The 67,901-nt window shown below is 32.1% G+C and overlaps 2 protein-coding genes across 4 annotated transcripts; one reads left to right on the top strand and one right to left on the bottom strand.

Annotated features, from left to right (window-relative positions):
• The first annotated feature begins 11,658 nt into the window (after positions 1-11,658).
• LOC127703095 (uncharacterized) lies at positions 11,659-20,174 on the top strand. 2 transcript variants are annotated; one of them, XM_052207520.1, is made up of 5 exons: positions 11,659-11,799; positions 15,959-16,066; positions 17,106-17,414; positions 18,340-18,357; positions 19,144-20,174. In XM_052207520.1, exons 2-5 carry the CDS (start codon positions 16,009-16,011, stop codon positions 19,284-19,286), a joined length of 528 nt encoding a protein of 175 aa, XP_052063480.1. In that variant the 5' UTR covers positions 11,659-11,799; positions 15,959-16,008; the 3' UTR covers positions 19,287-20,174. The 2 variants fall into 2 exon arrangements, with proteins under 2 accessions (XP_052063480.1, XP_052063479.1); XM_052207519.1 differs by lacking the exon at positions 11,659-11,799 and adding an exon at positions 12,649-12,741.
• An 11,891-nt stretch (positions 20,175-32,065) lies between these two features.
• Positions 32,066-61,230, bottom strand: LOC127703094 (uncharacterized). 2 transcript variants are annotated; one of them, XM_052207516.1, is made up of 16 exons: positions 61,153-61,230; positions 55,244-55,933; positions 53,311-53,996; positions 52,452-52,605; positions 49,796-50,596; positions 48,529-48,707; positions 47,592-47,748; positions 45,221-45,303; positions 44,793-44,844; positions 44,415-44,530; positions 43,662-43,817; positions 42,759-42,956; positions 41,351-41,448; positions 37,112-37,277; positions 35,857-36,008; positions 32,066-33,507 (listed from the first exon to the last, which is right to left on the bottom strand). In XM_052207516.1, exons 2-16 carry the CDS (start codon positions 55,875-55,877, stop codon positions 32,346-32,348), a joined length of 4,794 nt encoding a protein of 1,597 aa, XP_052063476.1. In that variant the 5' UTR covers positions 55,878-55,933; positions 61,153-61,230; the 3' UTR covers positions 32,066-32,345. The 2 variants fall into 2 exon arrangements, with proteins under 2 accessions (XP_052063476.1, XP_052063477.1); XM_052207517.1 differs by having other exon boundaries at positions 52,452-52,562.
• Between the last annotated feature and the right edge of the window lie 6,671 nt (positions 61,231-67,901).

Below are 67,901 nucleotides of genomic sequence, written 5' to 3'. Positions count from 1 at the left end.
ATGGAGGTGGATGAGCATTAGTATATCTCATTTCCACAAAGATTATTTGGTCTTTTCCCGTGGCTCATGAGTGATTAACAGTTGAATAGTTTACGTGTACTTATTTATATTTCAACAATTGCATTATTATTTCTGTGTCAACATTTCAAACTTTAATGAATATATTCAACCAGTGGTGTCAATCAGATGTGGATTCTTAAAAATCCTAAAGATCTACTTCTAAATCTTAGATCACAATCTCTGCAATTTTGCAGCAACATTAAAACCTTTGATTTTTCTACGCTTTACACTACTATTCCCCATGCTCAATTGAAAGATCGACTTCACCATCTCATCAAACAGAGCTTTTTCTATAAAAAATGGGAATCGTAGATATAAATTTCTTGTTTTGGGTTATAATAATTCTTATTTTGTGAAGAACCATACTGATTCTATCAGAAAATGTGCTGAGGATGATATCAAAATATCAAAATGCTGGACTTTTTGATCGACAATATATTTGTTAAGTTTGGAGGATTGATATTTCAACAGACAGTTGGTATTCAAATGGGTACTAATTGTGCACCCCTACTAGCCGATTTGTTTTTGTACTCGTATGAAGCAGAATTAATTCAGAACCTTCTAAAAGACAAAAAGAAAAAGCACCTTGCAAAAGTCTTTAATTTTACTTGCAGATATATTGATGATGTCCTATCACTGAATAACCCATATTTCAATCAGTACATTCTTTCATATATCCCAGTGAACTTGAAATTAAGGATACTACTGATACTAGAAGGACTGTTTCATACCTTGATCTTTTCCTCAATATTGAAACAGATGGACGACTACACACTTAAAATCTGTGACAAACGGGACGATTTCAACTTCCCAATTATCAATTTACCATTTCTCAGCAGTGACATACCCTCTGCCCCATCGTATGGTGTTTACATATCTCAGTTGAAACGTTATGCTCGTGCATGTTCACAGTACAAGGACTTCATATACAGGAGTGTGCTTCTTACGCAGAAACTGCTCAGTCAAAGTTTTGAGGAGGAAAGATTAAAAATGTCACTCTGTAAATTTTATGGACACCATCACGAATTGGTTGATCTATACGATGTGTCTGTGTCTAAACTAACTAACGACATTTTTACCAAGTCTTAGATTGTGGTTTACCATCTACGTCGTCTGGTCTTCTAAGTACCGAAAGTGACATATTCCCGAGTGTGAATTTGCATTGCTATTAGACGTGTCTCGGTATTTATACATCCAACATTCATGTATTTAGTTATGATGTTTCGTTTGTAATTCTGTTTGGATATTGTGTTATGTCTTATCGTTTGTGGTTTGAATTCTATTTTTATTTTCTATATGTATGTAAAAGTTAAGATAATCAGCTAGTTCATTTTTATGATTTTTAGTTTAAAGCAACTTTATGCATAGGATTTATTTGTTTTTACACAGTTTTGATTTTGAAGAAAAACCGACATGGTTAGAAAATACAAATAATTACACCGTAATTAACACAGTTCTATATTAATATTCTTGTAATGGTTAGAAAATACATAAAATAACACCATTACAAACTTAATCCCAATTTTATATTCTATTTTTAGAAATTTACCTGTGACGTCACTTTTTGTGGCGTTGATACATTCGTGTGACGGACAGTTCATAATTCTATTGTGGTGTACATGGGAGGTGTCTGGTGTTATTCTTTGGTTTACATGTTGTAATGTACTATTATATTAGTTATTTATGTATTTCTCTGTCCTGAGTGTTCTTGCGTTTATTTGTACTGTATTCCTGTCATTTTAGCGGTATTTTTAACATTAACGAAATGAAAGATAGATTGATGTTTGGTGTTTAAGAGCTCTTTCAGCACACTTGGTTACTAGTATATCATGGTAGCCAGTTTTTGTTGGTGGAGGAAGCCAGAGAAAGCGTGGATTTTACACCACCAAATTAAACGGAGACGTTCATTCGAAATCGCAGTTTAAATGAATTTCATTTTGAATTTTTATTTTCTCGTCCCTGATCGATGCAGTAAATGAAAGACAGCTGGAAGTAAACAAATCGTTGCAATGGAAGAAGAGTAGGCCATTTTACCCCTCTTTGAAACCATCTTGGTCTAATGAATAGGTGATATAAATGGCGCAAAAACGAAATATATATATATTTTGTGTTGGACAAAAAAGTCAACTAACTGCAACTATCGGAGAAATTTGGTTATCATATATGTGGAAAATTTTGTGAAAATATACGAAGGGGCAATTTTTACCTTTCATACCTTTAGTTTCATTGATAAAAATAATATGGACTCGTTCAGTGTCAAGTTTGAAAGTCATTTAAGTTACTGTACACATTTATGCATGTTCTGATTTAATCAATATACGTGTATGAAAAAAATAAACAGTTTGAAGGTTAACTAATAATAACTTAATCCAATCAAATTGTGTAAGATTCAATAACAATGACCGGTCCACATCATAATAAATAATATGAGTAAACTGGGTATGGAAAAAATGACAGATATTTTAAGTTCATTTTTTGCAATAACGAATAAAAATTTGCCAACCAAAGTTTAGCTATAATTTCAAAACATATAATATAGTGGTGGTGTGACGCATATACTACACGGAAGTTCTCCAAAACGAAATTATCAATTCTTCTACATTCAGGTCCGTAGGCTCCACACAGAGTCAAATTGTAAACAAGCATATAATTGCCACTACCCAGCTTAAAGCCTCTTCCGAACATTTGAAAGACCCGACTATGTACTGGTTACCTAAATCACACAAACAATCATTCAAATTTTGTTTCATCTCCGCTTCTAGTAAGTGTTCTACTACTAATCTGTCAGTGCTTCTAACTACCCCCCTTGCTACTATCAAAGAACTTGTTATTAACTTTTGTAATAAAGTTTATGAAAATAATGGTATTAATTATTTTAGAGTGTTAAAAATTCTTTAGAGGTCTTAGATAAAATACATGCTTTTGATGGTCCTTTTAATTCTGTTGGCAGTTATGATTTTTCTACTCTCTACACTACACTTCCACACAATCTTATCAAGAAAAGTGTTCATATTTAATGAAACGGTCTTTTGAAAAGTCTCATTGCATATTTATTTTCTGTAACTCTTTTAAAGCCTTTTTTTGTAACGAAAAAGGAAAGTATGCTAGATACACTTACTGGAAATGTAAAGATATGATTGAAGCTTTAAATTTTCTCCTGGACAACATATATGTACGTTTCGGCGATAAATTGTATCGACAGGTAGTATTTATTCCTATTTGCACTAATTGCGCCCCTTTAATAGCAAGTTTATTCCTATATTGCTATGAATCACAGTTTATGGCCAAACTCAATAAAGACACGTCATTGTTACATTTGGTTAACACATTAAACAATACCTATCGTTATCTTGATGATATTTTTTCGTTAAATAATCCAGAGTTCTCTAAATAAACTACCAAATTTACCCAAAGGAGCTTACTTTAAATAGATCTAACATAACAGCAGTAGTTGTTCTTTTCTAGATTTAGACGTTTCAATTTCTAAAGGGAAACTACATACTAAAATTTACGACAAAAGAGATAATTTTTCATTCCCTATTGTTAATTTTCCTTTTTTAGACGGCGATGTTGTGTTGGCTCCATTATACGGTGTTTATAAATCCCAACTCGTTAGTTATGCCCGTGTGTGTAGTGATTTCATAGATTTTAACGAACGCAATCAATGCATCATTGGTAAATTATTAAGTCAGGGATTTCGTTACTATAAATTACTTAAAACATTTACTTGATTCTTTCATAGATACAAACAATTGATTGGTAAATTTGGCTGTACCTGGAGAAAACTGATTAAAACGGTATTTTACGTCCTAAATTGTACGGTACCATTGTACTAAAAGCGCGAAAATCACTATGCAATCCGTGTAAACTCATCGAACCTTTAAACAAACTTATTAGTAAAGGTTATCTTATTTATGTTGTAATACGATCTTAGAATATTGCTTTCATTGGCACTAACATCGATTTTGTCATCAACAAATTAAAACATAACTAAATTTGTATTCTTTTCAAATGTTTTTTTGGATGTATAAATACACATCCACGTTTATTTTCTATTCAGAGATGGCTTTATCTATATATAGCATGATACATATTTATTATAAGGTTAAGTCCTAACTATCCTACTACCTGTCGATACTTTTTTTTTTGGCATTACACAAGTCATGTCTTCTTTGACTCTTCATGGCGTTAAAACACTAAATCCCTGGGATGTGTTTTTATTGATTTTAGTCTCTGATGCAAGATTTTTAATTATTAATTGTTTTTGGCTTTTAATTAGCTTTCAGTAACTTCGAATACTTTCAAATCGTACTTTCGTGTTGGTTTGACCTGTTGACACAATTTGTAATGCATTTCTGTAATTCAATGTTTACTTATTTTATGTTATATCTCGTCTCACTATTTTTAGTTTGTACAACCTTTGATAAGTATTTAGTATGACGATAAATTTTCACTTCTGTACTCGTACTGTGAACAACAAATTTATTAATTTTTCTAAAAAATGTTTCTGTACTCCTAACAACAAAATTATTATATTTAAATTTACCCGTGTACGTTATTTTATTTAACGTCATTTTGTCCCAGTTTACAGTTGTCTTTTTGACACTGTTGCTACATCTTTTTTTATTAATATTGTATTCATATTGTGTCATAGATCAAACTTATTCGTTCAGGGTATGTTTACTTGTTTTTATTCATATGTCTATTTGATCGAGTTAAGCCATTTCAATTGATATTTTAGTTTGTCTTTTTATGTTGTAATGTTACACTACTATCTCAGATTAGGGTGAAGGTTTGCGCCTGTTAAAACATTTAAACCCGCTGCATTTGTATGCACCTGTCCTAAGTCAGGAGCCTGTTGTTCAGTGGTTGTCGTTTGTAAGTGTGGTTCATAAGTATTTCTCGTTTCTCGTTTTTATATATATTAGACCGTTTGTTTTCCTAGTTGAATTGTTTTACACTAGTATTTTTGGGGCCCTTTATGGCTTGCTGTTCGGTGTGAGCCAAGGCTCCGTGTTGAAGGCCGTACTTTGACCTATAATTGTTTACTTTTTATACATTGTGACTTGGATGGAGAGTTGTCTCATTGGCACTCATGCCACATTTACCTATTTATATATAGTCAAAAAATGATAAAGTAAAAATCAACCAGAATCTAAAACAATGTATTTCCCTGTGTTCACATTCTTCAAATGTACTTTAACGAAATATTATATTTCCTTTCTATCTTAATCAAAATACAATAAAGGCTACTTTTGGAAATTAATGAAATTGAAACCAAAATGTGATAAATTTGTAATAACTAAATATGTTACAAAGACATTTTGGCTTTATAAATATCTATTTTGTTGATTATGTATACAAGTATACCGAGTAACTGAATAATGAGGTCTGATTGACTTTTTTTCACGTCTTCTTACGTTCATGATTAATTTAATTTGAAATACACATAGCGCATTAACAAACATTGCAGTTTGCGTCTGTAAAAAGACTAAACTTCGGCATACACAACAGTCAAATATTCATCTTCTGACCGTGAACATAAATTGCCATTTGAAGCAGATTCAAAATCTTTATATGATTCACTTTCGGTGTCCTCATCCGCAGTATTTACGGTTGAATTTTCCATGTGACAGTAGGTGCTACTTTCTCGTGAAATATCGCTGGACTTATCGTCATCTGCTGTAAAAACACTATGTATTGTTTTGCCACTTTCTGCTTTTGATTTATAATAAGTATATTCACCATTGCACTTTGCTGGTGTCCTTGAATGATTGTTGCTGGAAGAAGAAGCCGAAATCCTCTTACTTCTTTGAACGTCTAATGACCTGATATCACATGGTGTTGCAGATTGTTTGGAAGTCAAAGGCTTAAATTTACAAACTTCTGTTTTTTGTGTGTTCTTTGGAGATGTTTTTATGGATGCCTGGTTATTCACATCCATATGACAGTAACTACTACTTGCTTTAGAGGAATCGCTACCGTTTAATCGATCTTCCTTAAATTCTTGATTTCTGCCTTCATTGATGGTTTGGACACCGTCTTTGAAAACAACACCATCACCGTTGATATAACTTGCAGAAGCGTCAGTTTTTGAGGTTTTGTTTGAATGAAATAAAATACCTTTGAAAGTTGTAGTTTTGGATTTTGCATCCGTAAATTGATAATCGTTTATGTAGTCATTTTCACTTTCTGGTGTCATGCTATTTGCGCATCTAGAACCATTGCTTGAGAATGAGCTTCTAAACGTTGATCTATGTCCAGATAGCACATTATGATGTTTGAACGTACTCCGCTCAGATTCTGTGTCGCTGTTAACACATGAAAACTGTACATTGTTTTTTGTAAATTGATTAGTTAGAGAACTTGTTCTAGATTCGAAACTACTGGTATGTTGTTTATTTATGTCAAAAGGATTAGTATTTCCAGTTTTTGGAATTGTAATTATTGGACAATGGCTTGTTGTTTCTATAGATGGATTAAACTTGTCTAAACTGATGTCGTCAAGGCTGTCAACGTTTTCACCATCAAGGCTGTCATAGTTTTCACTATCAAGGGTGTCATAGTTTTCACTATCGATACTGTTAGTTTCATTTAGAGGTTCATAATCTCTTTCTGGTTCTGAATCCTCTGGCACATCGTACATTTCTTGATCAGAGTGGTTAGCCACCTCTTTTGTTGATGTTCTGAAATTGTAAACATAAAATATTTATGTTGCATAAATATGGGATGTCAAATTGAACTTTTAAATTGACATCAATGTCACGGTTATAGCTCATGGACTTCATATCAAATCACCTTAAGTCTGAAATATGTATGGTTTAGGAGTTACACTTATTACAAGTATAAAATTGGAGAAGACTAAAACAGGTTGACTTAAATGCATTGAATTTGTGACATGTCGTAATTAACAATTTGTCAAAAACCTTTTATCGTTTACTGTTATGGTTTCTAAGGAATAACAATAACAAGCAAAGTATTTTTGGTGTCTTGTGGAGAGTTGTCTCATTGGCAATCATACCACATCTTCTTTTTTATATAAAGCCATAAATACAGAAAATGACGTTGATCTTTGACCTTGGCTTAAACTTTCTGCTTAAGGACCAAGGATCCATATATCGCAGGCTTAAAGTCTCTATGACTTACGGTTTATGAGTAACATCGATATATCACTTATGTCAAATGTGAAAAGGTAAATAGTTTCCATTAGATAACACCAGATCGCTGTGGTCAAAATTGAATGAACCCGTAATTGTGTACGGTATCATGTCCCAAAAATCTTTCCAGTGTGTGGCGAAACAACAAAAACATCTCAGTTGGATAATGAAAAAAATATCCAAAACAAAAAGTGTACGCAAAAGTTGAAATTGAAAGACTTAATTAACAGATGTGACGAGAAGCTCAAAATCAGATTATAAATGATTTTTGTAATTGTTTTTTAGTATTCATTCGTGATTGATGAATTGTTTGAAAAGCATTAGTCAAAAGATATTATTGTGAATTGTAATTACGTCTATGACTTAATCCATGTTTCTCATAATTTCTTTAAGAATATAATTAGTGGTGCGTGTTCTGTCTCTTTTCCAACAGAGCTTCATAATATCGTATAACCAGTCAGGACAAAAATCTGGTTGCATTGGTACTTCTCCACTGTAAATGGTCTTAAGTAACTACAAAATACAGACGGATGATAAGATTAGTTAAGAAAAAAAATTTCCTTATTAATTTGTATATCGTTGAGTATATCGTCATATGTGAGACAAGGGGATGCTTACTCTGTCGCTGCAAATAATGGTACTCCGTTTGGAGTCCGTGCGGTTTTGTCTCTGTTGGTGTTTCTCACTTGTTTGTCTGTTTGTTGCCGAATCTGTGTTATTTTAGCTGACATCGGTATACTACCACCATATTTGGTACGATTAAATGTCGTCTTTGTGGACAATGTTTACTAAACTCATTAAAACAATTTAAGATGGCAATGTTTAAAAGAGTAACAATTGCTCATTAAAGCGTATAAATACTTTACTTCTACGAATTAATAAATGATATATATGTTCAACATTGTTGTAAGATCTTTGAAAACTATCTTCGTAGGTACAAAACTTTATAAATTTCGTGTGTCTGAGACTGTTTTTTTTTATTTGCCGTCATTGAAAAAGTCATTTAACCCAAATATAGGAAAGCCAAGGATGTATTAATACCTACAAACGTGAGGAGAAAAGTATAGCCAAATTTTTCTAAGTCAAATTTACCTGGGGGAGTTGGAACCTTAGTTCCTTAATAATTTCTTACAGTATTAGTCGCAATTAAGTTTGCTTTAAGTCATATCAGTTTTGCAGCACTGACTACTGAGCTAATGATACTCTCAGGGACTAAAAGACCATAAGCAGTATTATCGACCCAGTGCAGTAAAAGAAAAATTTCGTGCGTCCGAAGCGCTTTTCCGGATTTATCTTTATCACGAACGCTCAAACCCAATTTTGTAAAAGCGAAGTATGTATAAAAACGTCTGGCGCTATATGGTAAAAAGGGACATTAGAGAGTTGGACCTTCAATATCGAAGTACTGACGACTAAGGTGATAATGCCGTCAAGAACAATTAGTCAACAAGATACGATCTATGGACTTGGATTATTGCTATGATTAAAGTTATACTATTTTGAATGATTACATATTATTTCCGGAGTTGCATCAATTAATATATCGAGAGGTTGTGATCTATTCACAGGTTAATTCGAATTTTTTAACAGGTTTAAATAAATGTGTGTATTCCTAGGTTTTATAGTGAATATTCTTCAATGTTCAGACGACTATACCGGTATCTAAAGATCTGAGTCCGAATTAAAAATATGTTGCTAGTGAATTTAGACATATCGTATCTGTCAACATGTTTGTGATAGTGACCGTTAAATTTATGTAGTGTCGATTTCAGTCGTCCTACAATTCTACTCTGTTGGAGCAGATTTTGTGTAAAGAGCTCTCCTCTGCTAATGAAGTCCGTATAGTGTGAAATTGCACGAGCCTAACGTATCAATTGAGATATGTTAACGTCAAACGATGGGACAGAGAGTATGCTGTTGTTTAGGAATTGGAGGTTGACAATTCGAAAGTTGATATCATCACGTTTGTCATAGATTCCAGTTTGAAGTCGTCGATCTGTGTCAATATCGAAAAAAATGTCAAGATATGAAGCAGATCACTAGTTTTAGTATTATATTTAATATCAAGTTCACTGAGATAAATGAATTACAAGCACTCATTGAAATATGAGTTATTGAATGACAGGATATCATGAATGTATCAAAAATTGAAATTAAAGAATTGTACATGATGTTTGGTTTTCCATTTTGTCCTTAAAAAGATTTTTCATATTTTTGCTTTATATTAGTACAAAAAAGTCCCATTTTAAATCTATACTATTGCAAGGTTAGCAAATAAATTGTAATACCAGTAAATTTGTAGGGGAAAAGATAAACGTTGACTCACTTTTTGCAAAATTTTATCGAATTCATAATTTTCAAAGTAGCGTGCTCATTTTTAGTGTGAATGACTTGTGAGTAGCTGAATTGGAGGCTTTGGATAATTGGATTGCATCAGCCTTGTGCTGTCCCATGGATTTCAGATAATTTGATTTTCCTTGTGATGCAAAAGCTTCGGAATTCTTTCCGCAGTACACTTTTAATAATCGAAGGACACACGTATAAAACAATAACGAGATGTGATATGATTGCCAATGGGACGACTATCCACAAAAGACCGAATATCGAGGAGTGAGCTCCATATGACAAGCGGTTTATTCCCGAAAAGATTAACATACTTAAACAAATATAATATAGAAAATTGTACATGAACTCTTCTAAAGAGAGAAAGAAGATAAAAAATAATCTCTCTCTCTCTCTCTCTCTCTCTCTCTCTCGTGTTCTTATTTAAATATGTAAATAAGGATGGTCAATTTGTCGAATGTCATACGTTTATCGCATTAAGAGAAAAAAACCAGTGCATTGCTGTATGTGCAAATGTTTATCAACATACATCGTAGAATACAAATTTTAATATACTTGGCATTATCTATTTATATTGAATAAGGGGTTTGACTCTATCTGTTTGGTATTCGTTGGATTGTTGTCTCGTTTTTTGAAATATTGACGCAGCTTTTACATTATATTTGATATCTTGTGTTATTTTGCATTTTGAAAATGTAAAAGAAATAAAGAAGAACTAAGCACAATTTCCTCTGAATGTGTTTTACTCACAGGGACAGTCAGAAAATCATTCAAACATACACAAAAATACAAAATTTAAAAAAATTACATAATTATATATATAAAACATTTTTCATTGTCAAATGTTATTAAGAGCTACATATTCCTGTTGGAGACAGTATATTTTTTTGGTAATTCACATTTCATTGCATTGAAAGACGCCTTTAACCAAAATGAGTTTACTTGTTTTTGAACTTTTTTTCTAGAAAAGATGGCGAAACAAAAGACAATTTTAAAAGTTAGGAGCATTATATGTTTTGGGCAATCTTAAAGTATTAATAATTTGGTCAAATGTTTTGAAATTACATCAAAATATTGTTAAAACCTTAAAGTATGAAATTATGATAGTGTTTTATTTTATAAGATGAATAACTTTAAGAAAATGGACAAAGTGTGTTATACATCCTGAGCAACTTGGACATATTAATTTACTATTTTTACAGTATATAATATTTTATCATTGATATTTATTACAATGGCTAATACCGAAGTTGTCAAATGTGGATGAAAAAACTGAGTAAGAGCAGTAAACAATCAGAAAAATGCAATATTAACACAACTATTCTACAAGAATAGGCTTGGTACCCGCACAATCTTACCCACCTACCCCCCCCCCCTCCTCCCAAAAAAAAAACCACACACACACTTAATCCTCTTCTGTACTATTTCCTATTGACAGTAAAGTTCTAAAATAAATTTATTATGATAAACAATGAAATAAATAATCAATAAGAATTAATACGATCCTTTTCTTAAATAATAATTAGAAAAATGTGTATATAATATGCGTACACCTCTTGTCTTTATTTAATGTCCTTCGCAGAGTTCCGTAGATATACATTATCATTTTTTTTTTCATTTCTGGCGGAAAGGAAACTTTGATGCTGATTTATTTCTGTGAGGCAAAGTATAACAAACACTTGAATCCTCGTCACATTAGTAACAGTTGAACATTGATCTTATTTTCCATTTCTAGAACGATAAAACAAACTAGTACCATCAATACAAATAGCATAACTAGTAAACATTAAAAAAAAAACTCATTTTTATCCGCTAAACACAATACATGTTTGGACGTCTAAATCCAACATACCTGTGCTCACCATAAAGATTATTAACACGAATATTAAATGTATGAAATCCGTATTCGTACGCTAACATGAAATTTGTTCACATCACATTAATTAACTGTATGGAATCGACATCGGTATATATATATGTTTAGATCAATATAACATGTTTTCCAGAGCGTTGACATGCTGGATAGTTCCAACATGTTTACATAAGTGTGGACATTTTGGATCGATCCAAACATACGTAAACCTGTGTGGGTTGAATACAGTGGATTTATGAACAGTCTGTTTTTGGGAGCAGACATGTTTTATTCATCCAAATATACATATGTTGGTGTACAATTAATTCATGTGGATGTGGCAAACAACAATATATACAATTAATGAACGATGCTTTTTGGTGAAATGTAAGTTTTAATAAACTGGTTAAATGCATTGGTTTCGTGCTTTGAAAAATACTTAATTTGAACCATGTTTTTAAACGTTAATGCACTGACATATAATATTTTAATCCATATGAATTCTGTTTATTTACTCAATAAAACCTGGACAGCACCCGAAATAAATCCGGACGGCTCTCGAAAAACCTCGGACATAAACGAAAAATTTATTTCAATGCAATAAAAAGAACTTTTGTAAAGTTTATAGACTCCATGTATACATTTCCTTTGAAATTTTGCCTTGGTATATGTATAAAGATGTTTTTTTTTAATTTTGAAATAAAAGCATTGTAATGCTAAACTAGACTTTTTTAACACAAAATAATAGAGGGTTGATATTATCTTTGTATTACAAATAATAACTTACCTTGTATGATCTTGGATATTAAGTTCAAGCATCTATTTCACGTCTAACCAGAAAAGGAAGTCTTTTTGATTACATTTTGAATCATATTAACTCGAAAAAACGTGGTCACACTCGAAAAAACCCGATCAATTCACTCACAACGACGATCGTCAGCCGGACACTATACCTTCTGTTAGTAACGTCCAAACCCAGACATTTATAAGCCAAGAATATATAAGACCTAAATATGTAAAGAGGGGACCTTAAAAATATCTAAATTCATCTATGGTCACCTTTGCCTGAGGGAGTTGGAACCTTGGAGAATACTTTTACTGTTGAGCGTTTTAATATAAATTAAATTTGACAGTAGTATATATTTTGGTAATGAGAGATAATTGACACCCCAATGGTCAAAATTTTAAATGTATTATATTCAAATTCTTTATTATCATAGGACAGATCATGTTTTAAGACTTTTAAAGTATTGATTGCTGTCTATCTTGTGAAGATTTATGTGTACATGTATACTTATTGACACAGTTAAAGGAAGTAAATTCTATATGGTAAGAAAAATGTTATATAATTATTAGGTATTTCAACATATACTCGAGTATTGGGGTATCGCTCGATAGTACCAATTATCAAATAACACAGTGATACTCGAAAAATCATTTTCCTGCAAGCACGTACATATTAAATGGAGATTCAAAAAGTAAACAATGATTTGTCATAGTTTAAACATGTTTCGTATCTTTGTGATAAATTGTCGTTTAAAATGTCTCCGAAATCTTTTTGGGAATATTAAATACGAAGTATTGACAGTACAACATGTTGCACCATATAAGAGCGAATCATCTTTTGAAGGTTGAGAAACCAACTCTCCAGGGAAATAAAAGTGAACGGCAAAACGCATCAGTGATTTCTAATCATCACGCTTTTGTTCATGTGGTTTCTTTACGATTAGAAAATGTAATTGCTGTTGCTCATAAGACTTTTTAATTATTTATATTCAAAACATGTTTATTTTTAAATTATTGATTAGAGAATTGTTTATTTGATGCATGTAAATAATGAGCTATCAATCATGGTATATAACTCCTGGGGCTAGTACCTAGTTTGATTTCCGAAGGAAAAATCTAGTTATTAATTTGGTGAATTGCAAGAGGCGGCGTACGGGTGACGGGCGCCTGCCAACAGTTTCCGTGCGATAATTTTTGAACCGGTTAACCAGCGCTTTTCAAATTTTGATATGTTGTTACTAATGATAAAATGGAGGTGGTTCGATATTGACGATTTTCATTAAAACTGTGCAAGAGTTAAAGTCCTTGATATATAAGAATATGAACACTTCTACCAATGGTTTTCAAATTATTATATGTTGTTCATGTGTTGTTACTGATGACAAAAGAGGTGTCAAGTTCAATATTGAGGATTATCACTATTGCCATTCAGGAGTTATGTTCCTTGTGGTAGATTGGGTAATAGACTAACGCGACGGGCGGGCGTCTGCTAACAGTTTCCGTGCAATAACTTATAAACCGTTCAACAAATGCTTTTCAAATTTTAATATGTTGATACTAATGACAAAATGGAGGCCAATTTCAACGTTGATGATTTTCACTTTTGCCGTTCAGGAGTTATCATGGTCCTTTGGGTAAATTGGAAAGTAGACATAGAATATGGCAGGTCAAATAGGCCTTACGGCGCCTTTCAAAATACTGAAAATTTGATTGATCAAGTCCTTCCCCCCTGAATTTTACAGTTTGTTTTCACATTGTTCAATAACCCCAATGTCCTTAATAAGCCTTGTAAGCGTTTGAAAACGGTACAAATTCACACATCACAGTGACTTGAGGGTTACGAGATTGTTTGCTTTACGTTTGACATCCACATGTCTCAATATTGACATCCATTGTAGATGTAAAAAGGGTTATTCCAAAAGTGAATATTCTTTCGACATTGGAACGCTGATGACTTCACTTTTATACTAAAACACACACATTTGTTTTCGTCAGTGTCCAAGTGTACTTACAGTATAGGGAATCTGTATTTAAATATAAATAAACAGGAAAAATAGTAACACTCTACCACTTTTTTGAAATCATTTGTTCATCACAGAGTAGAGCTTAACAATACCAATGGAAAGTAATGATTCGAAAAATTCAGAAAATTAAGTAAAACGCGTAAATTTTCATTAAAATTGCAATGTTTATAGTTTTACCAGTTTTATACTGTCTATTCTTGGACAACGTTGCTATGTTCTCAATTAATTGTGGCCAACTAAAACCTTTTAAGTTTTGAGATTAAAAAATACAAAAGATAAAATTTTGAGCATGACATGATTGTACAATACCATGTTAATTCAATAAAGAAACTAGAATAAGTGTCCATAGGACACCATGTCCCACTCGCACTATAATGTGTATAAGTTCAGTGAACCACGAGATTGGGGTAGAGATCGTAAGTAATCATGAAATATAAAAAGTAACCTTCACAATAAACATCTGTATTAAGTTTCTCAAGTAAATATGACCACAGTTTCATGGTACACAAAAAAAAAACTATGAACAGAATTAAGAATGCAAACGGGGAATGTGTGAAAGAGGCAACAACTCAACCAAGAAGCTGGCTCTAAACAATAATGTATACTAGTTCAGCGAAACGGACGCCACACTAAAATCCGAAACATATAAATGAACCAAAATAAAAAAACTAACGTCTAGAGGTTCCTTACTTGATCTCAACCCCTCCCTTCTAATACCTCTAGCCTATGTGGAATAAGCAAGCACACAGCAATGCTCACAGTGAAACTCATTTTAAAAGAGTTCCGAGTCGTCCGATGTTAGAATAGGTGACAGGTTAAACTAAGCAAAATGACAATGATCAACATAAATTAACAAAGGTCTATTAGCAGTTACTGACATTTTCGCTCAAATTATCGAAAGATTATGTCTCAATCATATGAAAATCAAGCACAATCCCTACCGTTAGTGGTTTAGTATCATGCCATAATAAATTATACGAGGTGGAAACCGTAATTTGATATATAATTTTAAAACGATCACATCATCATGAACACGTTTACTAAGATCATAACTTTATTGTAAACTGCATTAACCAAAACAAATTTACATGAAACATGACGGAAAAACGGAAGAACAAATCAGACGGACTAACGGAAGAATGAATTGATGCACAGACCAAAATAACATAATGCCTTCACCTCATTACAACCGTAGGCTGGAAATAAAACACAGTAAACAACAAATCATGCCATACAACAACGAAATATTTTAACATTGGTAGCATATACTAGTAACTGTTTAAAAACAGTTGCTCTGGAAGAGTCAAAGAAAGCTGATATTACTTTGGTCCTTTCAAACTGACTTGTATATAAATTAAGGAGATTTGGTGTGATTTGCCAATGAGACAAGTATCCACAAGAGTTTAAATGAAGTGGTAGTAAGCAATTATAGGACAACGTACGGCCTTCAACAATGAAAAAACCCATACCGTATAGTTGGCAATAAAGAGCTCCCACACATGAAAAATGTGAAAGAATTCAAACGAGAAAACTAACGGCCTATTTTATAGCAAAACAATTTACGAAAAACAAATATGACAGACATAAACCAGCGACAGCCACTGAACTACAGGCTCCTGACTTTGGACACGTTATTTACCACGGATACGAAGTGAATTTTCATGCAATGTTTAAATGCATTATATCACAAACATGTAAATGATGTACTTCAACAGTTTTTGTTTTTTTTATTTCAGTCCAACAGAATTATGTGTATAAAAGGAAATTAACAGAATAAAAGGTTAAAATGACTGCAAACTGTTTATATTGGGTCTTTTTTATGCAGACCTTAGTGTTAACATTGGGTAAATTAACTTTTAGATGAAATGATTCTATTGATGTTTAGTTTCTTTTGTAATTATCACCACTAATTCTGATATATTTGATAATGATCTATTGAAATATTTAATCGCAAATACAGAATATTTTACAAAACACTTTGAAATGCATAAATATTTTAAGACTTTCTGATATTTACTCTAGAGGCTAAAGGAGATACATGTGATATAAATCTAACTGCTGAAAAATCGAATATCAAGTTGCTATCTACATTTGACCAGATAAGTGTCTTGTTAAAGTCAAGCTTTAAAACGTTAAATTTTTAGATTAGATTTGATTAAACCTAGCAACACTCCATAAGATATGCAATAAACGTTGAATTACTAGTATTTAAATAACAGAACACACATAAGTATTACACTAACAAGGTTATTGTCAAGGAAAAGGCACATCGAGTTTTCACGGTGTTCAACACGTTAGTGTAGCATTGACAAGGTTCTAGTCTTGGGGAAAGACACATCGAAAACTACAAATAATCAATTTAATCAACAAACTATTAAGATTCGATGGTAAAAAAAATTCTATGAAATTTTATTAAAACAATGCTAAATCTTGAATTGTTTTCTTCAGAAAATGGGAATTTATTCAGAGAAAAAAATATTGTAGTAATCAAGTGATGACCAAACATGCTGAATATACCATGATTTATTCATGTGTAATACAATGATAAAGAACATTTAGAAATATAAAGTGATTATTGGTTCTGTTTGTTGGATCAAAGATAATACTTAAAAATCAGTCGAAAAATCTTCTACAATTGAAGAAGTTGTGTATACAATGTATGTTTGGTTCATAGTAGTTGCAGGGTTTGTCTTGGAATAACATACTTTTTAAAAACAGAAACGTATACTACATCAACGTCAAGCTAAACTTCCTGTTTGCAAGCAGATATATTTAGTTAAATTATGATTGCAAGCAAGACATATATTTAGTATTTAAAACTGTATTATTTTTTTTCAACAGTTTAAATTATCAAATGATTGTGTTCAGTAAATTTGTTTTCAGGTAAACTTGCTATTAATACCACTTGCTATGTAAAAGGAAGCCCCTGTACTATATCCTGTTCAATTCTAAACTTTACCAAACTTGCATCATGGAGTAGAGACAACAAGAGAATGACATCATGTACTAAAAGTGGTAACACCACTTTTTTCTGTGATAAAGAATCGACCCAAATATACAGTTTTAGCGCTAATCGGTCAGGAATATATGTAGCCATCTCTGATTTGACTTCAAACGAAATTGGTGCAAAATGGATATGTTCGCATGGAGTGGATACGCCAGTTCGCATTTCTATAAATATTCCCGAAAGAGGTAATGTTGATTAATATTTTGATTAAATCACTTATCTAAAATGGTAGTATTAACAAAGAAACAAAAGTAAAACTGTCGAAAAGATGACTTTACATTTTCCTATTAGAATCATTGGCTCAATATCTACCTAACAAGCAGCAATCTCCTACCAAGAAAATCATGTGAGGAAACTCAAGCCCTCGATAATCGTATCAACTGTAATATATATATATATATATATATATATAAGTAAACGAAACAAATATAATGTACATAATTGATTTTTGATTTGATTTTGTTAGAGTTTTAAGTTATATTTGTTGAAACAAAAAATTGTTTTCTATCTTGGAATTTAGGTTTTTTATGCTCTTTAACTTCATTATCGATTTTAAATTCCAACTGTTTTGATTCGAGCACCATTGATAAGATTTTAAGAAACCGGCATACTTCAATAAAAGCCTGAATTCTCATAAGAGATTTTACCAGCGGGTCGAAGTCGATGCCGGAGTACGTTTCGTCTCCGTTGACAACATCAGCAGAATAGTCAGCACTCGTTTCATTGGTACTGTTATTTGTTGTAAGTTAACTGTTTATAAAACTTGACAATAATTCTCAAGACTAAGGTATTTCTACCCCAGCTAAACATGACCCTAGCCAACTTTAGCACTATTGTTTTGAATTGTGAGTCCTAAATACTTTTCAACTTTTTTTTTAATTTGACCATCCAAATGCTTTGATTCGATATGGCCTTTAAAGCCCGGAATATTTTATTTTAAACATAACAAAGATGATAATCTTTGGATATGCAGTGTACATTGTTCTAAAACAGATCGCAATAAGTATGTGTCGCTTATCAATTCCGTACTTAAATATAGAAATAAGGAGGTGTTGTATGATTGCAAACATTTGTAGTAATTGTAATTTCAAATCTACTTTCTGTTTACAGATCAGATCTACAAATCAGGTAAGAAAATGTGTGCATTGCTTATATATAGGATAAACATGAAGTCTCTGTCAATAACTGCAGCATAAAATCGATTTTGGAGTTGGTTTCTTTCGAATTTCTGTAATCGAGCAATTATTTGTGCGTTTTTAATCAAGCATAGAGGCCTAAAAATTTCATTTAAAATAAGACAGGAAAAATTAGTATGTGGCGACTTATAACTGCGCAACATTAAAACACTTGCTTCGAACAAACAAAGAGAATAATTTGATGTCGTAAGATATCCGAAGGAGAGGCGAAAGATACCAAAGGGATATTCAAACTCAGCAGTGAAAAAAGGACAACCCATGGCAAAAACGACAAAACGACAAAAAAAAAAACGACAAAAAAAACCCAACAGTATACAAATCACAACATTGAAATTCTAAAGACTGAACAACACGAACCCCCCAAAAAACACTGGGCTGCTGACAGTAGGTGCTCCGGAAGGGTAAGCAGATCCTGCTTCACATGTGGCATTCGTCATAGTGCTCATGTATGTACACACCCGGTGGTAACTCTAATTCGGTAGTTTATATTCAAGGTAAAGAGGACAGGGTTGTGGTTGTGAAACAGATATTTTATAACGATCGACCAACTCGTGATGGCGTGCGTACAATTTTCGAAAGGATGATTTCAACTTCACCACTTTGGGCTCTAGGTTTGATAGCTTCCTTGTGAAATTCGTGATCAGCCTTTAACAATATACAAAAAGTATAAAGATGCCTCTTATTGTCTTAAAAACTTTGACTGCTTTATATTTTGCAGGACTCTCTGGCGGTAGTATAGCTGGAATAGTTATTGGGGTCTTGGTACCTGTTATCAGTGGTATAATCATTATTGTAATACTGGTTTTCCTGAAACGAAAAAAAGACGATAATGTTCCGTTTAATCAAATGGATAAAAATTGATGGTAAAATCAAATGCAAAGACAAGAAGAAATACATTAAATTTCTACAATTAACGATAGCAAATTTTGGAAGCCTATTATAACACTATTTGTCATTTGTCTAGACAGATTTAGTTGTACTGCTGATTTAAGACAAAGAAACTTTTGACAATTATCACCTCTATCAATCGTCAACTGATTTTTTTTCTGAGTGTACAATTACAAAGTGTATCACCTCTATAAATCGTTTTTTTTTTCTTTTCTGAATCGTTGAATTTAATTTGATGTGTATGTTAACACGTATAATGTTGGAAAGAACATGTAAAGAAAAAGAAATTTGTCCATTTTGTCCGGACCATGCTGAGTATACATGTATTGCAATAATAACATTACATAGAAGTTTAATACGATTCCGTAATTTTGGCAGAGGCATTCCAAAAGTTATAATTTATTTCTGTAGAAAATGTACCATTTATAACTGCACGTGTTCTCCCTGACAACGCTTAAACGATGCATAGAAAAAAAAACAAATGGCTTGATTGTACACCTCATTTCATACTTGTATGAGGCGCGGAAAATTCTTAAGCAAAAGTTAATTATTTTTCATAGATGAAGTAGTATGTTCCATGCATCTTTGTAATCATTGGTTGCCATAAAATCCACATGTATATATAATAAATGTTGTAGTATAATATTTTATATACATACTACAACATCTAATTCATGTAATTTATGTTGAATAATAAAAAAAACCAATCATTCAACATTACCTTTGGATTGACACTGTCTTAATTCGATTTTGGTTTTACGTTACATATGTCCCAGTGTATATAAAGTGCGAATCCAGTTAGTTCATTTTCACTGTTGTATGCGAGTATGTCTATTGTAGAATAAAGGATGATGGGAAAAACTGCGTTTGTTTACTATTTGAAAATACAAAATAAAAGATTTGTGAATGTATGTTTTAACAGAATTTCATTAGAATATAACTTTTTAATGTATAATAACAGGATTAAAGTCCAAACAGTGTTATTTAAGAAGAAGAATCCATAATATTGATTACTGAATGCGATTCATTTTAACTATAGATGCGATGAATTATCACTGAAAGTGCAATCATTTCTGATGTGGAATTTTTGGAAGTGCGATGAATTTTCATTGTCGTTTTATATGATTATTTGACATACAACAACTGAAAATAGTTATTAAATGACTTTAATATTGATGATATTTACAATTTGAAATGCAAGCTAGTCGTAGATGCTTACTTGAATATACACGGGTATAACCAAGTTCATATCATGAAAATTCAAATATTGTTGGTGAGTTTGCTATTAGCTTGTCATGGATCCGAAAATTTACTGGAGCAGAACATCCATGAATATAACGTTTTTCTACGACGAATTTTCTTTGAGGTCAGTTTTTCAAGTAAATGTCTTCAAATAAAATTAAAACAACGGGTTTCTCATTCGTATTATGTATTTTAACAACATCAAAGCACAAAATACACGGTCGCATTTAGTGAAAGAACCAACCAACTATGCTCTCTTTGTAGGTTAATCAAGGTTGAGTTACACATAGTGTTTGTTTCGCGATGTTTACAAGTAATTCACAGACCTGTCGATTTAAAATAGTCACATGGTGTTCATGTAATATAAATGATATACAATGCTGCCAGGAGCAGTAAACTTTGTTTATATAAACATTGAATACTTAACTGAACAGTTAGTCAATAAGTCTCTGGTGTAAATATAAGAATGTTATATCTACCAACATTGCTTCGCGATGTAGCGATTAACGTCCGGAATCAACTTTACGGCGGTTATACCCCGTGATATAGAACCAATTAAACATGTAACACTAAACTGTTTTCAATATTTCTTTGTAATTTCACAATAAATTATTGCGTATTAGCTTATATGTAACACCGACTTATAAGAAATTCAAGCATATTTAAGGTGACTCTACTGTTGCTCGAACTTTCTTTACTGTATAAGATTTATACACAATGGCATGATAAATATCAATTACCCAGTAATCCAAGCGTCAATTGTTTGTGCAAGATGAAAACGTTTCCACGCATTGAATCGTGAAATGAAGATCGTTTTGTGAATGCTCTTTGTTATCTCAAATGCGTTCATTAGAGCTATTTTCCAAACGCTTGTAGTTTAAAGGTTTGATTGGCTTGCTTGCTTTGTTTGTATAAACGTTTGCTCAATCTTAATTACAATGCTTAGGCAACATTTACACGATCAAGGCCAACCACACCTTTTATCTACAAGCATTAGAAAATTAGCTCTAATGACGTTTAATTTATTAGTATGCGATGTATATTTAGACCGAAACAGAAACTTTGCTTTTCCGGTGACGTGGATTAGCTTAACTGTCCAAGATATATGTATTTAATGATGACGTGTCATAGGAAAGAATAAATTTTATCCTACATATAGATCAGGACAAATTATTTGAGAAAATAGAATTGACTATATTAGCAATATATACCATGTTTAAGGAATTTATTGATATATTACCTCAGACTTTCACTCACTAAGTATGCATATATAAGCAATCCTTCTGACTTCATAAATTTTGTTATAAAGTCGACTGAATTTAGACTTTATATAATGAAACTTAATTAATTTCCTTCTGTGAAAATGCATCGCATATACAATAGAAATGAATCGCTCTACAGTGAAAATGAAAGTCTAGTTTCATTATTCGACAGTAAACATGAATCGCATAACGAAAACAGCATAGTGGAATTTGATTCAATATCAACAAGCTGAATAACAAAACCTGTTTTAAGTTAAACAACATTGATAATTATGTTAAAAGGTACATTTTTCTGCAAATGAAACTTAACTGCTACTTTTAAATCTCTTGCACGCTCTGTTCGTGAACTATTCTTAATATTAATCTATTTGTGTATCAATTGTGCGCCTGGATGGCTATAGGCGCGATGAAAACCCGTCCGCATCTCATACCTATATCATGAATTTATAAATACAGTACACATTATATATTATTTCTTATTTTATTCAAAAATCTTGAATTTGTCGTCTGTTTATTTATCATTCTACATCAGAAATTCATCACGGATACAGTAAAAATTACATTTTAGGATTCGCACATTACATACACTGTGTCTAATAACTTATTTAATTTATTTACTGAATCTTGCCTGATACAGGTCATTCCAGGAATACAACTGCGCATTGAACATGTTGAAATCCCCTTAAAAATTTATCATAAAAACCAGGGGTAGATAACGCTGTACCAGAGGAAACCTGTCAATGGCCCCTAACAAATATCCAACACCGAACCAGTGAACAATGATTATTTAAATTCTAATTAAATCAGAGTAATTCCACATCACATGTACAGTTATTGAACAATGGTGGTTGGTTGTTTAAAAAATATATAAATAGTATATTCGTATTTCAATGAACAATATTATATGAGGGTGGTAAAGGGTTATTATTTCACGTGTAGCCGTGAAAAAGGTTCGTTATTCACCGTGTTTCGTGAAATCGGTAAAAGGATCAACGTGCAAGAAATTTTTAATTGTTCGTTCATCTTGAAATGGCAATTTTATTTCGTGTTCTTCCGTACAGATACCCCCCCCCCCCCCCTTTACGCCCCTCTTATATAACCTTGGTAGTTTTGATAATGACTAATAAATTTATTCACTCTAAAAGCGTTACGCTTTTTTCTGAATTCTAGTTCAAATACATGTATTAGTCATGATTTCGTCAACAATCTTGATAGTGTATTTTAAACTTTCGGTGAATATTATATAATGGATGCATTCGATGTATTTAAAGAGATGTAGAGTGTATTTCAAGGAGAGAGTAACATATGGCAAACAATTATAATGAAATTATTTGAGAAACCTCTATTCATTTAAAGAAAAAAATCATACTGTTGTGCATATGTTGTTTCAGATACATTTGTAAACATGACAAAATCCCTTTAAAATTAAACACGAACCAAGTAAAATTAATATCTTTTTTCAATTATTTTGTTAACAATATCTATTTCTCCGATTTAAGTGTAGGTTGAAATTTGAGAATTACTCTACAAAACATCCAGGTAATTGAAGTCGTCATGCAGAAAGATATAACTGTGTTTGAATAAAAAAAAAAAAGCATAGTTAATTTTTGCAAATCAATCGATATCTTGTATGTTTGAATTTTCTTGCCAGTCTGGACAAAGTAAGAAAATTCTACTATAATCAGTTCACCTTTGTTTGTTAACGTCAGTGATAATTGATTAGACGAAACAAAGGATCTAGAAGGCTGGTCGTTTTTTTTTTTTTTTTTCAATGGCAGTTTATTTTCGTCTTATTAATTTGAATGTCCTTTTGGTATCTTTCGCTTCCCTTCTGAAATTTTCAGGCAACACAAGGCTCATACAGAATTAGATATGTCTCCATCACTAACTGTCTAATTTGAATATAATTGTGACGTGAACGTATTTTAAAATTGTTCAACCATGGAAAAATTTCATAAATTCATACAAATCGATTTACAAACAAAGCGAAAAAGTTTTTCGTGTACGAATAGATAAAAAAACTAGAGCCATGCGTTTTCTATTAAAAATCGTCAAATTTGTCCCGTTCGGTTCGTTGTTTCCAGTTCTTACCTGGCTAAGTTCATCATTTGCAACTCCCCCCACCGAAAGGGTGACAGATATTTCATAGTCTCGGCTAATTTCATGTACAACTTGTTTGTATAGCTAGATTCTTGGGAATTTAGAGCTTGACATATTAAGTTTATAGTAGTTTTCAGCATTGTTTTACAGATACTTGATCAACATACACAAAGAGTAAAACTGAAATATTAAAATAAAGAAATGTATGTATGTACCTGTTTTATGCTACCAAAGGACATGATCAATAAATCATTGTTTATTATGCAAACTATAGAACATGAAATAAAACCATTTATAACATTGTGGGTCAACAAAGATTTTGTATTGATCAGTGTTGATTATTGCACTCAAAATAAAACAAAAACTTTATATAATGACCTAGACACGACTGACAAAATACATAATAATTTATCTTAATGTTTAATACTTTGATTTTAACATTTATTTGTACATATACTAGTAATCTACGTAATTATAGATATAAAATATTCCAATGATTTGATGTAGGCTAGAAGCTTTAAAGTCATATTTTCAAATTTCAAGTGTCAGCACATGTACATGTATATGACATACATATCAACAATTGTCAGTGATTGTTGAAATATTTTACAAATAATGTATGTATCATAATTTTGAAAATATGTAAATTTTGGGTAAAGACTATAACACTGGAACCAAGCAACACACAAAATCTTAATGAAAAAACATAAAAGAACAAATAATATAACTGGCAACAAGATAACATAACTCATAACTAGTAAAACAGATAACATGTATGGCAGCCAAAATAACATAAACGGCAACATAGATAACTATAGTGGCACACCTATAACCTCACTGACCACACAGAAACCTGTACTGGCAACAGTGATAACTGGACTGACAACAGAGATAACTGGACTGGCAACACATATAACCTAACGAGACTACTTAGATAACTGTACTAGCAACACAAATCACTTATTTGACCACACAGATAAATGTACTGACTAGACAGATAACTTACCTATCTGACCACACAGATAACTGTACTGGCAACACAGAAAACCTAACTAGACCACACAGATAACTGGACTGGCAACAGAGATATATTAACTTGACCAAGCAGATAACTGGACTGGCAACACAGATAACCTAACTAGACCACACAGATAAATGTACTGGCAACACAGATAATTGGACTGGCAAACAAAGATAACCTAACTAAACCACACAGATAACTAGACTGGCAACACATATAACTTAACGAGACCACTCACATAACTGTACTGACAATAGAGATAACTGCACTGGCAACAGAGATAACTGTGCTGACCACACATATTATTAGACTGGCAACAGAGATAACTTAACTGACCACATATTAAAATGTACTTGCACCACAGATAACTGTACTAGCAGAATAGATACCTGTACTAGAAACACAGATAACCTAACTGACCACACAGATAACTGGACTGGCAACAAGGATAACCTAACTAGCCACAAATATAACTGTACTGGCAACACAGATAACCTTACTAGACCACACAGATAACTGTACTTGCAACACAGATAACCTTACTAGACCACACAGATAACTGTACTGGCAACACAGATAACCTAACTAGACCCCACACATAACTGTATTAACAACACAGATAATCTAACTAGACCACACAGATAACTGTACTGGCAACACATATAACCTAACAGCACGATACATTCAACTGTACTTGCAACATAGATGATTGTACTCGCAATACAGATAACTATACTAGCAACACAGATAACCTATCTGACAACACAGATAACTGGACTGACAACAGGGATAACCTAACTAGACCACACATATAACTGAACTGGCAACACAGATAACCTAACTAGACTACACAGATAACTGTACTGGAAACACATATAACCTAACTGAACGACACATTCAACTGTACTTGCAACACAGATGATTGTACTCGCAATACAGATAACTGTACTAGCAACACAGATAACCTATCTGACCACACAAATAACTGGACTGGCAACTGGGATAACCTAACTAGACCACACAGATAACTAAACTCGCAAAACAGATAACTGAACTGGCAACAGTGATAACCTAACTAGACCACTAGCAAAATAGATAACTGTACTAGCAACACAGATAACCTAACTGACCACACAGATAACTGGACTGGCAATAAGGATAACCTAAATAGCCACACAGATAACTGCACTGGCAACAGAGATATCCTAACTAGACCACACAGATAACTGTCCTGGCAACACAGATAACCTTACAAGACCACACAGATAACTGTACTGGCAACACAGATAATCTAACTAGACCACACAGATAACTGTATTAACAAAACAGATAAGTTAACTAGACCACACAGAAATCTGTACTGGCAACACAGATAATCTAACTAGACCACACAAATAAAAATACTGGCAATACCGATAACTGTACTGGTAAAACAGATAACATAACAAGACAAAAAACTTAACTGACCACAGATAACTGTACTGACAACACAGCTAACTGTTTTTGGCAGCAGAGATAACTCAACTGACCACACAGATAACTTAACTCACCTTGAACTATAACTATACTTGAAAATAACTTTTTCATGTGCAGAGGTTTGTCTCTACTCATAGTCAGGGGTAATCAGTCAGGATTATACTTCATCGAAATTATCTCCACATTACACCACCTATTTTTTTAATCGTGAAAATTAAAGCCCTTGTAGGAATGAAGTGTTGTCAATTTAGCTCTTGAAACCCCATAAATTTATCCACGTAGCATCATTTAGGTCCTTACATGACAGTTGTTTTTTAAAAGACAAATGTATCAACTAGCTATTAAGGATCATTAATTGTACGTTTAGGCCTTTTGTTAACTCAAAATTATTGTCTGATCAGTTGTAAGGGAGAATTTTCGAAAATTAAAAAAAAAAAAAAAAACTCTTACAAAAATCAAATTAAATATTTCGTGTAAAATGAATGCGAGCAAATGTAAGGGTTATGCGCGCAAATGTAATAATCCGAGTTATATTCCTTACATATTAAGAGTTTTATACTTATATGAGTAATAAAAGTCTTATTTTCTTCTTTTCTTGAAGTTCTTTTGACTACATTGGTCTTATAGAGTGTTTAATGTCTGTCATATATAGTTGTCTTTACTTTTAATAAAAGTATAATAAAATCTCTTTTTTAATCTGTTCTCTTCAAGAAACTGTTGATTAACAAGCTTTCAGGGAGCAGTTTTGGAAGGCCTTGCTCAGAAACTTAACATCTGTGCCAATTGATTTCTCTGTTTATTTTTTGAGATAAAAGGTTGAACTCTAATTAAGGAATAATAAGCAAACCAGAAAACATTTCTTTAGGCATGTTTTGACCTCCTAAAACTTGAGAATTTACTGCATTGGCGCCAAAATCCTTTCCAGTATCGTTTCTCTCTTCCGGTAGCGTTTCTCTGCTTTGCTTATATTTAAGGAAAGAGCATCATTAGATATCTCGCGAATTGATTGTACATGTATCTGATTACCGAAAGAATATTGGCACTTTACCAATGAAAAACAGGAAGGAGCAGTCAAATTGACAGAAAACCTGGTTTTCTGTATTTTGAAAAGTGCTTTCAGGCCTTTTTTTTACTTGCAACATTCAATGCCTACTTTCCGATCTATAACTCATGAACAGCAATCAGAGACCTGCTAGCTCTGAGGTGGAAGAAGATACATGAAAAGATGATTTGAATTATAATGAAAGCAGACCACACTAACCCCGCCTGCTATGTGCCACTGTTGCTTTCGACGTATTTTTGTCTTAAAAAAATAACATACTTACTCATATCTCCACCAAAGCATATTAAACTAAAGATTAAAATCTCCTAATATTGTTGATTTAAATTAAATTTTTTATAATTCCATACATTGCATGTTCAACTTGAGGGAAGCAAATATTCAAGGAATTAATTAGGATTTACCTGAAAGTTTTTCTGTCAAAGTTGGTTATTCACTTTAGATATTCCGGCTTCCTTTGTCAATAAAAAATGGCCACCATGATTTTAGTAAAGTGTGCTGAAAGTGGGGTTTAACACCAACACCAATCAATCAATCATGAATTGGTATAGTTGTTCACAGTAACAAGTTTTTGTTTCATTATAAACATATCTTAAAAAGTGCTAAACATGTCCAATGTAGATTTTGAAAGTTGGCAGGTATTAAAACACTTAAGTCTCCTCGGAAACTTACATTTGAGGAACACTAACTCAACAATCAATCATGGATAATTATCATATTTGAAAGCGGTTCAAAATCTTTCACCAACTAATTTGCTATGTTTGTTTATTACAAAATTCATTTCCTTGTGTCAGACAATTGGACTGACATTGTAACAACATAAGTTAGCCATTTCAAATTTTTATCGTCTAATGATCTGGACTGTGTATGTCCCTGATCGTACTGTATCGTGAGAGCTAAAACGACAGATACTGAAACTGATTATTTTAAGAAGGGATTTATTTCAAAGACTAAGCCTAGACTCTTAATCCCTAAAGGAAATTGCTGGTTTCCTAGGACTGATGAAATTCCGCTTCTATAGATAAAATTCATATGCTCTGTTCTAGCATAAAAAGTAAAGTCCGCACCCCTCCTTTTCGCCAAAAAGCTTGTAAATGATTCTAGAACACATCACGAGTGTTAAAATAAGTCAGAATCACAAATTCTAAGAGCTTGAAGCTCTGAGGGAAAAATGGCCTTTTTTCTATTTTATTTCTTTTTTGGTATCTTATGATTGTCCAGATTTTTCACAATTCACCTTAGGAATCTTATCTTATTACCAAATATCAGATTCATTGTAGGTAGGCTGACTGACAATATAATAGAAATATTTATTTTTCAAAAGCTATGGTCTTTATTTGTTTATAAAAAAATATATGTGAATTGAAGTTGACTCCAGGTTTTACTTTCAAAGTCTTTCATGCAAAGAATGAGCCCAAGACCAGCTAGAATGATTCTTAATATTGAGGTAAATTGTTGTTTAATGCAATTTCGTTTCCTTAGTCAAGAATTCATCATGAAGTCAATCTAAAAAAATAAACGATATCAACACAACATCTTCTAAATCAAAATATTTAACTACAGGCTTAATAAGTAGTTGATAATTAATAACTATGCTGGGCAAGAGGAATTCAGAGCATTTTACAAACGTGAAAATTAGAAGCAATGAAAATACAGTCTAGACAACAAAGTTTGATTTAATAATTGTCTAACTGTGACAGCTTTGTGATAAAGCAAAAAGTGTTCGTATACACCATGATTATGAATTATTCTAGAAATAATCAATGTGGTCCAATCTATTTAATCTAAGAAATAAACAAGGAAGTGCAGACGGATCAAAATTAATAAAAAGGCTCAATTTCATTGCAAATAGGACATAATATCACCCACCTTTACTATATAGCTAACAATTTATCTAAGCATTTACATAGTTATTCCTGTGTCACAACTCCTGCAAAAGAAACAAAACCCAAAAATTATTTAAAAAAATATATTCTTCAATGAAAAGTTATAATGTATTTTCTTAATACAGTGTGATTTAAAGAACACAAAACACACATGTAGTTTGAACAAGAGTACCAAAGCTGAAATGTATCGCATGCTTCATTTATAATTGAATTTATGTTCAAAGTCTGTAACATGAAGGTTTTACTACAAGTATCACAGAAACTTAACATTACCAATGATCCACGAAAATGATGTCCATGCCGGATAGCCATGCACATGTTACAACCATTCCATACACCATATATAGTGTCAATATTCCTGACTTAGTACAGGTATTCCTTATGTAGAAAATGTAGGATCATGGTTTTATAGCTAGCTAAACCTCTCACTTGTATGACAGTCGCTTAAAATCCATTATATTGACAACAATGTGTGAGCAAAACAAACAGACATAATAGGTAAAAATGTTAAATATTGGGATACAGCAGTCAACATTGTGTTATAATCTTAATCACTATAAAAACAAACAACTATGTCAACAAAGAAAAACAAAATGGCATGTAGACACTCTATAAACAAAGCATATAAGCAAAAATTAAAGACAAGAATACAAAAAATTACCATAGCACAATAACACAAAGGCGGGACATATAAATAACTAGCTACGCCTAAAGGATATTACAAAGAATGGACTAAACAGTAAAGGTTAAAAATATACAAAAACAAATAAAAAGAACACTGTAACACGTAATTAAGATGATAAACAACGTCAGTACCTAGAACATATACTTCAAGACCGTCATGTATCATGTATGAAGTTGATACGGAATATTTATCAACAAGGTCTTGGTAACTCCCTTTGAACTGTTTAGGAAAAAGACGAGACGTTCTTTGACATAACCCTGGTGCTAAGACACTGGTGAAGTTTTACAAAGTCTGAGAAGCATCTGCAAGCTCTTGAATACCGAATGAGTTGGAAAATGTATAATCCATATACAGGTGAAGTTTGTATATAACTGCTAAGGTTGGGGATTTTATAATTTCAAAACTAAAATCGTCTCGTTTGTCATAGATTCTGGTACTGAGATGACCGCTTATGTTAAATTAAATGTAAAATTCTAAAAATGAGGCGCAGAAAGCCGTGTCTGTTGTTTCTGTAATTTCTAGTTATGGAGGATATATTAATGGAACCCAATCAGAAAATTTTGGACTGTTAATTGAAAGAACACCGTCACTATACCTGAGTGTGAAATTAAATGATCTGGCTTCATTGATCTTCTTGTTTTTGACAAGTGTCTGAAGGAACTCCGACTTATAGGAAAATAAGAAGAGGTCGACAAGGAGAGGCACACAGTTCGTTCCCATAGGAATGCCGACAATTTTTTTCTGCTGATTGGTTGGGTTGTTGTCTCTTTGACGCATTCTCAATTTTAATTTGTGGAAAAAGTCTACCTCCAAATTCAACAAATATGTTATCAATAAGAAACTCCAGCATACTGATCACTTGTTCCTCGGTGAAGCATGTTTTACCTTTTTGTTCACTATTTACACAATATGTGGTATGGTATCCCAAAGCAATAAATTTATAGCGTATGCTACCATTTTTATATTGAAAAGCATTGTGGATTATTTCTTGTATACGATTTTTTCAATTTGAAATGGGAAATGGTGGTCTAAAGGGTTGAAAAATCAAAGGTTTTGATAGAACTAATTTTTAGAGAAAGATCAAGATTTAAAATTATCCATAAGTTCTTTAGAGTTTTATAGAATCCACATATGGTTAATACCACTACACGAGTAAACAGTTTCGCAGTATTTCTGAAGACCTTCTTTCATAGCGGACAGAATTATTGTCAATCTAAGGGACAATTCCTTTATAGAACATGCAGATGAGCCGGCAATGTACCGTTGTTTGTACGGAATTTTGTGAAGCTTATGTATCCAATACAAACGAGGTAAGTCCTCTGATTTGTTGTTTAGTGTAATTTTCATTGAAGCCATGAAGGACTTATGATTCGCAAAAATCTCATCCTTGTCAAATGATATGTTTTTGTATGTGGAATTATATGAGTGCTCATTTATTCCTAATTTTTTTACAAGACACTCAGTTAAACATTATCAAAAACACCAACGCTGTGAATTTCATATTATTTTGAGCATTTAAAACAAAGATATTATCCCTCAAAGTTTGATCGCCATTAATCTCAATGGAATTGTTGCAAACCTTTTTTTTAGTAGTATAGTTAAACAATGGTAGTTTTACTTCTCGCTGTCAATGGTTTGCCCAGGTAACAATATGTAACAAAAATTTATAAGTCGGTCTGATTAGTTTACGCGCTGCATTAAGGTACATGTAAAGAACTGGTCAAGACATTTAATTAATCGTTGATAATTCTCACTTATATAAAGTTAAACCACATATTATAAGGGATTCTATTCCAATTGTATTGATTGGTACCTGTACGTTTTTATATGGCTATATTCGACAATAAGGTTTAGTATGATATGATGCATTTGGAAAACCATAGTTAATAAAGATCGAGTAAAAAAGATGTATTTCCCTGTGTTATGGCTTTCAAATGGACTATAATTCATAATATATTTGCATTCTATCTTAAGCAATATACAATAAAAGCTACTGTGGGAAAATAATGAAATTCAAACAAAAATGTTATAAATTTGTAATAACTTCATATGTTACATGTGTTACAAAGATATTATTTTTATAAATATCTATTTTTGAAAATAAAAGTACCATATTGAAAAAATAATGAATTTGTTTTCGGCCGGTCACTTGTATTGTTGAGTATGTACACAAACATTCCGAATAACTAAATAATGATGTCTGGCTGACTATTTTCCATGTATCCTTTCGTCCATGAATACTTTTATTTGAAATACACATAGCACATTAACAAACAGTGCAGTTTGCGTCTGTTAATTGCCTAAACTTTCGCATACACAACAGTCAAATAATCTTTGTCTTCCGGTGGTGAAAAAATTTTGCAATTTGTAGTAGATTCAAAATCTTCATAAGATTCACTTTCGGTGCCTTCATCCTCAGCATTGACTGGTGGTTTGTCTACATTAAAGTACGTGCTACTTTCTCTTGAAATATCGCTGAATTTATCGTCATCTGCTGTAGAAACGATGTGCTTAGTTTTGTCCCTTTCGGTTTTTGATTTATTATAAGTATTTTCACTATTGCACTTTGCTGGATTCGTAAAATGATTGCTGATGGAAGAAGAAGACGAACTCCTCATCCTTCCTTGAATGTCTAATGACCTAATATCACTTGGTGTTGAGGATTGTTTGGCAGTGATAGTCTTAAATTTACAAGCTTCTGCTTTTTGTGTGTTCTTTGGTGATGTTTTTATTGATGACTGGTTATTCACATCAGTACGAAAGTAACTACTACTTGCTTCAGACGAATCGCTACCGTTTAATCGATCTTCCTTAAATTCTTGATGTATGCCTTCATTGATGGATTTTGCACCTTCTTTGAAAACATCATCATCACCATTAATATTACTTGCCGAAGCTTCATTTTTCGAAGTGTCATTAGGATAAAATAGAACACCTTTTATCGTTTTATCTGCAGTTTTTGATTTTGCGTCCGTAAATTGATATTCGTTCATGTAGTCATTTTGACTTTCTGATGAAATGCTATTTACGCATCTGAAACCATTTCTGGTGAATGAGCTTCTAGAAGTTTCTAATATTTGTTGATGATATCGCAAATTATGATGTTTGAACGTACTCCGCTCAGATTCTGTGTCGCTATTTACACATGAAAACTGTACATTGTCTTTTGCAAATTGATTAGTTAGAGAACTTGTACTAGATTCGAAACTACAGGTATGTTGTCTATTTACATCAAAAGGATTAGTTTCTCCAGTTTTTGGAATTGTAATTATTGGACAAGAACTTTTTGATCTCATAAGAGGATTAAAATTTTCTACACTGCTGTCATCAAGGCTGTCATAGTTTTCACTATCGATACTGTTAGTTTCATTTAGAGGTTCATAATCCCTTTCTGGTTCAGAATCTTCCGGCACATCGTACATTTCTTGATCGGAGTGGTTATCCACCTCTTTTATTGACGACCTGAAATTGTTAACAGGAAACGTTAATGTAATTTATAGACAATAGCTGTTTAGTGTCTTTAAATATCAGTTGTATTTGTACGAGGCTAAGAAACAGGTGTAATGCGAGCTTTAGCGAGCTATTACTCTTGTTTCGAGCCGAGTACAATTACAGATGATATTTAAAGACACTAAATAGTTATTGTCTTTATCCTGCAATTGAATTAGTACATCTTTTTCCATCCCAATCGTTGAGTTCGTTTTTGAAAGAAATCATCGACAGGACTTAAACGCGGACCGCAATGAGGACCCCAAATTTAATTGTGACGTAAACAGTAATTTGACATAACCGTTCGCTCGCAACAGAAGCAGGATACCAGGATATTATATACGTCTAGTATACGTATATCGCTTCGTGTTATCTGTACGCCTGTATTAGTATGGTAGAAAGGTCGATTGCAGGACAAAAGTATTTTTATATATAAAATATATTCATATAAAATGTTCATTTAAAAGCTTAAATTAGTTTGTGATAAGAGTGGTAACCACAAAATACAAGAGCTACAATTCTACATGGTTTTATGAATATTAAACATAAAATATTGCCATGAACATTTGGAAATGGACTTATAATTTAGGTCATCAAATTTTGGAAATAAAAACTTCGGAATATCTAGACTAAATTCATATTTTTATCGTACTTTAGATTTTGATTAAAATTCATTTTGCATCAAGTATGTTTAAACTGAACAGATGATTAGATAGTCACAGAAGGAGTAAGGATGATTGTATTCGGAATTTATATTATAACTCATAACTGTACAGACTACATAAACAGGCATCCACTGGTCGAGAGAATATTTAAAATTGCTGCCATGGATCGATAAAAGTGCTATAAGATATAAATGTAATTCATTTCTGACAAAGGAAATTTAATCAAAGAAAATATAAACTAATTCTAATGTAAACGTTATTGATATTACAAGTACATGTTATGTGTAATATATAATATATAAAGAAATTTAGCTCCATGTACATATTACATTAAATTATAAAAATACTTTAGTAGCGTTTTACCAATACAAGAATTTATTTTTTAATTAATCTAATCATTCAAAATAGATCGTTTTGTATTCAATAAGGAATGATAAAAGAATTAAAAACAATTTCTTTTCTAGAACAATTGAAGGGCTGTTCACCCTTAAATCAACTAGTTGATTGAAAAATAAAGGCAAAATAGAGTAACATCTTGTTAACAGTAACTTCCGGTGTCTGAAGATAGATTATATTTCTATGTATTTTTTGTGAAATTAGGATATGATTTGCTACTTCCGGTTACAAAATGTCACTTCCAGTTTCAATGATAAAATTTTTATACTGCATTCAATAAAACATGTTTCTGAGTGCTTTCTGAGAAATAAAGGAGATAATAATCTTCCATGAAATTAGTGCAAAATGTCTACATCCGGTTTACAAAAGGTAATTTCCGGATGATATTTTTAAAGGTCATACAACTTTCAACCCAACGCAGAAGACCTTCTGGACTTGTCATGTACCAGGTCATGTCCGCATAGCGGGTCGAATGATCCGTACATGCATCTAAGTTGATGCTGTGAAATTCAGTATTGAGGCAATGAAATTTTGAGATCCTGGCTTTCAGCCATTCATGTTATATACTTATGACGATTTGATGTTTCCTGGATATGCCAATTTCATGTTTTATGATGTCAATGTTAAAAGATCAATCAACATTTTGGTGTCGAAGGTCAAAGCCACAATGAACCTAATCTAACTGACAATTCACTATCCCATAATGCATCTGCACACTTTGTATGATAGAGAATTTACACTGAATACAAATAAATAAAAGAACATTGGCCAAAGAATTTCAACCCAAATGTATTGAAGTTGCGTCATGTCGTAACCAATAATTTGGCAAATGTTTTTCATCGTTTACTGCATCGCTTCGGTTAAAACTGATTTAAGATTTCTGACCAATTTGAAAAATTTGTTGTTGATATCTCTAACGATTATAAAGGAAAAGTGAGAAAAAGAGTAAACGAGGAGAAAAATCGTACAGGAAGAAGTGCTCAGTTATACAGGTTCAATTGTGAAACCGTAATCACTGTACGGTATCAAAAATAAAACAAAAACCAACTCAGATGGCAAAGGAAACAAAATCAAAACGCATTACCATTGCTTTCAACGGAAATTTTGAAAGAACTTATTAACAGGAGTGGTGTGAAGCTCAAAATCAGATTTTTAACGATTTATGTTTTTGTTTTTTTGTATTCATTCATGACCTGCGAATTTTTTTAAATGTATTAGTCAAAAGATGTTATTATGAATTGTATCTACGTTAATGACTTACTCCAGGTTTCTCATAATTTCTTTTAAAATATGATTAGATGTTGGTCTGCGTGTTCTGTCTCTATTCCAACAGAGGTTCATAATATCATATAACCAGTCAGGACACAAATCTGGCTGTGTTGGGACTTCACCACTGTATAGGGTCTTAAGTAACTACAAAATACAGACGGATGATAAGATATAGTAATTAAGAAAACAAATTTCGGTATTATCTGGTATATCGTAGAGTGCATCGTCACATGTAAGACAAGGGGGTGGTTACGCTGTCGCCCCAAATAGGGTTACTCCGTTTGAAGTCCGCGCGGTTTTGTCTGTTGTCTCTCCCTTGTTTTTCTGTTTGTTGTCGACTGTGATATTTTTTATGACATCGGTATACTTTCACCATGTTTCGAACGTTTAAAAATCTTTCTTTGTGGACAATGTTTACTAAACACATTAAAAATGGTTATGTATAAAAGTAAACAATTGTTCATTTTAACGTACTAATACTTTAAATAAACGAATTCATAAAGTTATATGTACAACATTGTTGTAAGATCTTTGAATACTGTCTTCGTATTTACAAAACGAAAACAACACTTAATAAATTTCGTATGTGCGAAGCACTTTGTTAGATTAACCTCCATCAGGAACGATGAAACTTAAATATGTGATAGTCAATGATGTAAATTTATCTAAATACGTGAGCTATATCAGAACAATGCTCCTAAAAAGTAAATCTTTGAGGACTAACAGTTCACCAGATACAAATTAAACTACTTTATGATAGTTTAATATATATAAACGAATATATTTCAACAAAGGGCAACCAAATTTTGATATATTATTTTACTTTTTGTATGGACTTGACTTATTGCAATGATTAAGGTAGACTATTTTGAATGTTTGACTACTAAAGGTGCCGGAGGTGCACTGATTAATATCCAAAGAAAACGTGATCTATTCACCAGTCGAATTCAAATTTTTCACAGGTTTGGAATAAATATGTGTATTCATAGTTTTGTTTAATATATTGTTTGTTCTTCAGACGGTGTCTTCCTTAGCACTGATGAAACAATCTGATTTAATTTAAATCGAGTTTTATTGTTTGTACCATATATTTCTGTTATATAACTGTTTTACGTTAGTTTTTTTAGAGCTGAGCGCCCACAAACATTGACCGTCATAACTCTTCTCTGTTTAATTATATATTTGAAAATAGTTTCATTCAATAAAAGTTCTGTGATATTTGATACCAAAAAAATATATACATTTACCTCAGAAATGGAAACCTTTGCAAACGGTGCACATTCTAAATCGCTAGCCATGTTGTCATGTTGATGAACATCAAGCGCCATGTAAAGTTCATATACTACCATTGCAAACATATAGATATCACCTTCCTTTGAGTATTGGCCATTTTGAAGAACCTCAATTGGTAACCTATTTAAAAAAACATATTTTAAATTCAATTAGATCTTTGGTTTAGGTTTGGCATTAGTTCATGTAATGGTTACAATCACTGAATTTTAATCATAACAAATATATGGTGTTTGTTCAGTTCTAGATTTATTTACCCAGGTACTAATTTCTATCACATATAAAGACAGTAATCTGATGTTCAGTAGTTGTCGTATGTTGATGTGGTTCATAAGTGTTTCTTGTTTCTCGTTTTGTATATAGATTAGACCGTTGTTTTTCCCTTTTAATGGTTTTACACTAGTAATTTTTGGAGCCCTTTATAGCTTGCTGTGCGGTGTGAACCAAGGCTACGTGTTGAAGACCGTACTTTGACCTATAATGGTTTACTTTTATAAATTGTGACTTGGATGGAGAGTTGTCTTATTGGCACTCATACCACATCTTCTTATATCTATGTATATATATGTTACATTAAATAGGTGAAATTAGGAATTACACGTAATTATTAAAATGCACTTACTTAATACAAGTAATTCCTGAAACTGCCAAGCTATTACCAGTAATTACTAATTTCATAATGAATTTTTACACCTATTTAACAACTGTTAAAACAATGTTGTAATATGGTCAGCTGATGAAAAGTTAGGATACTACTGATAAGAAGGTCAGTGAGTACTATTAAAAACTTATCGTCCTAAAATATACCTTGATGTTAAACTGTCTTTATAATAAACATATTTGTTGAAAATAGCCGATGAATAAGAACAAACATTTACAAAGGAGTTGTTCAAATTGTAGAACGAAAAATGTGATAGTCTTAATGCAAAAGGAGAAGATGAACACTATAATTAGCAGATTGAACATTTTGTTTTAAAATTATACAAAAAAAAAGACAAAAACTGATTACAACCTTTTAGTAATGGTTTTCATGACATTTCTGTTGTATTTCTAAAAATTGAACCTATACAAGCTATTCAATAGTTCTGTTTAAAGGCTGCAGTAAGGGGGCAGGAGTTTAATTGGTGCATGCACCCTTTGCTTTGCCGACCCTAAGCCCCTACCATGTCCCTTTCCTGGACCCGTTTGGTCTTTAATCCAGACTTGGGACAGGCCCATGCAATATGCAGCGGGATTAAACTTGTTTTGTCGTCTCCACACCCTCCCCATTTATCTTTGTGATTAATGATGTAAATAAGTACATGATCAGACAAATGACCAATCCCATCTCTGCTCAAAAGATGGATCTTTCTCTAGGAATCAATTCACTTTCTCAGCAATCCATTCGTTGGCTTTGCAAGATGCAAATACCCAGAACGATTTAAGAGTTAGGGAAGTAGTGCGCCTACAGTTAGGGCAGGGATTCGTAAAGTGTGCATGCAAAACAGATTGTGGATGAAAGACATGCAAATGTGTCAAGTATAACGTTTTGTGTAAATCATTCTATGTTAATTGGTGACAATAGAAAAAAATAAGAAGATTCAATTCAATTTTCGGCAATCCATTCGTTGGCTTTGCAAGATGCAAATACCTATTTGCTTATACCTATTTTATTAGAATAATAATAATATTTTGAACCAATCACATGAAGACCGGTTTGTCTGTCTGAGTGCATATTACGAATTGATTGGGTCAATACGGGTTGCCTGTCTGATGTTAAGCTCTATATGCAAGATTTGTGGCGTCATTATGGCTAATCTAACATGGATGGCTGGATGTAATTTAAGGAAGGGTTTCTGCCTGAAAGTTATTAAGTTGTTTTGATGTGTTAAATGTATGAATTGAATATGTCTTTACTTTCTTTTCATTAAATTGTTATTTGTTTTACTGCTTTGAGTATTATTCAAAGTGCCTGCTTTGGAATATACCCCATACACTGTATCCAGAACCACCCCACTCACACAAAGGAGTTGTTCAAATTGTACAACTAAAAATGTGATAGTCGTAATGCCAAAGGAGAAGATAAACACTATAATCAGGAGATTGAAATTAAAAAAAAAAAATTAAACCAAAAAAGACAAAAAATTATTACAATCTTTTACTAACGGTTTTCATGACATTTCTGTTGTATTTCAAAAAAATCAACCTATACAAGCTATTCAATAGTCCTGTTTTGGTCTTTAAATCCAGACCTGGGACAGGCCAATGCAATATCCAGCAGGGTTAAACTAGTTTTGTCGTATCCACACCTTCCCCCATTTATCTTTGTGATTAATGATGTAAATAAGTACATGATTAGACAAATGACCAATTCCATCTCTGCTCAAAGGACGGAATTTTATATGGATCTTTCTCTAGAAATCAATTCACTTTCTCAGCAATCCATTCGTTGGCTTTGCAAGATGCAAATACCCAGGTCGAGTTAAGCGTTAGGGAAGCAGTGCGCCTACAGCTAGGGCAGGGATTCGTAAATTGTGCATGCAAAACAGATTGTGGAGGAAAGACATGCAAATGTGTCAAGTATAACGTTTTGTGTAACTCATTCTATGTTAATTGGTGACAATATAAAAAAAAATTAGAAGATGTGGTATAATTGCCAATGAGACAACTCTCCACAAGAGACCAAAAGACACAGAAATTAACAACTATAGGTCACCGTACGGACTTCAACATTGGCTGAGATCATTTGTGAATTAAACATGGTTGTTGTATGGATTTATATTATATGTCTTGCTTTGTGTAAATAGGCATTCATTCTTTGTTAATTGGTGACAATACACATGATTGGTTGAGATAATTTGTAAATTTATTAATCCTTGTCGTTGCATGGATTTACATCATTGTCTTGCATGTTGCAAATGAATTTCAGTGAGTTTCAAAAATTAAAAAAATAACAATTTTCCAGTTTCAATACACAAACTGTAAATAAAGAACACGCAGTCTTGAAGAACCTTTGATTCCTTAACCCTAAAGTAAGCCCTATAATCCCTACCTTTTACTTTCTTATTTGCTTTCTTGAATTATGTTAAAAATTTGTGAAACAAAAATATCAAGTTAGTAAATAGCTGTAAAAATGACAAAGAAGATCAGTAATTACCTTTAATCACTTAAACAATCAGTAAATACATGTAATTACTAAATTGATTAGTAATAACAGGTATTTACTGAATTGTTTAGTAATAACGTGTAATTAATTTTTTTCACCTATTTACTGTAATTTTACCTATATATATAGGTATGTTATCTATATCACATTTTCTACGGACGCCACGTGTGTTAAAGGATGTACCTACTCTCGTCAAAATTTTGGTTCACTTTTGAATTTTAGTAAGGTACGTGTTGCTCAACTTTCACTAGAACGTTGAATACGTTAAATGTTGTATGGACAATTTTTTTTGTTCGTTCTATTTCCTTCTGACCATAGTGTTGCTTGTCTTTCTTCGACTTAAGATATTTGCATGCCTCATGATTTCTTTTTCTTCTTTTTGATCATTTATTTTAGATACAAGAAAATGGATCTCACGCTTTTCAAATAATTTTAATTGTTGTTGCATACGATATGAATGTCCTGTGCTAGCTCCTTATGCTTTTGATACACCTAAAACCTTTGGTCTTGATCAAGTTTCTTCCGAAACACTTACTGTAAGCACTGATTTTGATTCGTTTTCGGATGTTTTTTTTCTCTTCTTTAAATTATTGCAAGAACAAATTAAAAAAAAAACATATTTTCCATGAAATAAGTGCCAAGACAATGGATGGCACACTTTAAGGAATGACATTTATAGTTGGGGTTGTTTTCTCTATTTCAATGCCTATGTCATTACCTAGAAATTATAAAAAAAAACACAACACTGCTAACATGAAAACAGGAAAACAGATTAAGATAATAAAACAATTATGGAGTCTCATTTTGTTTTTAGAATTATTCAAAACAAGTTGCATCAAGATCCGATGAAAAACCTCTTTCTTTCCTTGGTGTATGTATATATTTTTGATGTTTATTTTCAAGTCTTGATATTTATTTTTGCGTGTTAGTTGTTTATGGCTTGCCATAACATATGATGCAAGAAATAAAACTGTTACCGGAAGTTTTTAGGTGCGAACATTTTGTTATCAGAGCAAATTGAAACTATATATACACGATAGTACGTTCTCACCAGCGTCTCCTGTCCTCTTTTATTTCATCAATAATACAATCATCCAAGACGCCATTTGAATCAAACCACAACATTCGACCAAGTCGTGCCACAGTTATCTGTAATTGTAATTAAACTAGTATAAGGAAAGATATTTTCATAGAAACTGTGCCTTTTCAGTTCTTCAGTTATGTTGTATTATATTTAAACTGTTCAGTCAGCTGTTTACGGCCGTAATAACGAATTTGGTTTATCGTTATCTATTGTATGTTTCATGATTAACTGTAGATTTTAAATCCATTTACCGATTTGATATATTGGTTTCACTAATTCTTACCGATTTATCCTTTCCCTGACCTGTTGATTATTTTTATTTAATCAACATGTGGTTCGTTTGATCTCAGTTCTTCATTCAATTTTGTCAAAATTTGATTATGACGTCAAACTTTCTTTCCTTTTAATTTCCTATTGTGAGTCATGAAAAAAGGCGACCATGCCTGATGACGTCACATAGAAAACACATCTTTTTGCAGATCATTCGAAAAGAAGGATTAAAAATGTCTGTATATCGTCTATTAATCATTAGAGAAACAGATTTCACCACCAAATCAATACGATATGTATCCATTCTCGACAATTAAAATTTAAATATTTGAAACGCTCGGCCAGCTTCGCGTTTTCATTTGAAAATTTAACTGTCTCGAGTGGATAAATATCGTATCACACTTGATGCAGTGGTAGAATCTATACATATATACCATTCTAGAACAACTAATGTCACATATTTAAGTCCTATTTTTGTTAAAAGATCCTATTACCATAACTTTTGGCTTCAATTGTTTTGCTATACCTTTGCAGTCTTCTTTGTGTTTGCTTCGGAAGAAATTTGTTCTCTAGACTTCGATTTTAATTCCCATGTAAAGATGAACTTAAGGACATGTTCTGCTGATATGAACTTTTCTTATCAACAAATAGTTTCTTTCGCTGAATGAAGCCCAACACAACCCACGTCACATTTAACATTACTTTTAAATTCCAGCTGCTTATTGCAACTTTAAAGTGATATGTCCGTCTTTCTTTGTTGATATTTGACTGATATTGATCATAAAGTTTTTTGCATGGCTGAGTTCATGAGAATATTGTGATTTGTTATCTGTAATTGTTTTCAAAACAACACGGCTGGTGATACATTCATAGCAGGAGACGCTTATCATGTCATCGCCCCAGGTTTCGCTCCTTTCGGAGTTCATGCGATTCCCTCAGGTTTCTGGTTTTATTATGTATCTTCTTTATTGATTTATGAGATTTTAATATCAGTAAACTATTGAACTCTGATTTAAGTCAATTGTGGATGGATCGTGTAAAAAAACGCTAATTACCTTTATTATGTACACAACTGTTATCTGCTAATGAAATTTTTAAAGAATACCTCCTTATTTGTGTCCAATACGAAGATATTATCAGCACACAGATCTCTGAGTATCCAGTTACGCTTATGCATTTCACCAATGAATTTAACTATGTTTTGTACTATCTTCAGGTATTCATATTTATTTTCTTCTGGATCACCACAAAAATGTTTGAACGCTAGTTCTAACAGATTTGTACTTTTATGAAGTTTGTATTTCTATAAATGAAACATTGTGAATGAATTATTCAACTGCTTGATTTTGTACAACAATAACATTAATAAGATCCTTAACATGCACGGTAATGATAGTAACAATCTTCCCAAAAGCTAGAATTTACCAATGGAAACAAAGTAAAATAACACAAATACCGAACTCAAAGGAAAATTCAAATTGGAAAGTCCCTTATCAAATGGCAAAATCAAAAGCTCTAACACATCAAACGAATGGAAAACAACTGTTATATTCCTGACTTGGTACAGGCATATACTTATGTAGAACATTCTGAATTGAAACTGGTGTTATAACTAGCTTAACCTCTCACTTGTATGACAGTCGCATAGAATTCCTTTGTAAACGTTTGGATTGCTAGATTAACTACAGGCATTTCCTTATGTAGAAAATGGTGGATTAAACCTGGTTTTTTAGCTAGCTAAACCTCTTATGTCTATTATAGTAAATTTTATAATAACCTAACGCTAAGACATCCTCCTATAACAAATAGCCTTTATGTTTAAATGCCACACATTGCTTTATTACATTTTTGTTCGAATGTTATAATATTGAGCTGCATTGTAGTCCTTTACTTTTCCCTATTTCGTTCCAATGTCTGACAATTCTTAATTAACTCAATGAATTCCTATATTCTCGATTTGTGTATTCATTCTAGACATTTTTATCGTTTTAGTTGGTTTAATACTAACCAGTAAATATTGATTATTCCCAGGTATATTTCTCCTTTCTTCTCTACTAGGAGTGTCTAACATTTGAAGTATCTCTGTACACGTTTGTTTGTCGAGATGGGGTAAGGACTGGACAAAATCTACAGTCACTGGTTCATAAACCGCAATAAAACTGTGCTAAGAAATTAGGAAAACATTTGACACGATATTTAACCAAATATATTGTACATAATTCAAGAATTTGTCAAGTGGTTTATGTAATTTTAAAGCCCTATCTACTTTTACAGGATTGATGTTTTCTAATTCTTTTTTTTATTTCCGAAAAATTTTTAATAAGCATAAAATGTGGTAAGCTCTTTTTTATATTTTTTTTGTATCAATTTATCGTAACGGTATATATTTGATGAACTTTAATACCAATTTTCAAATAAGCACAATTTCATAGGATACATAAAAGAGGGACGAAAGATACCAGAGGGACAGTCAAACTCATAACTATTCATTTTTGGAGAAAGAGTAGACTCCAACTTACAAAGATTAGAGAACAAATGTATTCTTTCGTGATAAACTTAGGAAGTATTGCATTTTATCTAAATTTACACTGTTGCAGTTCGAAAAAGTAGTAATTACTATTATTATTTTAAATTTATTTACTTTTTTTATATTTCATGTCAGTTAACTGATGAAAAGACGCGATTTTTTTTCTAAAGAATAAACTTGTTTCGTCTGTCTATAGTGATATATTCCTTGGTTTCGTTTTGATTTAATACTAACCTTTGCCTGAATGATAGGTTGGTCTGGTGCCTTTATATCGGCTTTTGTAATTTGTAGTTCGTTTAAAATGCGCCTTTGTGACTTTCTTATGTTGAAATATGATTTTCGTATTACATCTGAAAATCAACGAAAAATCAAAGGCAACAATATCAATATCAGCATTATTATTATCAAGTAACAATCTTAAATGTAATTTATGAAAAGAGACATTTAAAAATATTACAATTTCTTAGTCGTGCATTATTTGAACTTCAATACAAATGAAATGTGTTTAAAACATGTATTAAGTTAAATATAAGGCCAACTTAGTCATTTACCAGATCATGTGTCATAGATTATTGTATTCACCAAAATAAAATAAAGGAAGAAGATGCTTACGTCTGTCCTGGGTGTTATTCTGTTTAAGTTGTTCAAATAAGGAAGGCAGACCCTAAAAAACAATTGAAATATAATATTATCTATATATGCAAAAAAAGCCTAATATTGGGTAAAACATATTCTTGTCTTTAATAAAACTTTTGAAAACAAACAGTATATATGTTCTTTATGCCAATATTTTCAGAAGTATTTTTATTCCACAAAAATGCACAAAGACCGAATGATCTTTTATACAAAATAAATAAATCTTTAATTTTGAAATCAGAGAAAGAAATGATACTCGATATAATATGAATATGATATAAAACCAAATTTACTTAAAAAATTTCATTCACTTTATCGAGTATCAGATACTCAACTAATTGAAATATTCATAAATAAATTGAAATTTGAAAACTAAGGTTAGTGCAAGCAAACAGGAAACATACCCTTTCAGGTACATCATGCTGAAGATCTAATTCGGGATATTTTTTGTCTTCCTCAAATATATGCGAGACCAGGTTACGTCGTCCTGAAGTAATATGATAACATAGCTACATCATTAATTCAATCATAAACACACCATAGAAATGCTTAATTTACAATAAGAACACATATGATAACCAATTATCCAGCTATTCGTAAGAGACCAAATGACGTGGATAAAAGCAACTATAGGTCATGTAACGGCCTTTAACAATGAGCAAAACCCATACAGTATAATAAGCTATGAAGGGCCCGACATAACATGTTTTCAAGAGCTCAATCCTCCCTCTAACATAGGACAGTGGTGTAACAGCCTAGAATAAAAACTAACTGTAATTATTAGTGTTAACTGGTTCGGCTCATCAAATCGAAACACAACAACAACAAAATAAAACAACAACTTAAAAAAGACAGATACAAAAGACAGAAAGTACCGATCTAAGAGTACTCTAAGTTACTAAAAGCTTTTTTAACTTAATTAAAATTAACTAATAGTTGGTAAGAACTCATCAAATATACCAGGTTTACGACAGACAAGCGTTCGTCTACATAAGGCTTATCAGTGGCGCTCGATCAACAAAATTGCAAACACAAATTAAATATTACGAAGTTGAAAAGCATTGATAACCAAAATTTTGAAAAATTCCAAATAAGCCTATGGTTATTTTTACCCGGGGATAGAAAAACCTTTTTTTTACAATATTTCAACATTTTATAAAAAGTAAATTTACAGAAAAATTATTATATTAATGATATTTTATTTCATCACAAAAATACTGACAACTGAGCTGATGATACCCTCTGGAATGAAACTCCACCAGAAGTGCCATGGACCCAGTGGTACTAAAAATTCATCTACAAGTTAATAATATAATTACGCTTCTAACTTTTCAAAAAAGAAATTTCGATATAAATACTTTTGCCTTGTCTATTGTGCTTTCTTATGTGCGACTTTTGTTACCGCACTAATGAATTCAAAAAGACAGACCGAGTGGTATGTTGAGAAAACTATTTTAATCCCGTCTAATGAATATGTTCTTCTCTCATGTAGGAGCCTTATCACTGGTTGACTTTTGCCCTATCGCAGAGTTTTTGTAGTTATTTGTTTTTATATTGATAGTAAATCTTTGACACGCTCTGATAAATTTATTCACAACCTATTTATAAAGAAATGATGAAGAGCTTTACATGGTGTTGGCATTCCTAAAAAAATTTAAAAGGTTAAAAAGGAATATCAAAAAAGTGTTAATGAATAGTATTTTGCATCATAAATAAATTCACATAACGATTATTCAGAATGCATCACTCTGAACCTTTACACAGATTTTTAATACCATAAAGGCATCCAATCTTTTATTTTTGTTTCATTCTTTTTTTTTTGTATTGGATATCTATAACCAAGAGAACAAAAACCATAGTAGTAAACAACATACAGTTTTTACCAAAAGAGATCTGAGTTATGCCGCTTTGTCCGACCAATATCACTTTAAACAACTAAAACTGACGAAAAATTGTAAAATCACATAAATATTTAATTATCGTCGACTCAACCCACTTAAGATTGTTAAAACATGATACGATATTTATCCAAAAGAGGGACGAAAGATACCAGAGGGACAGTCAAACTCACAGATCGAAAACAAACTGACAACGCCATGGCCCAAAATAAAAAGACAAACAGACAAATAATAGTACAGATGACACAAAATAGAAAACTAAAGACTAAGCAACACGAACGCCACCAAAAACTGGGGATGATCTCAGGTGCTCCGGAAGGGTAAGCGGATCCTGCTCCACATGTGGCACCCGTCGTGTTGCTTATGTTATTACAAATCCGGTAAACGGTGCTTCTCTTTGGGAGCTCCAAAGGAAAACTCTACAAGTGAACCAAACACACGTGCATCGATAAAAATGTTAGATACAATTTCTTTTGGATTGCCTACATATTGAAAATACAAATATCTATTGCTTAAGATCGTATTTTGACCTCTTAGATGGCTTTTAAATTTTTTGTGTTGTTCAGATGCTATCTCATTGCCGGATACCAGATATATCCTTTTATTTGTTTGACAAAAGATTAAGGTTCTATCCATATTACAAATTAACTGAATGAAGAATGAGATGAGAGTTGATTGACGAACAAAAACATACTCTCCAAAAACGTTGCTGCTTGAAGTACAACTCAAAGAATTATGCTGTATTTTTAGACGACAACACTTAGTAAATCAAAATTACGCTTTGCTTCTTATCTGTTATGCAATTGCTTTGAAGCAATTGAATGGCACTTAATGTCATTGTTAACAAATACTTTACCAAACTTCTGATGTATGTTACCTCCGTTAAGAGTAATAAGTATACTGTTAAGTAATTTTCCTATCCTACATATATCTATACGGTCCTCTGATTTCGTCATGCAACATCCTATTATGATATCATGTATGTCTTTTGGAATGCATGGCCATTTCTGTGGCTTTAAATCTTGAAAAACAATCTAAAATAGAGTAAAAACTCCTCAAAGATACAAGACTTTGAAATTTGTACGCCAGACGCTCTTTTTGTCTATATAAGACTCAACAGTGACGCCCGAATCAAAACCGTAAGAAGGCCAAACTAAATTTGAAGTTGAAGAGTATTTACACCCGATTATTCAGAAAATATGTACCAAATAAGACTAAGGCAATCTCTATATGGGGGAGGGGGTGGGGGGTGGTAGAAAAAACATCACTGAAATTATTGGAGATAAGCTTTTTTTTTACTGTCAATTTTTAATTGATGAAATTGTGCTTCGATTTTGTTGTTTAAGCATCTGAAGTTTATTCTTACATATTTGATTAAAAAATTTGCCGATTGAACTTATTATATGTTATATTTGTGAAGTATATATATATTTTTTTTTTTTGTCTAAATTAACGAAACTTATTGTTGCTTGTTGGAAATGTTGATGTCTTCAATAAAAAATGTTTTAGAATGGTTTTGTATGATTAACTGTAACAACTGGTTGACCTGAATTTTCAAAGGATTTTGTCTGCACACTTATTATTGATGCAGCAGCAGCAGTGAGTTAATTAATAATTTTCATAAATTCGACATTGATGGGAGTTGAAGGGTTTTTGGTGCAGTTTCGTTTTTCGCAGAAAGTAATTTGAAAGTGTAACATTCGTATTTTTATATTTTATGGCAATTTCTGTTTGCCACCATTCTATTGTTTTATCAGATTTATACGGCGAGAAATATCAACCGTGTCATTTATGTTGTTCTTGAAGCTACTCACATATTCTAACAGCTGTTCAGTTGGAGTTCCGTACACTTCAGTGTAAGGATGACAACCATGGGTAAATACTTCATAAATAAACTGGCCTATCATCCATGTGTCTGTTTTAGTATCATAGTGGTCCTCTAAAATACTTTCGGGAGCTGACCATAAAACAGGAATCTGAGTGTTTTCTAAATCTGTATATAAAAAGAAAATTTCATGTATACCGATTATTAGTTTCTTATAGAATACATTTGCGGTGGTTAATAAAGTAAAAGCGAAATTTCTCTTACTACAAGTTACACATGTTACAGGAGAATTGGAATTGTAGAATGTAGTAGTACCAGATTACCTGAAATTATTGAGTTTAAGCGAATTTTACTTCATATTCACAGAATTTACATTAGTGGTAGGAATATGAAAATAACACTTTTTAAATATTGTCCGTTCAATATGAAATGTTACTTATAAAATGTTTTCATCTCTGAGCAAATTTGAACCGGACTGCACTTCCTTGTTAGGTCTATTTGATTTTCATTTATTCATGTGTTAACAAATTGAAATCAAAATGATTTTAATATTCAACATGATAGGGATCTTTGTTACTTTAATACTATATACTCTAACAAAGTGGACATCTACAAAATGCCATTATGTTTATATCAAATTACCTGAAGTGGACGGAAATCGGGACGAAACAGATGTCAGACGTACGGATTTTTTTTAACGAAAAGACCTTGGATTTTGACATCGTTCAGATCAAATAGCATGGCATCAGTTTTGAATAACATTCATAATGGCAGAACCAATACAGCTCCGCAATTTCATACTCTATATTAGATATATCTTTGTATATAAGTACCTGGTATGAATATGCGTAACGTCGCACTATTCCATAATATTCCATTGTTGGGAGAATTTAGCATTCAAAAGTGCAAACAAAACGCATTTGCAAATAAACACGCTGAAAGTTTATGCCTGTTAGAGTAGAAATACTAATGCGAGAACAAGTTTGCGCTAAGTGGTTATCTGACAATTCGACCAAGTCCTTCGTTTGGTACTTTAGGTACGTGAATATAAAAATATCGTAACATTTGTTAATTCTATGCAAAATCGTTTGTTGAATTTTCTGAGAATTCTATCCCTTTAAATTTGTTCAGTATTTGAACATTGTTTTTTTTAAGTCTAAAGTGAACAGACAAAACAATATTAGAATGAAATCGCCTACTGTTGTAAGGGAAACTCATTAAAACTGTATAATTACAAAATTATATATAAGAATAACCTGATATAAATCCAGTATTGTTTCCTAAAACCTTTGAAACGCTGAAATCGTGCAAAACAACATTATTTTTCCTCAGGCTATAGGCAAATGTTGTCACGTTTCGATGGATGACTGCCTTGTTGTGGAGATACCCTACCGCATCTACAGCATCTGCCACCATTGTGGTTAATTCTCTGTAGGAAATCCATTTGAAGACTTTTCTTGCATCTAACAGATGTGCGTTTAAGTCATAATCTATTGACTGGTCTGTTATATAAAATATTGGTAGAGGTCTACATTGAAACGCAATCAGTTGAATCAAATTATGATGAACCTTTTCATCTTGTAGATGTCTCAGGATATCCAGGGTATTCAAATGCTTTCTGGTTTCACCCTTGTTCGCTTTATGTTTATAATCTGCCATGCTCCCTTCACTTATACAATGAAGAGTAGGAATCAGAGCATGCATAACAACATTTTTTTCTTCAGATACTGTCCCTGCAAACGTTACCCATGACGGTTCTAATCCTACATTGGCTGACTGATGAATAACTCCGTCTATTTTAAAGTTAATTACAGATAACTGGTGGACAATATTTTTGCTGACCTTTTCTCTTATATCTTTGGACATGTGATTATTCTTTGAAAACAAATACACAATATTCTGTACAATGTCTTTAGATTCTTTGAAGAGTAGTGGTTCAGTGAGATTGAGAATATGAAGTCTGTCCATTTGACTGATCTTTGTAGTATCGATGAATAAATTTGAAATCCTACACAACTTCATCTGATATTCGGCCGTTGTTCTTGGCAAGTGTGAACCTGTATATTAGGAACATATGATTAATTACTTGTACCAAAACGTATCGTTTGTGAGTAAAAACAATATATTGTCTTGATTTGGTTATATCTTTTAATATCTTCTTTCAAACTGTATAGCCAATACATATATGCCAAAAACATTTTTTTTTAAATATTAACTACAAATTTATATTGTCTTTAATAAATATAAATTTTGACATGAACTCTACTGTCATTACTGCTATTAAACAAAATTTCACATCACCAATTTTAAAAATGCTGTTGTATTTTTAAAGCAGAAGTGGCAAATCAGAAATGTTTAAGGAATGTACTGTATATTTTGTTATGTAGATTACATTTTGTGTTTGCAACTAAGGGCTACATTTTTTTTCCATTTTTGTATAAAGACAAAGCCTTGAAATGTCAAAGATGCTGTTTCAGTAACATGAGCTTATGAAGAGTTCACAGGATTGTTTTTTTTTTAGATAAAGAAAAAATATCAGCATTTTGCCTTTTAAATGAAAAGCTCATGCAAAAGGCAAACATTAACTAAAAAAGGCATTGTTTGTTTGGAGTTTTGAAGTCAAAATCTCTAAAGCACACTAAAAGATCTAATTTCCTTTTTTATTCATGCACAATGAACATGTTTCGGTTCCTTTGACATTGTATCTACGAAAAGTGATAAAATAAGATAGAAGAAATGTTACTGGTTGTGAATGAAGATATTGTTATAAAGTTATATATCGTTTAGTTTTTTCACTCGTGATTTCGTTATACCAACAAAATGCACTAAAATGTTTACCCAACGAATATCAATATATCCACACCAACAAATAATTATAAATACAGTAAACATCATTCAATCGTCAACTCTAATATAACAAAGCATGCATGCCCAAAACAAACAGAATTATAAAATAATTGTTATATATTTACCTTTCTTGGGGAACTGCGTGCATGAATATTCAAAATAAATTAAATGGTAGTAAACTATTTCAATTGAAACAGTATGATACTAGTATGTTTTGGATTATAATATTAATCAAATCAAAGAATATTTTTTCGAATATTTCATCTAAATCAAAATGATAACAATCAGAGTCAGACCTTATTATACCCTTAATATCTTATGAATGCAAATATTCAGTTATTCATCATTCTGAACTCTTCATCTTGAAAAAAGTAAAATAACAAAAATACCGAACTCCAAGGGAAATTCAAAACGGAAAGTCCTTTATAAAATGGCAAAATCAAAAGCCCAAACACATCTAACGAATGGAAAACAACTGTCATATTCCTGACTTGGTACAGGCATTTCCTTATGTAGAAAATAAAATAAAAAATAATATTCCTATACAACAAATGTACAATTTTCGACGTTTCCTTGATTCGGTATCGCAGCTCTTTTCAAATGATCTTGCTGATTTCTGAACTCTGATGGATAGTTGCCTAATTGGCAATCATACCACATCTCCTTACTTTTATATTGCTTGTAAACCTACTACAAATATTCCTTCATTCACCAATCGTAATTTTCAAAAGGTAGACAAATTCTGGCAATGATACTAGCATTTTGTTTTAATCACACACATTATTAATATTGCACTAAATTGTAGAGAAAATTATCATCATTAAATTGAGACCATTTTGTCTTTAAGACCATAATTATATAAATGAAGATCAGACGTGTCTAAAGATGCCAACAAATTTTCAGAACATCTAAAATACTAATAAACATTGTTTGCTATGAGTATTTTTTTACAGGTAAAATCTCTAATTCAAAACAGTATGTCACGTTTTAATAAGTAAATCATTGGGTGTGAATGTTTTTCTTTGAAATTTATTTATACCTATAATATAAGGATTATTCTTTTACCTTTGCATAAACGTTGTACAACACCTTTCGTTATCAACAACAGCTGAGGAAATATAGTCTGCATAGATTTCGATTTCTTTGAAACTTTGTCAAGCAAAATGACTGCCAAATCTGACAAGAAAGCAACAATCTGCAGCTCAGACTTCAACATAATCTTAAAAACAGACGAATATATTTATATTCTAATTAATTTTTATATCTACAAAAATGTATCACTGGCAACCAAAATCTGTAAAGGTCATTTTGATCTAAACAGGACCTAAAAGACTGAACAATAAATTAGTATTTCATCTTCAGTCTTTCAGTCAATTTTCAGACTTATCTACTGCGGTGAATTCAGTTTTGTTCAGACAATTCTCTCGCTTGCAGTCAATAAGATATGTTCATTCTATTTTAAACGGTGTTACGTGTACACATGAACATCATACTGAATTGTTTGAAAAGCTACTGAGCAGTACGGAATTGACTGCAATCGATTTATCTGAACAGTATTGAAATTCTCGCCGTCAAAAATTGTTTGAAAGACTGATCGTGACTATATAATGTCTTGACTTTTAGGATGATCGATGTTAAGATTAAAATGACCTGTTAAAACTAAATTCATTTACCATTAGATGTTACTATGCAGCATTTGCAATCAATTGAATTAATATTTCCTATTCTTAACATTGCCTATTTCGTTCATGCATGTATATTAATTATTACGTCATTGATCTTATTTAACAACATGACAACTGTCTACTTTAATTTTCTCGATTCCTATATATTCAGTTATAACATGTGCAGTTGCTTAATTAATGTAAATTGATTAGTTGATAATTGCTACAGTATTTACCAATAGTTACAATACAAATTTTACCTGATTAATAACAACCATAAGTAAGGAGTACTGCTCCAAGTATGTCATTGATTTAGCGAATTTCTTTTTCAGTTCATCACGGTTGCTTTCGTTCATCAAAGCATCTTTGAAGTTCCCCATTTGTAGTGGGCTTGGATTCATGCCTATACATTTCAAGTTATCCAGCAGTTTTTGGAGGGAGAGTAGCAAATATTGACACTGACTTGAACTTGCTGACAAAGTGTTGTCTAAAATAATTTTATTCACGACAGGCAATGAATTTTCGGTAAATATTTGTATATCTGGAACTAAATTTGACTGTGATAAACCATTAACACAAGATGACAGATACAAAACAGCTGTCGTATCTAAGGTTAACGGTAAGAGACTAACCATAGCGAATTGATTTGCGGACCATTTTCGACATAGTTCAAATAAATGTATCGTTCCCTTCAACATTTCGGTACCTCTGTTACATCGACTGCATAAATTTGTTTGTAACTGATATGAATCAATTGCACTGAAAACACTCGTCTGAATCCTGCGATCATCGATATCTAAAAGATTTATCATCCCAAGGAAATCACCGTTTCTGATTAGTTCTTTGATAGTACTGGACAGAATTTGTTTGGAAAGATCTTCTCGTCCTTCCTCTGTTGCACCATTGAAGCGTCGTTTTATTTCGTTTACTGATGAAACTACTGAAACTAAACCACAAAGTACCAATATATTTTTTTTCTATTTTGTGTGGTTTTTTTGTTTTTTTCTTGTTTTTTGTCGGGTGGATTTAGTATACAAAATGAAGGAAAGCCCGTCACTTATAAAGTCTAAATCAACCTAAGGTCATGTTCTCGGGTGAAATTTATGTCAAAGCAAATTAGACATCAACTTCAGTAAAAGTTTCTAAAAATATCTTAATAACAACGAATTTTATAAACCTTGGATGATACTAAGTAAGTTGTGAAGCTGAAATCAAGGATAAAGGTTAGAATATTATTCATTGGGATATAAACACAGCTAATTAGAAAGACGTCATCAAATTTAATACGCAATGTTAATGATCATTTAAAAGACAGGATGACTACGAATACTTATTTCTAGGTCGGAGATTGGAGGCAAAAAATAAGTAAAAGGTACAAATCAAAACATTACCTACGCAATTAAATTGAATTCTTAACCGATATTGATAAAACTTTTTTTATTTTAAACACTACATTTCCATTTCAGAGGCAAAGAGCAAATATCAATTTGAGGTCGTGGATCAAGCACAAACCCGCCTTTTAAATTACAATAAAAAAAACTATTTTTTAAATCTTGGTATTAATTTTTAATCACAATGAAAGAACGTAGATTTTTTTAAGGGTTGAAAATACAGGCAAAATATGCAGAAGTATATTATTAAACAAAGTAGGTACAATGCTTTGTGAAGTTTCTGTTATGTCAGTTGCAAGGGTCATATGGAAATCCGTCTGGAATATCTGTCACGTTTGCTTAATTCAAGGCCTTAACTTAATTTCTCTGAAGATCTTGCATCATTTTGTGCATTCAAGGTTAAACATGTGTTTCTTATTCGATGATATTTATCATGGTTTTCGTAATTTCTGGATGCTTTGACTTTCGCTGTTTTAACCAGATCTGCTCGGCCACCATTTTTTCCAATCATTTTAAATATATAATAATAATAAAATGTTAAAACAGTTATTGCATTCATTCTATAATTAAGGATAAATTGGTGGAAGATATTTCCTTAAAAATGTGTGTCCTTGAAAGTGAAAAAAAAATATTCTTGTTGTAAAATTCATTCATAACTCAATCAGATTCGAGGAAATTGATTAGAACGTGTATTGACCTTTGTTTTTATTTAACATTGTATTGTTCGGTTTGTGTCTTTTTGACGTTTACCGCACAATGTTGCCCTTCATTGTAAGAAATAGATAAATATATAAATAAAAACCTTTAGGTATACACGATGAGCGTAGCACATGTGTTCCTCTGTTTCCTGTATCGCTAGTATCAAATGTATCTGCATGAATAAAACCACTGGGAACAATATTGGTTGTAAACTGGAATTTATCTAGAGTAGGTGATGTGTCTAGTTCTTTTACTTTTGTCTGTTCAGTATATGGCTTTTTCATTCTTTGTGGAATTGAAGGAGGGTCCGTCAGCTGGTCTAGAGATGGGTACCTATCTTGGTCTGTCATATCCACTATTTGTTGAATGTGTTGTATTATTTTGTCGCTGTCAAACGCTGAAAAACGTGTGAAATCCTTCAAGTTTCGTAGACGATCTGTTGACCTTGCTATAATGATAACTTTACTACGAAATGATTTTAGATCTTGCTTGAGTATTCTCTCCAGAGATGATTTCACATGATTACAGTAAAACACCAAAACAAACTTTGAATCTTTAACAATACTAAGTAAGGCTACAGAGTACCCGGGTTCACGTGGGTTTATTTCATAATTAGTTGTTGTTAAACCAACGGTTTCCAGCTGTTTTCTAACAGGTACTGCATGAAGACAAGTCTCGTTGTTAGAACATTTAACGATAGTACCGTCGTGAGATGGCAAGACAAAGTTTTCCGCCATAACGATTTAAAGATCGTTGGTTGTCTTGATACTTGAATTCTCCTCGGTGTCAATATCTAATAAAACAAAGGGAAAAACCCATCAGCAATCATGTTAAATTTAACATAAAAATACATTCTTGGTCTCTATGGATATTTTATATCTTTATTTTGTAAACGGAAATGTAGCAATAAAGAAAATGGAAATAAAATATATATTACAACAAACTAATAATTTGTATTTAAAAGCATCATTTTCATATTACTTGGCGCAAACCCAACCTCATTTCTATTCAATCAATGGACAGATTTTTAAAGCCTCAAGGTATACATGACGAGGTAAAACAAGTGATTTCCGAATTCTTATATCACTACCATCTATTTTTAGCTCACCTGGCCCAAGTGTTCTTTACAAATAACAATTTAACAATAAAAATAAAAAACATTGATCGCCGATCAATTGAACTACAAGCAATGTGATCTTGCTGGAATATGATTCTATATTGTACTGAATAGAATAATAAGTACTATGGAAGTGATTAGTGATGCAGAAATTGCTGACCTATACAGAGGCTTGAAATCACTGGTGAAGTTCATGAAACAAAATTGTTAGATTTCTGTAAACTGTTTTATGGATTTGTTGTACCCTTTTATGACAAGGTCGCCGCTAATTTGTACTCAGAACTTATAAAAATGAATTAAAAGTAGAAAAAAGAAAAATCATTTCAGGTGCTTCCTTCCAAAAAAAATCATTTCGTATTGTCAAAGCCAAAATAGGATAACAAGAAACGCGGTGTACACAGTAATGGAACAAATTTGATTGCATGTTTGACAAATTGGTTGTATAAATGTGCAGGCTCCGCCTTTTTTTCTTGAATTTGGGAATATCATCCTCATCCAAATCCAATCTGCTTGATTGTTGGATATTTCCGACAGAGATTGTCTGACCCCTACTGCTTTAGGGGTCAGCTAATCTCCCTTTTTCTGCTATAGGTTTAATTGGAAATATCCAACAATCAACCAGGTTGGAAATGGATGAGGACACATTTCCTATGTTACTTTCCATTATGAACAACTAGGATACATGTAAACTTAGTAGATTGTTCTTCTCTCGGTAAATAAATCAAAAAATTAAAACGTAAATATCGCCTTTAAATGCAGTCTGTTCGTAACAAACACAGATCAGAATAAGCTCAGGAAATTGTTTTACCATATTCTCTACAAAGGATAAAAATAGTCCTTGATAGGAATAAAAAATTAGTTGGAGTAAGTATTCAAAAGCTTTATATTGTCATGTTCAAATTACGTCCTTGTTATGTATATGTCTGTTTAACTTTTGACATGATGTCTCTGTTGTCTTCTAAAGTAATACCTATTGTCTTATGTATTTAGCCAATGTTATGTAGTAGAGAATTGATAAGAAGTAGTGGATTCGTAAACGATAATCAACGAGCGACTTTAGTTTTGAAAAGTTAAAAAATTTTAATTACCAAAATTTAGAACCTTCAAAATTTATATATATAATATTTAGCAACATGTTTTGGTTAATTGAAGACTCACACCGTTAAGCCGTTCTAAGTCAAAAAAATATTGATAAGGTAGATGCCATAAATCTGCCATTTCATAATGCTCAAATTCATGTTGCTTTCCTAAAGTATTAAAATTACGATTGTGCTTACGATTTAAATTGAACAATTATATTCAAATCTGTTTAAACTGTTTCCGTTTCATTAAGTTACGATTATTTTAACGTTATAATTTCATTTGGCATATATCGTTCACCATAGGCGGATCCAGGGGGGGCCCTGGGGGGCCCAGCCCCCCCCCCCCCCCCCCCCTTTCGTGGGAAAAATTTGGTTGATTATATAGGGAATCACAGAAACATGACTGGAGCGGGCCCCCCCTTATGAAAAGTTCTGGACCCGCCACTGTTCACCGGTAAATAAACTAGTTTTATCTGAGGTACGCATTCTGAATCCCCATCAGAATTGCTCTTGCTACGGATGAACAATGAATAATTATCTTGATTTCATAAACTTACCATCAAGCTGTTCATAGCTGTGATCGTCTAGTCGTTGGTAACGAATGTCATAACGGTGATATTAACAGTGCAAAGTTCGAACCTTGTATCCGGAATGAAATTTTTTCATTGTGTAATTTTTTTCTCGATAAAAATAGTTTTAATCTTAGAGGTATTATATACTTCATTTTCATGTAAAGGCGATGATTTTGTTTCTGGTTTTACAGTCAAAGAAGTAGTTTTACGGTCGTAGCTTATATATCACACTTTACTCAAATTAGAGTCCGTTCAATGTTGACGTGATATAAATAAATTTGAAAAGAGCATGAACAAATCCAGACATAGTATATATATTTTGTTAAGTCACAAAAGCGAATTATCTCTGAAATAGAATACAGTTTATTGACATATATTGACAGTTGTGCGCTTTAAGAGTGTTATTTAAATAATGATTTATGTGAGCACTCGTGGTATAGTGGTATCATGCATAGACTGAAGACTCTACTGATTATGAAGAAAATACGCGCGAGTTCGAACCCTTCAAATGCCACTCGTTTTTGAGAGGATAAAAAATCGTAAGTTAAAAGTTATAAAATAAGTTATCTTAAGTTAACGAAGTAGTCAGTGGATTCTTGAAAAATAATCCACTGTAAGAACAATAGAATGACGTCAGAGAAATGGGTTAAATCATTGAGAATTTTATAGTGTTCATAACGTATTTGTCATGGTACATTCCTAAATAAGTTTCCTAAGTCTCATAATTAATATATATAGATAAAGATATATCTTATTAGTATAATGTATAATTTATATAATAAAAGATGTGTACGTCTTTTAAGGAAGATGTATGTCGCCTACCGTACCCAAAAAGTATAAGGTAAAATGATGATTCAATGATTAGGTTTTGGAATCATAAAAAATCACATTAAATCAAAAATTCTTTATGTGTCTGTCCCAAGTCAGAAGCCTGTAGTTCAGTGATTGTCGTTGGTTTATGTCTGTCATATTTGTTCTTCGTAAATTGTTTTGTTATAAATTAGGCCATTAGTTTTCTCAATTGAATTGTTTCATATTTTTCATGTCGGGGCCTTTTAAAGCCGACTATTCGGTATGGGTTTTTCTCATTGTTGAAGGTCGTACAGTTGCCTTTAATTGCTTATATTTACTTCATTAGAACTTTGGTGGATAGATGTCATATTGGCAATCATACCGCATCTCCTTATTTTTATATCAAAATATCAGTTTTCATAAATTTTGACACCAGGAATTAATTCAGGATGTGTGTTCGATATATATCAAGTTTGAATAAAAACAAAGCAGTACATAAGAGAGGCGAAATATACCAAAGGGATAATCAAAGTCATAAATCGAAAACAAACTGACAATGCCATGGCATGTATGTATTTTGGTTGGTATTTTTGTTAATTGTTGACAATCAATATTTTTTTACACCTCAAGGAAATCATTTTCGAGTGGCTAATTATATCTACAAATCCATTTTCATCGATATCATAGAAAGACTGATGTTTTTTTTCAAAATTTATCATTTTTTTCACAAAAACTAAGTTTTTACCATGATACTGATATCAGAGATAAATTTGGCAGGCATACAATATCAATCAATTATGTTTTGGATAAAAACACAAAAAGATTGTTTTCAAAATTAGCAAAGAAATATGATGTGTCATTCAGAACACTCAGAAGTGGAGACGTTAGGGAAATTACCAAGATATCAATTTAAAATAAGAAAAGATCATGTTTAAATTATCTTTTTAAATGCTCGAGTAATTATGTTATATATTTTATGATAGTAGAAATGTAAATATTTAAATGTCAATAAAAATGTGATATTGCAACGAAAATTTAAATAGTGTTATACGTTTATCTGGATAGGCCCTTTTCGCATGTATGATTCTGAATTTCATCAGGGATAATATTACTAATGTCGGTTTTTGGTTTATTCAATATTGATAAAACTTTATTAGGTTTTTCTATATGATTGGATTTTGAATAAAACCACGTATTCACCTGATGAAGTATATTCACCGCGCAAAACTAAAAATAGCTTAATATCTTAAAGCTGCAAAACTTTTTTGCATTCTTTTAGTTCACTATAGGGTTGAAATGCAAATTGTTCTTACGAATTAAAATAGGCGTTAAATTTTTACATTCATTTTTACCTTGCTAATGATAATTCATTCATTTCGTGCCATTGCATTTGTATAGATTAAATATTTCTTCAGATCATGTGTATATCATGTTATATTAACTTCCTGGTACAAGAATTAGGACGAGTACTTGTACATTCTATGATTATTATTATTCTTATTATTATTATGTATTATCATAATAGTAATTTTTATTATGATTATTATTATTATGTATTATCATAATAGTAATTTTTATTATGATTATTATTATTATTATAACTATTATGATTATTATTATTATTAGTATTGATGTGTTTGTTGTACCTTTCAAATATGAGAAAAATAATTCATTTATATATCCAAAATTTTATCTGTTGAAGTCCAGGATGAATCATTTGTTTTAATTTTCAACATAAAGTGCTGGTATTCGTTTGGAAGAAGATTGTTAAAAATATTTGTTTGATGTGAAACTCAAAATCATTTTTTGGGGAGGGCGGGGACCGGGGTAGAGGGGTGTAGGGTAAACTGTAATGAATTTGGGTTTTTTATTATGGGTAACACATTTGTAAAATAAAGAACAACTTGTATAACTGATATCTTTAAGCTACGTCTTATTGATAATCCTTTCCCATATTTGAAAAAGGGCATCACTAACACATGGAATCTTCCTGACATATATATGGTATTAAAACATAATGAGACAATATGGGGGCGAAAAGTAAAATAACTAAAATACCAAACTCCAAGGAAAATTCAAAATAGAAAGTCCCTTATCAAATGACAAAATCAAAAGCTCAAGCACATCGATCAAACGAATGGAAAACAACTGTCATATTCCTGACTTGGTACAGGCATATACTTATGTAGAAAATTCTGAATTAAACCTGGTGTTATAACTAGCTTAACCTCTCACTTGTATGACAGTTGCATAGAATTCCTTTGTAAACGTTTGGATTGCTAGATTAACTATTCACGATTTGTTTGTTTGTTTGTTTGTTTGTTTGTCTATTCTTTGTTTCTTTCTTTTTTCATTCTGTCTTTCTTTCATTCTTTCGTATTTTAGTGAACTTGCTATAAGACAAAACTGTTGATAATTATATACTATGTAGTACATAAAGCAGACTTACCTTTATCCGTGTAAATAGGAACACGTCGTCCAAAATTTTACCTTTCGGTTTATCCGAAAATTTAAAAATAAATTGGGGGATTTTCACTTTGGATACCTGTGTTATCTATTTATTTAAACTTTTACTGCACACTCCACATCTTCTTTTGTTAACAAATATGTGTAAGCTTGATATTAATATCATCGTTTGAAAGTAAATACTGCTTAAGAAAGATTAACGTGTAGACGTGATAACGCATCAAGACTACAGTATTCCGAATTTATGTGTAATAAGATTAAATAAGGTACAACCTATTATCACTTACACTTATGCATTACATTAGATATACTGTTCATCGGGTGTATATAAGCTATGTAAGGCAATGTAGTAGGAAGAACATATGTTCGTAGAATTGTTAAAGTTTTAATATGCAGGTTCTATTAGAGATTTCCAATAAAATGACATACGTACGTAACTCGACGTACGGACCTAATGGGACGGGTTATTGCCAACCATCGAATTTGATTAAATACGTCGCTTAAGTTAAAACAAAGTATTCCAAGACTTTTAAAATCACACACTGGAATTTTCGACCATATAAAACAAATAATTATCATGACGAAAAATGATAGAAATATTGCATTTTTATTTATCACGTGGTTTTCTAGATTGCCGCATTTTTTTACTGACATAAGATCACGTATTAACACACGTATCCCATTCCTATCGTACGTACAATTCGAATTATCTTTCATGGTGTTGATTATGACAATTATTTTTCAATATACTTTGTAGTTGAACGCCCCATTATATTTTTTTCTGTCTTTTTTATAGTTTATTTATCTTTTTATTATATTTGTTGCTGGGAAAATATTCAGAAGGATATGTTTCTGACAATTTCAGAAATATCTAAAGCAGAATTTGTCAGAATCTGTCTCTTTATAAATGTTAAAATTTCATTGTTCTGTATTAATGTGTTTAACGGGAATGCTATCGGAATCAAAAAATGAAAAGATATTTCCAGGGAATATATTTGATATCCCTTGAAGTGAACTAACTTAGAGTATTATATCCATTTTATTGATAAACAACTAAAAGGGGGTCACCGAATTCATTTTAATTAGTAAATCATTAACGGAAATGTGTAAGGTAAGTAACATTGAACAACATAATATAATAAGATTTTGTTGCAAAATGCGGATCCAAGTTGCAATTTAAAATGAACAAGTGTAGATACAAATATCTTTTTTAAGTAACAAACAAAGTATAATTCGCAAAAAACTGATCCAAACAAGAGGTCATACCCGTGAAACTGATATGATGCTTGGTTTTTTTTTTTTTTTTTGACAACGAACTTGTTACTTTTGGTGGGCAAAGTTTTCAACAGACACTTGGCATTCCTACATTTTATACTCTTCTACCTTCTTTAATATAAGCAAGACTTAATAGTTCTCCCAGTTATTATCATCCATACATGTTGACAAAAGCTTAACGTATAAGTTAAGAGACATAGTGGATCTTAAACTTAATATCCCCGAATCTGTACAAAAGCATTTTAGAGGAGGTCATACATATAATTCTGTCATTTTTTTTTAACAGGAACCTATCTGAATTCTAATACCTTTTCGAATACCGAGAATTAAGCCTTTAACCAGAAGTTTCATTAAAATATATTGATTAAATGCGCACTAGAAATATTATGTCATGATAGAATGCCACAAATCTGGATTTTTCATAGACAGTATCTTTTTACCATTGTGTGACCTATCAAGAGTATGATCACCTACACCTATTTTGCGATTCATTTTTTTCAATTAACCGTCCACTCCTTACTGGCATTGACGTCTTTATACCAAGGTGAGGATTTAACTGCCAAGATTCAAATCATTTGCCTCACCAGAAATAAAATTCAAGTTACGCTACTGTCGATTGATTGACAGTTGGTTGCTTAACGTCCAGTGGCAAATGTTTCATGCATAATTGACATGTAGAGAGCTTGACATTGTATCTAAAAGAGGCATCGGATTTAGCTTCCCCACTCTGAACGGACGGGACTTCGTACTTGTACATCCCGCTCATCTAAACGGACTCTTCATTTTGGCAATGGTTTAACTGAACAAGACCAATAGTGACCATATTTCTATTCCCTTGATCGCCTTTGAGAGGTTACTGTCGAGACGAGCGCGATACAAAAGAGACAGTTATGAGTCTGGAAGATATATATACATGAACGTTTATTAATCAGAACATTTGCAACAAGAATGTGTGGCCTTAAGACACCGTGCCCCTTCACATGATAATATTTCCATGTTCAGTGCACCACTTAATCTGGGTCAAACTAATAGTTGATATATAATTTTAAAGGTTTTATATTTTGAACAGAACGGAAGAACGGAAGGATGCAAAGACCAGTAAATATAATATTCCCATGCTATCATAAGTTGGTCATAAAACTCAAAAAGGTCATCATACTTAACAAAAATTCAATTAAATAGTCCGTACATGTCCGTTTTTTATACGTATTTGTATAATTAAACGCCAAATATTTTAGAAAAAAACAACAGTTAAAGAACATTGACGTTCAATTATACCTACGTTTGTATGGACTCTTCCTAGAATCCATGCATCATAATAAATAAAGACAAGATATAAACAAATTAACTGATTCAGAAAAGTGTAATCATATTTTTTTTCCTGCAGATGCGTCCTCATAAATTCCATTTGATAAAATACTACGGAAAGATGACACAGTACTAACAGAAAGATGCATCAGTGATCTGAATTTTTACCTTCGACAAAAGTATCTTGAAATAAATTATAGAAGTATGCTAAAAAAAGACGAAGAGGCAAATCGTGTACACCTTTGACATTCCGGCGTGTTTGAAACTCTTGTTTTAATCTTATTACTTAAAAATGAGAATATGATCACGCTTCAGATTCCATTATTTTTATTTGTTCAAACTTAATTTTGATTTATGAGCTTTAAGAATTCATCGTTTGAGAAAAAAATATATGTGTCAAGTGAAATGACGAAGTAATGATCGGTGTATTTGATTACCAGTAACTGAACTAATTATTCCCTTTAAGGTTGTTGTCAATAAATCACCCCAAATTTGATTACAAAATATGTAAAGAATTAAAATAGTAGTTTGTGCTAATTTTTAAATAACATTTATTCCAACAAAGTATGTGTACTCAACGAGCCAATAATTCATGCAGTCTATGCTCCCCTCCGTCGCCTTCACTGTAACAGGCCGAGATACGGTGAGATAGGTCGGTTATGTCGAGTAATGTCATTTTATTGGAAATCTCTATTGATTGGTTATTTAACGGACTTCTATGACATGCACGTGTTTTATGCACACGGCTTGATGAATTTCAAGTGAGTATTAACAAAATGATATGTACAATTTTTATCAAAATTCGAAAAATACTAGAACAGAAAAAGTTAAGCAATTTCAAATTTAATAAATTTTTTCTCAAATTACTATGATTTTTCTGGCGGAAAATGCTACTGTAATTTCTATATAATGGATTAATAGGAGGTCATCGATTCCCTTTACTCAATAGTGGAATCTTCCGCGCAAGGTGAAATAGTCATAACAACGCAAAAGTAATCGTGACGTACATCATGACTGCAAAGTGCATCGAATTCTTGTTTTTCAACTATTTTAGATATCAATAAAACGGAATTTTTAGTGGCAATATCATATCATTTCATTTGAAAAACAAATTCGAAGGACAGGCTTTGGAAAAAGTCAAATTATTCAGCATGTGTTGCTATATTTTCGTGCATCATATCCATTTGTAGTCTTTGCTACAGAATATTTTATTTGCTTTCATTTTGAAAGTATGAATTTCCGGTTTTCTGTTAATGTACCACATGGTTTATTTAGTTCATTAAGTTCGTGAGGTAGTTCTCTACGCACCTGTTACGGATTTGTAATAACATTAGCAACACGACGGGTGCCACATGTGGAGCAGGATCTGCTTACCCTTCCGGAGCACCTGAGATCACCCCCAGTTTTTGGTGGAGTTCGTGTTGCTTAGTCTTTGGTTTTCTATGTTGTGTCATCTGTACTATTATTTGTTTGTTTGTCTTTTTATTTTTGGCCATGGCGTTGTCAGTTTGTTTTCGATCTATGAGTTTGACTGTCCCTCTGGTATCTTTCGTCCCTCTTTTACCATATTTCATCTGTCTTAAAGACTTACCATATAGAAAAATATCGTTTAATGATGTGGTTGAATTAAAGGTATGATAGTGATTTCTATGTGCACACGTTTAAATTCAACACATTTGATCAGGTACATACCGAAAGTATTGAAATCCAAAAAATATTTCCGTTCGAAAAAAAACAGACAAAGAGCCAAATAGATCCTACCTAAACCGATGAAGATCATGAGTAAAACGACGGGTGGCACATGTAGGTAGTGTTTAATAACCCTCCATAACAAACCAGGATCCCATTAGGGTTTTGGTAGGGTTAGTGTTGCTCAATCTTTACAGTTAAGATTAAGAATGGAAACGGGGAATGTTTCAAAGAGACAAGAACCCGACCAAAGATCATAAAACAGTCCAAGGCCACCAATGGGTCTTCAACACAGCGAGAAATTTCCGCAACCGGTGGCGGGCTTCAGCTGGCCCCTTAACAATAATGTATACTAGTTCAGTTTTACCCTGTAGATGCTCTCTGTCCGCTCCCGGTCTCGCTTCTCTTGAAGTTCATGCGATTCTCTCTGTCCGCTCCCGGTCTCGCTTCTCTTGGAGTTCATGCGATTCTCTCAGTTTTAGTTTGTTGCCTTGATTTGTCTTATTTAATCGACTGATTGGATTTGAACATTGATAAACTACATAATTTCGCATTGATAAAGTGTACTACGTAGTCTACTGTTTGTTTTTGTTTTTTTTAGTAATTCATTGTTTTTCCATGATGTTGTTAGTTTTTCTTCATCTTATGGTTTCTGATATTCCCTTTGGAGTCTTCTGTCTTCTTTTTTCTTATTTTACTGAGAGAGTTTCAGTATAATAACTTGATATTGCAGACAAAATGAATTATACAAGTACCGAAGCAATGGCTACTGGGCTTATGATATGCTCCGATATTGATAGTTCTCAAGCAGCTGTAACCACCTAGTAGTTCATAAAAACCATTATAGAGAGAAACACATAAAACGATTATAATTCTTAATGCTTTGGATTAGAAAGAAATCATCTGTGAACGTGAGTAAAATGGAGACTATTGAGGAAATGATAACAATACATCTAGATCTGAAATTACGATAGAATTGTATTGTAGTCTTATTATGTCTTACCTTCAATACTGCATTTCTTCTTCTTCTTCCTCTTCTTCTTTTATTTCTCGTACAGCTTTGTATCCACAGAAAATTTTATTTTTTGTCACTGACATATGATATTTTGTATGAAGATATATTATCTGTCTATCGAAACTCATCTTGACATTTATATGACCTTGACTTTCGACCTTAGTGTCAAATAGTTGATTTAAAAAAAGGCATTACATTTTTCATCATTTGTCATATGCTTTAAATATAAAGTACATCGACACACACTCTTCGTCGATGTGTAAAGTTTATTGGATGATGATATCTGACCTTTAACATCAAGATCAAATAACTGATAAAGGAACTTTCTTATGTCCATCCCAAAACAATTTAGTTTTTTGCAAAACATGGCAAAACTGTTTCAGTGCACGTAATTGTTTGATTCTAATGGATCATGTCTAGCCCTGTGATATAATAATTTTTAAACATCTTTAAAATGTTTCAGATCCCACCTCTTAACCATAAATATTCTGTATTGCCTTGATCAGACCTTTTTGTGCACCGTATAATTGTCCCTCGGTGCCACGACCCACCTCTTTCATAACATAAATTGTAAAATAACTTGAAAAACCGTTTTGATTACCACCCTTTTACCATATATATATGCTTAATTGACATGAAAAGACCTGTACATGGTACCATAGATTTCATCTTAGGGAGTCGTTTTCCGCTACCTATAACATGAATTGTTCAGTATAATTAAAAACTGTTCAGATCCCATAAACTTCATGTATTCTGAATTGCCGTTACAAGACCTTTACAGTACACAACAGGTTTTGTTCTATGGTATCATGATCCAACCCCCCTCCCCATACCTCACACACGCACGTTTTTCCTCTTATCATAATTTGTTGAATATCTGAAAACTGTTCAGATCCCCATCCTTAATCATATGAATTTCTAATTTCAAATGCCAAAACACTTTCAGTGCAACATAGATTTTGTCTACGTGTTGTGTCTGAGGATCATACCCCGCCCCCTTCTCATATCATAAATGGTTAAATATATTGAAAACAGTTGACATTGCCTACCATTTAACAGATATCTTCTTATTTCTAATGACAATTCCTTTCCAGTACTGCAATGTGTTTGTTGTGTATTTTCTTTACTAAAATGACTTTTACGGATGAAGGAAGGCATTAGTTTGAGTCCACTAAAAAAGTTCCAGCTACCTTTACATTTTTTTTACTTCCTTTAAAAATTCGTTTAGTATGAGTGCAGAGTCAATCCCACCATTTTCGATCAATATTTGTTCTTGTCTATAAAAAAGGTACTAAACATTAAGTCAGTTATTGTATAAAAATAAGGTATGATTGCCAATGAGACAACTATCCACCCAAGTTCAAATGAAGTGGATGTAAGCAGTCATAGGCAACCTTATGGCCTTCAACAAAGAGAAAAACCCATACCGTATAGTCGGCTATAAA

The sequence above is a fragment of the Mytilus californianus genome, unplaced genomic scaffold, assembly GCF_021869535.1.
Source record: "Mytilus californianus isolate M0D057914Y unplaced genomic scaffold, xbMytCali1.0.p SCAF_5, whole genome shotgun sequence".
Lineage (NCBI taxonomy): Eukaryota > Metazoa > Mollusca > Bivalvia > Mytilida > Mytilidae > Mytilus > Mytilus californianus.
This window is presented reverse-complemented; position numbering and strand designations above follow the sequence as displayed.

Bases quoted from the DNA above. Each gene is read 5' to 3' on its own strand.
- LOC127703095 (XM_052207520.1), top strand. From the start codon at position 16,009: ATGACTGCAAACTGTTTATATTGGGTCTTTTTTATGCAGACCTTAGTG. The intron at 16,067-17,105 runs GTAAATTAACTT...ATTTGTTTTCAG, and splicing joins GACCTTAGTGTTAACATTGG to GTAAACTTGCTATTAATACC.
- LOC127703094 (XM_052207516.1), bottom strand. From the start codon at position 55,877: ATGGCGGAAAACTTTGTCTTGCCATCTCACGACGGTACTATCGTTAAA. The intron at 45,304-47,591 runs GTAACATACATC...ATATTACTTCAG, and splicing joins ACTTATTACTCTTAACGGAG to GACGACGTAACCTGGTCTCG. The intron at 42,957-43,661 runs GTTAGTATTAAA...TTTCATTTATAG, and splicing joins GGAATAATCAATATTTACTG to AAATACAAACTTCATAAAAG.